This window comes from Oryctolagus cuniculus, chromosome 1, assembly GCF_964237555.1.
Source record: "Oryctolagus cuniculus chromosome 1, mOryCun1.1, whole genome shotgun sequence".
NCBI lineage: Eukaryota > Metazoa > Chordata > Mammalia > Lagomorpha > Leporidae > Oryctolagus > Oryctolagus cuniculus.
The window spans coordinates 77880252-77952340 of record NC_091432.1 but is presented as its reverse complement, the minus strand read 5'-3'; the positions used below and the strand labels follow the sequence as shown (position 1 = coordinate 77952340).

At 43.7% G+C, this 72089-nt stretch overlaps 1 protein-coding gene across 1 annotated transcript; it reads right to left on the bottom strand.

Annotated features, from left to right (window-relative positions):
• Positions 1-18832: 18832 nt before the first annotated feature.
• On the bottom strand, positions 18833-30026 carry PRSS23 (serine protease 23). The gene is made up of 2 exons (XM_008263016.4): positions 29893-30026; positions 18833-21543 (listed from the first exon to the last, which is right to left on the bottom strand). The coding sequence occupies exon 2, from the start codon at positions 21540-21542 to the stop codon at positions 20379-20381; it is 1164 nt and encodes a 387-aa protein (XP_008261238.2). The 5' UTR covers position 21543; positions 29893-30026; the 3' UTR covers positions 18833-20378.
• Between the last annotated feature and the right edge of the window lie 42063 nt (positions 30027-72089).

Below are 72089 nucleotides of genomic sequence, written 5' to 3'. Positions count from 1 at the left end.
TGAGTCTGGAAGGATGGCTAGAATTTGGACAAATGGGGGAAAGATTTGTTCACAGACCTCAGAGGCTGATACGTCCCCTGTCTGCAAGCCAGAGAGCCAGAGAGGCTGGTTGTGTGGCTCCATTCAAGAAGCTGGAAGCCTCAGAACTAGGGAATTTGGTGGTACAGCATCCCCAAGGCTAAGGCACAAGGGTCCCTGGAGGGACACTGGTGAAAGTCCTTGAGCACAAAGGTCAAAGCCCCTGGAGTCTGTTGTCCAAGGGTAGTAGCAGGATGGTGTCTGCTCATATCAAGGGCAGATCTTCCCCATTCAGATCGCTGACCCACACAACAATCTTCTCTGGAAACACTCTCAGAACAAACTCAGAAGTGATGCTTGACTTATTCCCTAGGTTTTCCTCCATGCAGTGAAGTTCATATCCAGAATTAACCATCACAGTTCTCATCTTACAGATGAGGAAAGTGAGGCACAGGGAAGTTAGTAATTTGCCCAAGATTACGCAATAAGAAATGGCAGAACTGGCATTCAACCTAATGAGTTTTCCTCCAGAATTCATGTCCTCAATACTCCCGGTGCCATCTCTCAGTCCCCACATGCTGAGTGCTATGCTTTGGGTATTAGAGTGAAACAGTCTTGCTTTTATTTTTCTAATTGTATTTATTTGAAAGGGGGTGGGGAGAAAACTCTTCCATCTGCAAGTTTGCTCTGCAAATGCCTGCCTGCAACAGCTGTGCCTGGACCAGGTCATAGCCAGAAGCTAGGAACTCAATCCTCATCTTCCACATGGGTGGCAGGGACCCAAGAACTTAGCTTCACTTGCTATCTCCTTGGATGCCCATTAGTAGAAAGCTGGACTGAAAAGTAGAGCCAGGGGCCGGTGCCGTGGCTCACTTGGTTAATCCTCTGCCTGAGGCGCCGGCATCGCAACTGGGCGCTGGGTTCTAGTCTTGGTTGCTCCTCTTCCAGTCAAGCTCTCTGCTGTGGTCCAAAAGGGCAGTGGAGGATGGCCCAAGTGCTTGGGCCCCTGAATCCGCATGGGAGACCGGGAGGAAGCACCTGGCTCCTGGCTGTGGCAGCCATTTGGGGGGTAAATCAATGGAAGGAAGACCTTTCTCTCTGTATCTCTCTCACTGTCCATAACTCTACCTGTCAAATAAATAAAATATAAAGAAAAAAAGAAAAGTAGAACCAGAACTCAAACCCAAGTACACCAGTAATTATATGACCTTGGACAAATAACAGGCTCACTCACTAAATTTGAAGTTCCACATTTATAAGTTAGGAGTGATAATAGTATCTAAGAGTGTTGTAGAGAGACTATATATATATATATTTTTTTTAATTATAGCTTGCATTATCACTTCATCACAGATTAGATCTACTCTCCTGTCCCCAGCCACAAAGGCCCCATTTTAGGTGCTGCTACATTCCAAGTCAGCACCTATTACATTGTTTGGCACACAGTACATACTTCACAGATGTTTGGTGAATATATTAATGAATAGATGGATGAATAAGTTGGGTGCTGGCTATAGTTAGACTACAGAACCCTCTCCTGGATGACATCCTTGGTTATGGCTAGGGACTGCAGAGTGATGAACCTCACCAGCCCTCAGAGGATAGGTGGGTAGGAGGGTGAGCTCTCATGCTTTTGACAATGCACTCATTGCTTTTCACAGCAACAGGACTCACCCAAGCTCTTGTTTACCCTGTTGGCTTGGAAGTTGTCCAAGCAGTGACCGCACAGGAGTCTCAGCCAATGTTTGGGGTTTGTTTTCTCCCAATGGGACACAATCACTGTGGATTCAGTTTTGCTGGTTTCAGTTCTAGGCAGTCTTCAAAACTGCAAGGGAAATCCCAGCCCTGTTTTTCTTCCAAGGACTCTCTGGATCCCTGCCATGATATTTGAAGGCTAGTTCTACACCACACATCTGACTGCTTCTTGCTTTTCACCGCACATAAAATAGGTGAGAATGAATTGGACATAGGAGTCAGATATGTCTTGTGTTAAGACACTACTCTGCTATACACAAGTGCTCTGAACTTGGCAGAGTTAACTAAGAGCTACTCATCCGCCAGTTGGGGTTGTAAATATTAGATACTATGCAAGGAAAGTGCTGAGCACAATACCTGACCATGGGCAATATCAAATGCTCCTTCCCTTATGCCCCACCCCTTTAAGCTGGTGAGTTAACATGGATTTTTCCCTTTAGGTGCTGGTGCTTCTGAGATAGCTGTCTTCATATGGAAGGTACTTCCTAGTCTCTCTTGCCTCTCAACTCCCAGGAAAGTCCCTACTGCAGACAAATCCTGTCTTGCTAAGGCCAAGGAACCTACTTTTACTGTCCTAAATGTCTGAATTTCTGGTCGCCACCTCAAATTCTGGAAAATCCCGACCTACTCTCTTCCTCAGCTGTTCATACCATGCCAGGAATGAGTCTGCTTCTGCTAGGCTTTTAGGGAGCAGGAAATATAAGTTCCCCAGCCACATTCACCATGTCCCCAGCCCCCAGCAAGGGGGTGTTCAGTTTCTGTAAGAACTATCACTGTTACCACTCTAGTAATGGATAGGTCTCTTACCCCTAAATACTTGAATCCTTTTCCTAGAAGCATAGATATTCTCTAGGAAATGCTATATAATTACAGGCTACCCTCAAATCTCACTAGCTGTCTTGACTGTGTCCCTATGATCCCCAACCTCACTATGTGAGGAGCTGTCTGGGTTGTACTTGACAGCAGTCACAGCTTCTTCACTCTCCCTGAATCCATCCCAAGGCTCTTCCTCCCACAGTCCTACTCGCTTTTCTTGAGAAAAACTCAACAACAATCCTATGATGAACCTTCCCTGGCATTGCAGAGGGGATACTTTAAAGAACTCAATGAATGTCAATGCCAATGTGGCCTGCCTGGCCAGTGCACTGTGTGCTAGAGGCTTGAAAAGTAAATGATGTATTTTTGCCATAGCTTTTTGAGAACAAACCATATCTTAGAAGTTCATTTCTTTCTCTGCAAAACTTTGAGCTGTTGCTGATGGTAGAAAATCTGTCAGAGTTGGCTTTAAAAAATTGTTTTTTCTTCCTTGCTCTCTCCTTCCCTTCTTTCAGTTACATAATCTCAAAGACCATCTCATAAATACCTTAACTGAGTAATAAAGCCCAGGTGGTTCTCTGAAATGAGAATCCCATAGTTAGGCTGGTTCCCCCAGTCAGGGGGCTGTTTTAAGCATCACAGGGCCCACTGTCTCACTTTTGGTAGCTGACATCAAACACATTGAAATTCACATACACATCATGCATATTTTTGAAAGTATTTTTATGATTATGGTTTTGAAATTATTTGATTGCAGGTTACTTAGTTGCTTTTAGATTACTCAGCATTTCTGGGAACTACTCTGTCCTCTCTGAAAATCTTGCAATATGAGAAAACTTAATCTTAAAATTTTTCAAAGGTAATAAACATTTCAGCAAATAATAAGGAAAAAAATTAATGATGTTGGCTTAATCAAGTCGACATATTTTCCAGATATTTAGACCTTTATTCTTTTCATTTTTGCCAATTCCCTACAGTATTTTGAAGTTTTTGTATTTTGTATTTGTTGTTGTCTTGCAGTTCCCTGTAAGCTGTGGGGGCCTCAAACACTATGGGCCAAATGGATAAATAACTCTGCCTAGTGTGAGGCCATTACTATGCTGTTTTTCACTGTGTGCCCCTGCTGTGCCCCTTCCTAGCTCTCAGTTTCAGTTTTCTCATCTAAAATTGGGATTAAAAATACTGCAAAGAAAGGAGAATCACATGAGATAACACCGGTAGACGCTCTAGCTAGCTCTGTGCCAGATGACTATTGGGTACTTACTTTATAGCAGCTGTTATTAAAAATACAAAAAATGTTAACAATGTGGAGTTACATTGTGGCTTACATGAAGTCAATTATGTGAAGATATGTAGTGGATGGCAACATGCAAGTGAAAACTATGAACACATCTCATGGCTTTTTGTCATCCTTAGATACAGCTGTTCTACTGCCTTGGTCAAATAGTGTCAGTGACTCCCTACTCTTTATAGAACCAAACTTAAAAAAGCCTACCTTGGCATTCAAGGCCTTCTGTGATGTGACTCTGGGTGACCTTTCTGGTCTCACACTGTCCTGCTCCTCCCCATACCTACATGTGAGCGCTGTGAGCCGCTCTCCACTTCTGGACCTCCTGGGCCTTCGCTCACACTCCTTCTCCTTCCAGGGCACCCTCCTCCCTGCTCCCATTTCTCAGGTTTGTTTATTCCAAAGCTGCTGCTTTTACAAGAGGCAGTCTGTGATTTGATCTCATGGTGTCCAAGCTTCTATTCTTAACCCCTATGATCTGTTCTCTGCAGTGACACTTCCAAACAAGAACAGGATCAAGCCAGTCTCCTGCTTAAGTCTCTTCAGTGTGAAGTTCTGGCTCCTGCCCATGGTCTAAAACCCAGCTGCCATCACTCCCCACCCATCTGCGACTCTGAAACTCTCTGTGTTCCTTAGACACAAGGCATTCTCCTCACCACAAGAGCTTCATGCTTGCTGTTTGTGCTGTTCTCTCTGCTTGGGAAGCTCCATCCCTGCCCTGCTACCTCCTTGCTCTGGACAACTCCTTTTCAGCCTGGAGGTCTCAAAGTGAACAGTATGCTCAAGGAGGCCCACCTGGCCTAGAGTAGGTTAGGTTCCATTGTTCTGTGTACCTCGGACTGGCACCTCTTTTAGTAACATCAGGCATGCTTGCATGATGTTTGTCTCTAGTACTTGAATGAGTGACATGGAACACTCATTCACCTGCCTGTCTGTTCACCGCTGTATTTGTAGGCTCAGAACATGACTAACCCTATATCCATCCACCCACTCAACTACTCATCCAACGTAATACTTACCAAGCACCTACTACATGGCACCAAATAATTACTAATGATGCCAATCTGTCTTGGAGGTTTTGGGGAGGGAACATTTTGCATCATAATTTTTTCAGCATCTACACATTTAACTTCCTTTGATATGTATTTTTTTCCTTATAGATCACACCATTCATTTGTTTAAATTTTAAATAGTTTTATGAAAGAAGAATCCAAGTCCTGAGTAAGGTGTGTCAGCCTAAATGCAGGACCTTGTGATGTAGGATTAGTGGCTCATGTTCAAAGTGCAGCATTGGGAGGGTTGGATTCAATTCCAAATTCAACTACTAAGCTTAGTAGCCTCCCAACAAATGATTTCATTCCTTTAGCTTACAGTTTTCTTATCTGTAAGATGTGTATAATGTATAATAGCTGCTTTATTGGCCTCATGAGCTTTTGCAGAATTCATGAGATCATGAGTGCATGTTTTATGAGCTGTGACAAGCAACATATAACCATAAGAAAACATGAATATGAGGGCGATGATCTGGATTATTATGGGAGCAGAGCAGAAGAGATACTTAATTGTAAAAATTGTAAAATCCAAACAGCAGGGCATAGAAAATGATAGATGCAAGGAAAGTGGAATCTGGGAAGACATTTTTTCAAGGAATAAAGAGTAATAGAGATAAATTTCCATTTCTATTTCAATGAGCACTATAAATGATCTATACTTGGGAATATAAAAGCAGGACATCATTTATGATCTAATGGCCTTCCTATAATCTCCTAAGGCAAATATTTAGATTTCACATGCAAAATGCCAGAAGCTGTCATGCTGTATAAGAATTTATACCATACCAACAAAAACTAATGAGGGGCTTGGCTTACATTTCCTCCTTTTGTGGAAACTTGCTAGATGTGCCAATCTGCTTTCAGAAATGCTGTGGTTGTAGATATGAGGGCAGTTCAAAAAGTGGAAAAACGGAAATGGGAAATAACACACTTTCCATGAAGTTTTTGAAGACCACTCCTATTTAGCTGTAATCACAGCCTGTTTGCTCACAGAAGGAAGTAATGGTTTCTCACTATCCCACTCTGCAAAGGCTCAGAAAGATAGACTATTGAGTTAGAGACAATTTGTATCACAGAGTCAAACAGCCACATCCAATCAAATCCATACCCTGGCACCTATGTGCCTGTCTCAGTCCAATGTACCTGCTGTGGATTTAAAGTATGATTTGGAACGAGAGACCTGGTAGAGAAAGGTGCCATCTAAATCACAGTAAGCAGATAAAGCAGACAGGCCCAAAAGAGTCAGAAAGCCAAACATGTTCCTTCTCTTGACATTGCTCATTGGGCTTTGTGGGCTTAGGACCTCCAGGAAAAGCATGTGTTCCACAATTGCAGAGCTTAAAGGCCCTGTCTCAATTGCTCCTACCTTCTCTTGGGCAGGGCCCTTTCTTAGCTTCAACCACTTCTTGCTTCTGCATTCTTTTTTTTTAATGTTTATTTGAAAGGCAGGGAGACAAGATCTCTCCCATCTACTAGCTTATTCTCCAAATGCTTGCAGCAGCAAGGGCTAAACCAGGCCAAAACCAGGACCCAGGAACTCCATCCAAGTCTCCCAGAAGGGCAGTAGGGATGCAACCACTTGAGCTGTCACTTGCTGCCTCCCAGGTTGGACAGTAAGAGGATGCTGGAATCAGGTGTGGAGCTGGGACTCAAACCCATGTACTTTGATACCAGTGGCTTAACCACTACACAAAATGCCCACACCACTTCTGAATTCTTGAAGAAGTCAATGTGAGCCTGCCTTGCTACATTGAAATGAATCACAGCATGTGGAAGCATGAAGAGATTTAAGCATCACCAAGTTCACAGCTCTGCAATGATCTGTTTATGGACCTACCTACTTCATTCTGTGAACTCCGTGAGGGCAGACCACAGTCTTCTCTATCCTGGAGTCTCTACTCCCAGTGGAGTCCTGGAACCTAGTCAGTACTCAAGAGATAGCTATTGAATTGACTTAGACATTGGTGGACTTGCCCCCGCACTTCCCAGACCCGGATGACAAGGCCAAGGGCGGGGGTGATTGCAGCATGTCTGTCTCTCTGGTGCTCACCAGGGAGGCATCTGCCATAGAGATGGCACAGAGACAATGGGTCCAAGTCCTGACTTCACTAGTAAATTGGCTGCACAGCCATAGGATAGTTCACTAACTTCTCAGACTCTCAGTTCTTCCATCTGTACAGTGAGATTAACCCCTGCCTAGTTTTTTATGGTGTTTCTACAGATTAGGGATACTGAAGTAAGTGAAATTGGAAATGAATCTATTGTTACGTATGGTTGCTATTACCTTCTGCTTTATGTTTGTGTCTGGTTGCCAGATACAGCCTCCTGACCCTTCAAGGGGCAGAATCTGCTCCCACCTCCAGACAGGGTCTCCCCACCTCATGCTGGTCACATCCAGATCTGAGTGCTTGATCCCTGAAGCCAGAAGATGAGTCTGTGGCTCTGGGTCTTCTGTAGCCAGCATAGATACTTCATTTAAACTCTCTTACTCATCTTGCCAGTTTTAGTCCTAGTTCTGGACAATGATCTTGGTTTTCTATCCCAGTCTCAGCATCTTGGAATTTAGAGGCAGAAGGAATATGGATTTCTTATAGAACCTTCATGCCGCACTGCAGAGATCCTTGATACTAGGTCCTAAATTCCCTATTATTCTACTGACAGAATAATCCAGCCCACACCCCATCTGCTCACAGGGGCAGCGTCATCCCACAGCCAGTCAGCACTGGTTGTAACCATGTCTTCCATGCATTGAATTAAAACAGTTGACTTTGAAAGCCCACCCATGGATCCTAACTCTTTACTGCAGCCACAAAGAACAAGTCAGCACCTTTCCTAGATCACGCCTCAAGTCTCTGAAAGATGGTTTTTGTTTTCTCCCCTAAGTGATCTCTTTGGGGATAGGAAATTGTCATGTTAGCTTCACAAAGGCTCCTATCTTTTCAGTTTTACTTCTTGTGTGCCTTGCACATAAAGGTGCTCAGTAAATATTTGCTGAATGAGTGAACAAGTGAATGACCCCTTACAGAGTGCTTTATAATTTGTGCCATGTTATTAACTTTCTCTAATTCCCACACCACCTTTCCAGGAAGAAATCACTAGTCCCACTGTATAGACAAAATATTGCATGTAAAGAAGGGTCCTCTCCATTCACTCTTCTTCATCCTCTGTGATAGCAGTTCTCCTTTGCAAATTCAGATAAATGTTTTTTCTTAAAAATTCTTTGACAAGACCATTTTACTTAAAACATTTATCAAGCCATTAATAAGCACACTGCTTTTTAAAGAAGGTTTTGGTTCTAGTCTAAACGGTGCAGGTGATCAGGACCCAGGGTTATGCAGAGGGTCAGGTCCGTGACAATGCCTAGGTCTCTCCCTAGATTTTGGCAAAACCTCCAAGATTTTACAAAGGTACTATTTGAATGATACTTAAATGCCTGACCCAGTGAGTCACAGCCTCAGCTACCCTGAAAGAGCCAAGAAGTCTGTGACTGACTGAGGCTTCTGAGTGCTGCCTTGTTTATGTGGGTGAGAGCATGGGCTTCTTCCCACCAGCATCCAGCATGCCTCAGTGACATGTTCAAAGCACAGCACCACTTGTAAATCACTGTTGTATCCCCAGTGGCACCACTCCAGTATGATGTTGACAAAGGCAAGAGAGCGAGGGATGGGCAAGTACAAAACAAAGCAGAAAGGCAAAGCAAGACCACAAAGAATGCCGCTATCATTGTCAATATGTATTGATACTGCTAAATGTCGGAGCCAGTTTCTACATTGATCGTTTTTGTTGAGTGATGCTTTCTTTGGAGGTCCCTCTGTGCACATAGGAGAAGGGGTGGAAAGGATAAAACTTAGAAGTAGAAAAAAGCAAATATTGGGGCTGGTGCTGTGGCGCAGTAGGTTAATCCTCTGCCTGTGGCACCGGCATCCCATATGGGAGCCGGTTCTACTCCCGGCTGCTACTCTTCCAATCCAGCTCTCTGCTATGGCCTGGGAAAGCAGTAGAGGATACTTGGGCCCCTGCACTCACATGGGAGACCCAGAGGAAGCTCCTGGCTCCTGGCTCCTGGCTTCAAATAGATGCAGCTCCAGCCGTTGCGGCCATTTGAGGAGTGAACCAACGGAAGGAAGATCTTTCTCTCTGCCTCTCCCTCTCATTGTATGTAACTCTACCTCTAAAATAAATAAATAAAATCTTTAAAAATAAAAGAAAAAAGCAAATATTCAAAGCAACTACAAGTTGCCTCTTAGCGGCTGAGAAAGTCATAAGTTAAAAGAACCACTAGGGGGCGATCCAAGAACAAACAAAAGTCCAGTTGGCCAAGAAACGTGGCCTTGAAAAGTATATTTTACAATACATGAAGAAATTAAAAATTGTTTAGTCTAAATTTGCAGAACAAGGTGATATTTCAAACTGTCTATTTTTTCAGGTTTTTTTTTTTGTTTACAGAGGAAAAGTTGTCCTAAATGGTCAGAAACATTTATTACACAGACCTCAGAAATTTGATATATTTTCTAAGGTAGAACTTCTGAATGTTGGTCATTTCAAATAGATTTTATTTAGTGATGCATATGATGTAACAATAGTGTAAGAAAATCTGAGTATTTGGTTAGTAAAAATAAGAGAATAGAATCATACATGCTTTGTTTTCTACTTGTACTAATAATACAAAGTTTTAGGTATGTACTACAGTTTTTCAGACATGTGAACTATTTTCCCCTGATACTTACTTGTTGTAGATATATGTTACCCAGTGGCTAACAAGAATTAAATTGAAGATTAAACATCTCCATCAAGGATCACACCTTGCCTGATGTCCTCCCTGCCACTCCCAGCTAGGAGGTGTGGTTAGCTGCTCCTTCCTCAAGTGTCCTGTCACTTTGCTATTAAAAAAAGCAGGAACTCTACAGCCAGGAATTCCAATTCTAACTGTGTTTTGATAAGTTACCTTGGCTCATTTTGCCCATCTCTAAGATAGAGACAAAAATAAATACCTACTTCATAGGTTTGTAGTGAGAAGTAAATTTGTATATAATGAAATTCATAAACGTGTTTGCCAGTTGGGCATTTGGAACACTATCTTCAACGGCCACCTGGAAGGCTCACATCTTATCTTGGAGTGCAACTGTGCTGCTGTGCTTATAATCCAGCTTCCTGCTAATGTGTACCCTGGTAACCAGCAGGTGATGGCTCAAGTACTTGGGTCCTTGCCATTTATATGGAAGACTTGGCTTGAGTTCTGCCTCTTGGCTTCAGACTGATACAGATATTGCTGTTGTAGGCTTTTAGGGAGTGAGCCATGGATGAAAGAACCCACCCCCCATTTGCCCTATCTGATGTTCTAATAAAATGAAAATAAATAAAATATTTTTAAAAACCCCAAACAAAGCAAAACATCTGTATTCCACATTGGAATACCTGGGTTTGATTCCTAGGGAGAAAAAAGGGGAAAAAACGTATCTGGCACATAGTATATACTGAGTTAATGCTTGTTAGTTCCATAAACGAACAATCTAATTCCAGCCTCAGTGTAAATTCATTATAAGAACAAATTCAGGAAGAAATGTCAGGTTACTTGGATGGGTTTTTACTGGCTATAAACTGTGAACTTTAGGGGCTAGTGTTCTGATGTAGCAGGTAAAGCTGCCACGTGTGATGCTGGCATCCCATATAGGCACTGGTTTGAGTTCTGGCTGCCCCACCTCCAATCCAGTTCTCTACTAATAGCCTGGGGAAAACAGCAAAAGATGGATCAAGTATTTGGGCCCTTACCACCCATGTGGGAGACCCAGGTTAACTTCCTGACTCCTGATTTTGGCCTCGTCCAGCCCTCCATTGCAACCATATGGGGGAGTAAACCATGGATGGGGGATCTCTCTGTGTTTTTCTCTTTGTATAGATATGATTTTTTCAAATAAATAAAAAAAAATTTTAAAGTGAACTCTCCAGAAGCGAGCAGGAGAGCTGAATAGTGCTATCCTCTATCAAAGAAATTCTAACTGGTGTTCAGATGCAGCAGACAAACCTTTGCCTCACCTCTAGACTATAGTGACAATCAGTGAGCTGGAAGTATCAGGGTGTTTCAATGAGAGTATGGAGTTTTGTCTCAGAAATGCTTACCAACCATTTAGAAAGTTGTATTTGCATTCACAGAATTCTTTGCTTTCTTCTTCTTTTCAATTATAACCACTGAAAATACCTCAATTATTAACTTGAGTCTCTCAACAGTTTGGTAGCATTTCAAAATAAAATGCTTTAAAATGGCATGTAAATGAAATGCTACATGAAGGGGTATGGAGCTCCAGAGTCCAGAGAAACCTGATCCAAGACATGCCATAAACAACGCAGAAAACACCCAGGGACACAGAGGCTGCAGTCAGAGGTCGTAAAAAATCAAATCAAAGACCCTGTCTCACTTCCAAAGACTATATTTTTAAGTAAAATGGTTTAGTTGAAAAATATGTATCAAAAAGAAATCTGAATATCAGTGTTAATGGCCACTATTTGGAGACTCAGTGTGATCACATTTTATCCTTTTACACAGTGGGTCTGCTAAATAGTTGACTTTTCAAGTCAAACTTTTTTTCCATAGCATTTTATCATTCTTGAGGCTGCAGATGAATGGAGAAAATGTGTGGTATTAACAGCTTTAAGACTCTAATGAGGTATAAAGGAGTTGGTCGATAAAAATATGAAGAAATTGAATAGATTCTTCCTTTTTTTTTAAAAAAAAGATTTGTTTATTTATTTGAAAGGCAGGGTTACAGAGAGCAGAGGCAGAGAGAGAGAGAGAGAGAGGTCTTCCATCGGCTGGTTCGCTCCCCAAATGGCCACAACAGCTGGCGCTGCACCAATCTGAAGCCAGGAGCCAGTTGCTTCCTCCAGGTTTCCCACGTGGGTGCAGAGGCCCAAGGACTAGGGCTATCTTCCACTGCTTTCCTAGGCCATAGCAGAGAGGAGGAGTGGAAATGGAGTAGCTGGGACTTGAACCAGTGCCCTTATGGGATGCTGGCACTGCAGGCAGTGGCTTTACCTGCTATGCCACAGCAGCAGCCCCATTCTTCCTGATATTGTGCTATAGTCAACCAACACATCTTTCCCCTTAGAAGAGAAAGACAAAATCGTGGCATCTCTGTGGGATTTTCTACCCCTTTGTTTGGCTCATCTGGCAATTATCCTGGAGTATTAAACATGTCACTTTTAAAGGACAATGTCTTATGTCCCAGAATGGCTTTTCCACAGGGGACATTAGTCATGCTTGGGTTATGTTGGTTTACCAAACATGGCATTTTCCATCAGGGAACTGGATGCACAGCAAGTATTAATAACACCAAGAAAGGAAACACTAATCAGGCAGGACAATGATATAAAGGCTTATTAAAATGTATGGGTTACATTCAACTAGTTCAATTTACAAAGTGGCAAAAAAGCTTTTGTGGAGAGGGGAGTTACTGTGTCTCATTACTCTAGGAGGTAGAGCAGATGTCTTGACTACAATGACCTCAAATAAAAATAACAGACACCTTGAGTACAAGGATGTGTCTCAGTCACCTCTGCAGTCCCAGGATGAGCACAGTGATGGGTATCGAGATGGGTTTGAAGGCATTTGCTGAACGAATCACTGATCAATTGAATAGTTGAAGGATGGGGGAAGGGCAACCTGGCCATAGGGAAGAGCACTGAGCCATCAGAGTGTCTTGAAAACCCCAATGTGTTCGGTAAAGCTCAGCTGGAGGCCAGGTTGTGTGACTATGGGGAGCCATAGAGGATAAACCTGATCACTATATTAGATGAATCATGGATCCAAGGCTGAAAAGGAAACTTTGTGCCCTCCTCACCAGAGTCTAGTTAATAGGAAACATAGGGATTAGACTTGACCAAGTTTTTATTCAGAATGTCTTGGGAAGCCATTGAGGAGACAGGGGGCTCAGAATCCAGTTCAGAGTCTGCAGTTGTCATTTAAGAAAGAGAGAGGCAGAATCAGAGGATCTGGGTAAGAGCTGGAGAGTAGGAACCTCCAAGCAACCAATACTTGATCATATGTGAGATGTGGGGGAGGACATGGGCAGGGGTCATAGACTAAAGTCACCAAAGACATTAAATATGCCAGGTGCTAGGCCATGGCACAGACATTGGAGGACAGAGAAGAGCCAAATTCAGTCCATGCTCTTAAAAGGCTGATAGTCTAATAGGAGAGGAAGATGTACAAACAACAACAGCAATGCAATACAAGATAAAATAGAACACAACACCTCTGGGACATTGCTAGTATCTTATTCTCAAATATGTTTGGACTCAAGGAATATCCAAGCCCACATAATCCCAGGTCATGATGTTTTAGGACCATTAATGGACACACTGGGACCATGCATTCAATTACTCATTTGGAAAGCACCATTTATTGAGAACCAATGTGTCAGGCATTGTTCCAAGTGTGGAAATACAATAAACATGCCTTCCTCATGAAACTACATTCTAGTGGCAGAGAAAGACAAACAAGACACATAAATGTAATAGAGTATGTGAGATGATGAAAAATGCTCAGCAGAGGCAGAGAAGGCACATGAGTCGGAGCAGGGTGAGGGGGGATTGAACTTCCAGAGGAGAGCAGGGAAGACCTTCTTGAAAAGGGAGCTGCTGTTCCCACAGCCATGGCTCTGATTTCAGCCACTCGCTCTGCTTATTTCATTTCCTGAGACTCTCCTTATTCCCTCTAGTGCAAACACTTCAGTCTTGCTTCATTAGATTGGAACTTGAGGCTTCTCAAAACTGTCCTTGCTCTTTTTGGAAGAGAATTCCTTCGTCCTTTTAATAGTCTGAGGACAAAGGGCAGTGATAAATCAAGACTAGGAAGGCACTCGGTGTTTTCACATACTTTACACACACACACACACACACACACACACAATACCACCTGGAAGAGTCATCCTGTGCTTCCTGCCCCTCAGAGGTTGTCAGGCGAGGCAGGAGGGGGTGGCAGTCATCCTGCCTGAGTCCACGTTTCCTTGGCCAGTAAAACCTGGATTCCCTCAGGAAGGGATTGGCCCTGAGTTCTTGCATTTTCTGTGGGCAGAGCTGCCCCAAGTTCCCATAAGAGGATTTGGTTAATTAACCGTTCATTCATAGGTATTGAGTGTGCACACCTGGTGAGCAGGGCCCTGTGCTTGTACAATGGGGAGTTGAGAGATGCATAAAGTGAGGTCCTGCTTGTCATGAAAAGAGCTGGGCTGGGGTGTGGAGGATTAAATAGACATGCCCCCTTTATCTCCTGCCCTACACCCCACCTTGTCCGTAGTAGCCAGAGGGACATTTGTCAACACAACCTCACCTTGTCCCACCCTTTATTCCTTCCTCCCCTAGCATAGCTTCAAACTTTCTCCTGTTGGACACCTTTTCTTGATTTTCTTCTGATCTCACTGACCTCCTTCTATCCGCTTCCATGCTTCCTCCTCCTCTTCTACTGAACTCAGCCTGTGCATGCTGGTGAACCAGGGCTCTGTCCTCCGCCCTATTCTCTGTTCAAGCCACCTTTCCCCCCAGCTGATGTTATCTCACTCTTGATTTTATGTACCATCCACACACAGACTTGAGGTCTTTCTACTGAACTTCACCATTGGAGAGTCTACTGCTCATTTGACATTGACCTTTGGGTGACTACTAGATATTTTATTTTATTTTATTTTTTAAAGAAGGGAGAGTTGGAAAGGAATCAGAGTTTGGGAGTATTAAATTTTTGTCTTTGAGAGGAAGAGACAGACACGCAGATGGAGACACACATAAAGACACAAATAGAAGTAGAGATAGATGCCTCACTTCTATTAGCTAGATCACTTTCCAAATGCCAGCAATGGCTAAAGGCTGAAGCTAGGAACGCAGTCCAGGTCTCCCCTATGGGCAGTAGGAACCCAATTACTTGAATCATCACAGTTGCCTCCCAGGGTCTGTATTATCAGGAAGCAAGAATCATGAGCTGGAGCTGGGAGTTGGGGCCAGGCACCTGGATGTGGGAAGCAGACTTCCTTACTGGCATCTTAACCACTAGGCTAAAAGCCTGCCCCTAGTAGACATTTAAAACCCAACATGATCCAGATACATGGATTCTTGACGTTCATCCCACCCAAGCCTAATTCTCTTTACCATCTCAGCAAATGGCACTTGGAATCTACCAGGGTGCTGAGGTTCCAAACCCAGGATTCACTCTTGATTCTTTTTACCACAACCTATTCATGTGGGCTCTGTTTTCAAATATTTACTCTATTCCACACATGACTGCTATTCATACTCTCTACTTCCTTAGTCAAAGTTATCTCCATTTCTTCCCATTTCACCCCCTAAAATCTATTTTCCATTTAATATCCAAAGAGATGCTGTTAAAAACTGACTCAGGGTAGCATTGTGACTTTTGTGGGCCCCAGGCACTTCTGTTTTCATAGGCCCCTTCCTCCATTAAAAATATTATAAGTTGTATTTTATGACTGCATTGTATATATATTATATTGATACCATATACTAAATTTATATTACAATTAAACATTCACTGTTTTCTTCTGATTTTAAAACATTTTTTGTGAATACCTAGAATTATTGTGGGCCCTAGATACTGCACCTCACAGAAAAGCTGGTCCTGGTTAGACCCTTCTGCTAAGTCCCCTACTTACAGTCTTTCTCCTGTACCCCCTGACAATTAGAATGATCCCCAAAGCCCCATCAGAATCCTTAATTCCTATCTGAGCTGGCCAGAATCGCTCTTGAAATCCCCTCTCCTCTTCCTTAGTCACACTGCTCTGGTCACATGGGCCTTCATCTCCTGAGCACACAAAATTTGATGCTGCTAGGAGCCTGTGCATTTCAGTTCTCTGAGCTTGAAACACTTCACCCCCAGGTTTTCAATGGGCAGCTGTCAGTCAGCTGTAGCAAGTCCGAGTTTCCTATGGGTTATGCGGGTTTGGAAGACTGGGCTTGAGCATCTGTTGGTTCTTCACTTGAGAAGGCTGCTGGGTAAGGGTGCCCCAACAGCAGGAAGCACAGGGTTATATCACCAAGGGTAAGAGGTAAAAGGGTGGAAGAGGTGGGGCTATCTGAGAAGCAGCCATGATGGAGGAGAAGACATAACCACAGCAAATCAGGTAAAGATAGCTGCCCTTCCCCTCCTCCTGCTTTAGCAGAGGAGCTGGAGGTCAGAAGAGGGACCTTTGACCCAGGCTGGAGGGTTTACATTTTACATTAAACTGCATTGAAATTTAATCTCCAAAAGGCAAGAGGCAACTATGGCTTCAGTCTGTTCAACCCCAAGGCCGTCACCTTCTCACAGCTGAGAGCTGTCCCAGCTCTCAGCCTTGTTTACTCTTGACCTGGAAGCGGATTTATTTCCTCCTCTGGGGAAACACCAGACTAAAAATAAATGTGTTGTGCATCTGCTAAAAATGGTCTTGTTTACCACCTATGTACTTTAGACATAGGATTTTTAAATGGCCTTTCCCTGTCGGGGGCCCTTGGGATGCTGATCCAGGCAAAGAAGGGGCACAGCAGGAGCCACAGTGAAAGTCTAGGAAGCTGCAGTCCGGTGTGGTTCTCAGGTCAGCAAGGACTGCTGTGAGTCTGCAGTCTGCAAAGTGCTTCGAAGGATTTAATCATTGAGAGGATCCATGAAGCCTCTTTGCCCTGGACATACCAGATTTCTACCTGTGTCCAACTTCCTCATTAATAGTCTTCCCTTTCAGTTTCAAGATAATTCCACCCTGGATGACCAATTAAAAGGTAACTCTATCAAACAACCATAGCAGTCAGTAGACAGAGGGAGCTTCAAGACAACCTTAACTTGGTTCATAACAAGAATAAAGAAAGATGGCAGACACGGACAGGAGGCAGAGCAGGAAGGAAGTTCTGTCCACCAGCCTTCCCTGGCTGAGGTGTGGAAGTGCAGCAGACTGCTGTCAGAATTCCTCCAGACACCTGCATGACTGTACTCCTGCCCCTCAGTTGGCAGGCAGTCACAGAAAGCTGTCAGGCCAGGGCAGGCTTCATCATCCTCAGCCAGTTCTCAGTTGAAGACCTCCTATGGAGGCTGCTATCTCAAATATGTGACCCAGGTGTCACTGGGGGCTTCACCTCCCACTGAGCAGGAACACTGAGCTACACAAAGAACAGGGAATTAGGAGCATGGTCTTGGTATTCCAATCCCTTCCTGGTCCAAAACATAGAGTGAGTGGGAGAGAGAGATAGAGATAGAGATGAGAGACAGAAAGAGAGAGAGAGAGAAGTGTATATATATATATATGTATATATATATGCAACTCTACCACTTATTGACTCATGCTTGTTTTTACACTAGCTTCTTTCCAAAATTCCAAGTGCTCAATAAGTCCACTGAAAAAGTCTCAAATTGTTTCAGCCACCTTTTTAAAAATAAGATTTATTCATTTATTTGAAATGTAGAATAACCCAGATAGAGGAGATTGGGGGGATGGCAGAGAGAGAGAGAGATCATCCATCTGCTGGTTCATTCCCCAAATGGCCACAATTGCCAGAATTGAGGTAGACAAAAACCAAGAGTCAGGAACTTCTCTAGAATCTCCTATGTGGGTGGTAGGGGCACAAACATTTGGGCTGTACTCTGCTACTTTCCCAAGTGCACCAGCAGGAAGCTGGATGGGAAGTGAAGTAGCCTGGACTTGCAAACCAGGCACTCCAATACAGGATGTGGGTGTCCCAAGTGGTGGCTTAACCTATTGCAGCACAACACCTGCCCCTGCCAGCCACTTTTTGATTCTCAGTGACAAATAATTCGTAAATTAACTTTTACCATTTTATTCTATGAACATTTCCAAATCTTGCTTCCAGGGTCTAGTTAAACCCCAAAGGCACTGATGCCTGATTCTATGCAGGTGCATTGTATTTTTTGCTTTATCACGTTTGCCACTGGGCCGTCAGAGCTACCCCCAAAATGTATTTATTAGAGCAGTAGATTGTCCGTAGCCATTGGATGAGAACCAAAGTTTCCACGATTAAAAATGCATGTTGAAATGCAAACTTTGAAACACAAACATGTCTATGTGTTCTGCAGGACTTAGACCTCCTAGTGTGTGAACAGGTGTGTGATACCTGATAAAGAGAAGGATTAGTGAGAGATGTCTCCCTCCTACTTAATCACAGTACCCTTTTTATTTTTGGCAGGAAATCTGGAGGGACAAGCATCTAAGAAATGCCCTTTGAGAAGCCTTGTTCTACTATCCCTATTAGAAATGTATGCTTACCATGTATATAACTCATACATGTAAAGTACTAGCTATAGTAAGAATATAATGAGTTCTTTCTTTCAGATATGACAGTTAGGCTTTAATTACCACTAAAAATATGGACACATTGCATTACTTTACAATTTTCTTTTATGATGCTACCAGTTTTGCTGTGTACGACATATGGACACTTTTATTTTTAGTAAATTACATTTTCATGGCATATGGATGCTTTTTTAAAAGTAAATTACATCTACTTGAAAACTAAACATTGATACTAAAAAAAATATTGATACTATTTTGATTTGGTGCCACTGACTAGCTTTGCAAGAAATCAAAATTAAAAAAAAATCAAGGTGTTTCACAAAGAGATTATCTATTTTTTTAAACCAGTCCTGGTCTAGGTGTTCAGCAAAATCTCTGCACCAAGCAAAAGCAAAAACCCCAAGTACCAAATGTAGAAATGGAGATCTCGCTTACTCCTCAGGTGAGATTCCTGTCATATTCCAAAACAAATTGTACTGGAACTTAGAAGATTCCTGGCAGCCCTGCATTGTCCCACTCTGCACCGTATTTCTTATGTGATTTGAAGAAAGCACTATGGTTGTAGGTTTCTTGGGTGTCTTATCAAGAGTATCTTTTTGAAAAGCCCAAGTAAGACAAGCAACAAGTCACCCATAGAATGTTTAATTGGTACTGCTATAATTGAATAACTTCACCAACAGTCACAACATAGGTTGAAATCACCCAGGATGCAAGCAACATATCTACTTTGTATTTCATTTGCATATTTTGTTTTCTCCACTGACACATTTAGAAACAGTACTTAGACTGAGAGCTATAAAATGAAAACATAGAATATGTCAAAGTATTTCCTTTATATGCTAGGATTACCATACTGATACAACATTTCTGAAGGCACTTATTGGAGTGCAAAATTCTGATCTACTTTGCATTTTCCCAATTTTCATTTTTACCATTATTTATGATTCTAGGTACCTGTAGCCCAGAACACTCCAGCAAAAGGAACCCTCTTTTAAAAAAGCCTTAGTTTTTCTTAAAGCAACTTGCAAGTATTTTTACTATAAGTATAGTAAAAGAGATAGGTTTCCAATCTGAACAAGTACACAGTTCCCTGAGAGCACGCTGAAAACCATGCAGAATAATTTTTGATGAGGTTTGTTGCCAGTGCCAAGCTCCAAACAAGTGGTTATTCTGTTGTGCCATCTGCCAAGCAATGCATCCATTGTTCTCTGGAATTTAATTCATTTTAAATTACTCCAACCAAATGATAAAACATGAGATGTGCTACACTCCCCGGGTGAAATGCTATGATTGTTTTTAATGTGACCACAACTGTTAGCTGGGAAGCCATACAGCCTGGTCTAATTAGGCCCTGATTACTGTCTTCTGAAAAACATCTAGTTCTAGAAATGTAAGTGAAATCCTGTTAAATGGAAAGAACTGGGAGAAATGATCTTGATTACTCTGGTGTGACTGCAAAGTTGGCAGAGCCGTATGCTTCCCAGAATGCAGGAGCTCCGTCTTTGGAAGAGAAACCGTTTTCAAACCCAGAAGCAGCTGGGGAGTGCTGGTTTACAGTAAGATATGGCTAAAATGTGTTTCAATTCAAATTATTTTGCTGTTCAAGGACTGCTGTGTAAATGCCCCAAATCCAAAATATTATAACTTCCTATCTAAAAAATGTTATAAAAATTCCTACGAGTTATATGTGGGGGAGCACAGTACCATCTGGAAGCATTAATGATCAGGCATGGAAAACACACAAAAGAGGACTCTCAGACGAAAATATACACAGAGAACAACTCATATCCCCTGTATTCCACATATTTAATATAAACCTCTGAAACAAGTTCAGGTGAAATAAAAATCAGAGTTCTCCAGAAAATAAAAGATTAACTTAATTAGCAAGTATTCCCCATTGCTTCAAACATCAGTATTTTTCTTATTTCTATGCAAAAGAATGTTTTCAAACTGCTTAAATGATAGGACATGATGCACAAACCAGTTACAAAAATGAAGCCAGTCATCTTGCAATTTTAAGAAATTAGGTAAAATATACTATTTGACACGTTAATCTCTCTCTCTCTCTCTTTCACACACACACACACACACACACACACACAATGACAAATGTGGCCTCTTCTACAATAAGTACACAAAGACCACTAAGTGCTGCCGGGAGGGAACACTGTGTCACCCCTCTCTACAATCCAGGTAATTTCCTTTAATCCAATAGCAAATCTGGGCGTATTTGAGAGGAGTGATTCTAACGGCCACATTGAAATCTTGTGGAGAACCATTCATGTCCACCCACTGGTGCCCTGAGAAGATGCCAATAATTTTTCGCTCCCACTTCTGCTGCTGTCTCTTCCACATCCTCACGTAGACCCCTGAGCCGCTGGCCCCGGGCTGGGCATCACACTGCTGGTACAGCAGGTCATAGGTCTCGTCTTTGACATCACAGAAGCGGTACACTAAGTTGCCTGGCCGGTCATTATCATAACCGGAGAAGTGGATTCTGCCCCCTGGCAGCTGTTTGGCGGGAGGGCTCACCCCAATCTTCATGAACTTTCTCTTGTGGGGTTTCTTGAGTTCCAAGAGGGCGTAGTCATAATCCATGCCAATGTCATTGGCGTTGCCTTTGATCCAGCCCTTGGGTACGTGGGTGCGTTTCACACGGATCCATTGAAATTTCATCTTTTCGGGTATGGCTGAGCTCGAGTTGTTGGCCCCTCGGCTGCCATCTTTAAACTTGGGCTTGAGGAAGCCCACTCGAAGTTTCTGTGTCCCTTTCACATAGGTTTTTCCATCATGTATGCAGTGTGCAGCTGTGAGGACATGCTTTTCTGCCACCAGGGTGCCGGTGCAGCCTGTAGATAACTTCACTGATGTTGAGAAAGGGTAGTTGAGCAGGAAGTCCTTCCCAAAAATGCTGAACCTGCTGTCGTAGCCATAAATCTGCCGCTTCCTCCGAGACCTCCCCGAAGACTCTGAGTCTCCGCGTTGGGCCCTACCTCCACCACTGCTGAGAACATAAATGCCCACCTGCGTCTCTGTGCGGCTGCCATTGGCGTACAGCGTTTCATACGACAGGTACTGCTTGACCTCTTCGTATGTGGGCAGAGGACTGCCCTTATGACACTGGGGACCACATGAAGAGGACACTTCCAATTTTGCTTCAGCTGCAAAGTCTGGCTTGGCTAGGTTGAGGGTAGACTGGGGCAAGACGACAGGCAGGCGGTAAGCAGGCCACGTGGGTTTCCAGGAGGCACTGTAAGGGCTCACCTGTCCAACAGCACAGAGCAGGAAGAAGAGAAGGATGAGGAGTCCTGGAATCCCCGTCATGCTGAGCACCATTCTGTAGAAACAAAGACAGGCAGGTCAGGAGGGCAAGGGCTGAAGTTCACCAACAGCAGATGATGAAGCCCAGCAGTGCGCCGGCCATTGTTTCCAAGTCTGCCCGCCTTCCTCAGGAATCAGGGTGTGGAGGGGAATCTTTAGGAAATGGCCTCATTTACAATGCTGGGGCTTAACCTTGGGATCAGTCTTGTGGCTGAGTGCCCGCAAGTGCAACCAGGTGTTCCTTCCCTTGTGTGTTGAAGGTGCCCTCAGGACACCCTATTGCCAGGGTTCTCAGCTGGACTGCTGCCCAGCACTGATCTCCACGTGCTTTAGAGCCTTCTCCATGCTGAATTCTAAATGCTGCCCCTCCTAGCTCTCTGGTCCCCCTTTCTCTCCTTTTTTCTCTCTCATCCTCACTATGACATGCACTTGGAAAGTTTTCAGGGCATGAGGCTTTCTGCTTTGAATGTAAAGTAATCTTTACTATTATATATTTAGTTCCAAAGAAGGAAGATCTCTAACAAACAAAATATTTCTTCTTCCTTTGGATTATTTTTTATACCAGCAGAATTTTTGCCAAAGACCCAAAACTCTTTTTTTAAAAAAATTTTTTTGTTTATTTGAAAGGCAGAGTTACACACAGGGAGAGAGATTTTATATATATATATATATATGAATATGTATATATATATACACACACATATATATATACACACATACACAGAGAGAGAGAGAGAGAGATCTCCCATTCACTGGGTTCACTTCCCAAATGACCTCCACAGCCAGGGGTGGGCCAAGCTGAAGCCAGGATCTTCATCTGAGTCTCCCATATGGGTGCAGGGGCTCAAGTACTTGGGCCATTTTCTGCTAGTTTCCCAGCTGTATTAGCAGAAAGCTGGATCAGATGTGGAGCAGCCAGACTCGAACCAGCTCCTATGTGGGATGCTGGTGTTATAGGCAGTGGCTTAACCTGTTACGCCACAACACCAGCCTAAAGCTCTAATCTTGCAATAGGAATACTACTGACTGTTACTGTTGGTTACTTTTACAAGTGTTTGAAACTGTTCCCACATAGTCTAAATGCCTGAATTTGGGTCTATGCTAGCACTCAAACATTTCTGTTTTATTTATTTGAAAGGCAGAGACAGAGAGCATGCAAGAGAGATCTTCCATTTGCTGATTCCTTCCCCAAATGCCTACAACAGCTAGAGCTAGATCAGAATAAAGCCAGGAGGCTGGAACTCAATCTGGGTCTCCCATGTGGATGCCAGGGACCCAAATATCTCAGCCACCACTTGCTGCCTCCCTTAGTACACATGAGGCTGCAACTGGAAGCAGAGCTGGGACTTGAACCCAGGCACTGCTGTACAGAAAGCCCAGCCCGGGGTTGATGCTGTGGCTTAGTGTGCTAAGCCTCCACCTGCGGCACCAGGATCCCATATGGGTGCCAGTTCATGTCCTGGCTGGCCACTTCCAATCCAGCTCTCTGCCTATGGCCTGGTAAAGCAGTGGAAAATGGCCCAAGTGCTTGGGCCCTTGTAACTGTGTGGTAGACCAGAGGAGGCTCCTGGTTCCTGGCTTCAGAGTGGCCCAGTTCTAGCCATTGCAGCCATTTGGGGAGTGAACCAGCAGATGGAGACCTTTTTTCTGTCTCTCCCACTGTCTGTAGCTCTACTTCTCAAATAAGTAAACAATAAAAAAAAGCCTGGCCCTCAAAAAATGTATCCAAGGAATGCTCGTGTTAATATAAGAATGAATAAGTGATGTGAGTATAAGATTTTTTTGAATGATGCATTTTGATTGCTCATGATGGAGATGCATGTGAATGATACAGTCACAGAGGGGGTGTGAAGTCAGTGTGGATAATAGGGGAGGCAGTTCCAGGGGAGGTGATGCCTGGGATGAGCATGAAGGTTGAAGGGAAGTTGGATAACATAGGAGAGAAATGGACACAGAGGAGGAGGAACAGGCATCTGTGCAGGGGCATGAAGATGAGCAACAGTGTGAGTCACTTGAGGAATTATCCTTAGCTCCGCAAGGGTGGAGCAGAGGTGGTGGTGGTGGAGGCAGCAGGCAGGAGCCAGGTTCTGAAGGGCTGTGTGCTTTAAATGAGGGGGTTTGAATTTTGTCCTGAAAGGTGTTAAAGACCCTGATCCTTCATCCCACAAGGAAAACAGAGATGAGAATTGGAAGTACTTTCATAAATGCTTAAGCAGCAATTGACTGGCCCTTAATTTTCTGGCTCTAGAGAAGCTGTCTCAGTGGATAAAGTAAATCATTCACAATCAAATCCTCAAAGAAGGACAAAGAGGGGGTGGGTCTCAAGAGGCCAGCAGGAGGCAACCTCCGTTATTTTCATTCTCCTGTCTGAGGGTGCAGACCTGTTGAAACTTCAGGGTACATTTTGCTTTCTTTTACATAGAACTAGAAAACCCCATCGATCTGATCTGGTCCAGCTGATCACATTCCCATCACCACTATATTTCTAAAATATGTGTGCACCACACCCACCCTGAAATCTTTTCTTCTTGACTATTTCTCTTGGATTCCACTCTGTCAGAGAGAACAGGGATGGAGGGGTGGAGAATAAAGTCCCAGATAAAAGTTAATTCCTGGGACGTGCTGATTCCTTCTCTGCTTCTGCCCATCTTTCTAAACAGGAAGGGTCCTTGAGCCCTCTCCAGGGGAGGAAATACATTTAATTATTTTTTTAATCCTTGAAATCATGCGGTGCATATATAAGTGTATGCACCTGTTTGTGTGTGCTTGTCGAGGCACTGCTGAGTGTAAAGACTGTCAGCGGGCTAGGAAGGAGACGCTGATGCCAGCAGACAAGGCAATGGAATAGCTGTGGTTATGGCAATGCTCTAGGGCATCTTCGGGGCAGGGATCTGTTTCTGATTATTCTCATTAACTGGCCAAGGACCCAGCCCTTGAGCTTATCTAGAGCTTACACAGCCTTTTCTCTCTGTAAGTTGTTGTCTAGGTGATTAAACGTCCCACTCACAGCAGAATTCCTGCCAAGTGTGACATGCACTAGGAGGAATCATGCATCTCCCACATGGCTGACCCCTGAGGCCCATCTCTTCATCACATACCCCCCGCCCCCCCCCATTGACTAATGTGGAGAATGTTGCTGTTGCTAGCATGGAACAGCAGATATGGTAAGTCAAGTTTCACTTTGGTTTATCTTAAGACAGAAAACACAGAATCAGAGGTCCAAGTTGGCAAGTATGGAGAGTGTGTAGGAGATGAGACATAAATTGTAGGTACTGTATATTTCCAGTGTGCCTAAGGAACATATTACATAGGATATGCTCATATTATCATCTAGAACATGAATCTTCAAACCCCACATCTGAAATCTGTATGTTAGTTGTATACTGGGAGAGAAGAGCTTGAATTATCAACTGCACCAAAACTCTTCTGGTGACATCTGCCTTTATCTTTGTCCCTTTGCACAAAATTAAAATCATCTGTTGGCAGGTGTCCAGGGAAGATAAATGCAGAAAAAAATCAGAAACTAGTGCAAATATGCACACATAAAATCCATGTAGGAACCTTGTCTTAAAGAATTAAACCCCTGTCGCAGGCAAAATTAACTCTAATTTCAATTTCCCAACTGCTTTGCCTGTATAGTAAATCCTTGTTTATTTAAAAAATACTTTCTAAAGGACTTAAAGCATGCCCCATTTCACATTTGCCACCATGACATGTCTTTTTTTACTTTGTGTTTCAAAAAGAAACTATGCTACTAGAAATCAGTTCATGATGTTACTGGGTATGGAGAGAGGGGAGGAGTCCTCTCCTGGGGTATGGGTGCTGGGCAGTTGGCAGGGCTCTTACTTGCCATAGCCTCACTCTGACCTCTCAAATATAGAGGACCAAATGGATTCTTTGGCAAAATGATGGGTAATCACATGCCAAGAACCTCTGGAATCATTCCAAGAACCTTTAGAGAATGCTACAGCAATCTCCCATTTTATACATTACTACCAATTCAGTCTTTAAATGCTGGTAATTTTGCTCAGAATGGGGACCAGGTTAGCTACCTGTGAGAAAAGGACTTGTAGAATCAACTTGTCAGTGGAAGATGGCCCAAGTCCTTGGGTTCCTGGATGCACCTGGAAGACCCAGAAGAAGCTCCTGGCTCCTGACTCCTGGCTTCAGATCAGCCCAGCTCTAGCTGCTGCAGCCATTTGGGGAGTGAACCAGCAGATGGAAGACCTTTCTCTGTCTCTCCCTCTGTCTGTAACTCTACCTTTCAAATAAATAAACCCTAAAAAAAAAGATTACAAGCTTCTTAAGTTGCTCACTCCCTTACCAACTGCTCATTTACTTTAAAACATTAATTTTTACATTTTAAAATATAGTTTTACTTATTTGAAAGGTGGGTGGAGGGGAGAGAGAGATTGAGATGTACCATCTGCCGGTTAACTCTCCTAATCATTGCAATAGTGAACTCTGGAGCTGGGAACTCAATCTGAGTTTCTAACATGGGTAGCAGGGACCCAACCACTTGAGCCATCACATGCTGCTTCCCAGGGTGTGGATCAGCAGGAAGCTGGAATGGGAGGTGGAGCCAAGATGCAATCCCAGTTATTCAGATACGAGATGTGGCCATATCAAGAGGTGTCTTAACCACTGTGCCAAATGCTTCCCCCCAAAATGTTTATTTATGGTGGATTAGAAATTATTCTGAACAACAACCTGAACCACATGATCTCTTTAAGTGGCGTTTTCAGGTGCAGGATTCTCTAATTTTATAATTTTCTAGGAACACAAAAGTCCAGATTGACAACTGTGTTATTTACAAAAGATGTCTGCATGCCCCTTACTGCTCAGAAGTATCAGCTCTGGCCAGTGCCACGGCTCACTAGGCTAATCCTCCTCCTGTGGCACTGGCACCCCGGGGTTCTAGTCCTGGTCGGGGCGCTGGATCCTGTCCCGGCTGCTCCTCTTCCAGTCCAGCTCTCTGCTGTGGCCCAGGAGTGCAGTGGAGGATGGCCCAAGTGCTTGGGCCCTGCACCCGCGTGGGAGACCAGGAGGAAGCACCTTGCTCCTGGCTTCAGATCAGTGCAGCACGCCGGCCGCAATGCACCGGCCAGAGTAGCCACTTGGGGGTGAACCAACGGAAAAAGGAAGACCTTTCTCTCTGTCGCTCTCTCTCTCACTGTCTAACTCTGTCAAAAAAAAAAAAAAAAAAAAAAAAAGCATCCGCTCAAAGAATTCTGGAGGTTGGAGGTACAGGGGAAAAGGGAAAGGAAATTTATCATGCTAATCAGATTTCCCTGATCAGTCTGCAAAGGTAACAAAGGACTCCAATAGGGAATGGCTTTTAAGAGCTGAGTAGAGGAATGACTTGGTCCTTCCAGGATAGCTCCCAAAGAAAATGGAGAGAGGAAGCAACAGCTCTGTCCACCAAGGGTTTCCCCTGAGGCATTCATAGTCCATCCTGACTCATCCACAAGAACAGCCCAAACAAGGATGTCTGTGAAGCTTTGCCATTAATTTGGCAGCTCTGCAGTAACTTCTCAATTCATTTGATAATGGAACAATTTCTCAGAGGACAAACATTATTTTATTTTTGATGAACTTTAGGTAAACTTGTGTGCTATGCCCATTTAGGTTTATTTGAACATAAACACTCCAGGGTGTAAACAGATTCAATAGAAACACTTATAATCCCATAACTGGGGAGGTAACTAATGGGTAACAGCTAAACTCATTCACTTTTACAAATGAATCACAATATCCTTGTTGAACTGTCTGAAAAACTCTTTAAAAAAAGAAATGAAGATATCCAAATCTATCCTCATTATATCTAAACCAGGATGAAGAAAATTTGGATTCACACTATATCATTTCTAGGAGTAAGACTTTGCTGGGTAGAGATTCCTCATAAACATAAATTATCTTTTAAAACTTCCAACTAAGTATTTGCATGCATCACTTCACCTAAATGACAAAGCAGAGTGGAAACCTAAGGTAAGCAAATGTTTTTTCACTATGCTTAGTAATACAGGAACTGTATTCCTTTTCCACCTCTGGGCACCTGACTCACAGAAGGGTTACACACTCTGTGCTCCATCACTCAGTATGAGGCACCGTCTGCTGTCTAAAAATACTTACACTTTTGAGGATGCTGCTACCCCATCAGCCCACTAATACAATGGATGGACTTTGCACATTACCATATGCGCAAACAACAGTAATCTCTTTGGAGACTGGACACTGTGACTGCTGTCTCTAGTTAAGCACCTTCATCTTCAAAAAAACCTGCAACAACACAGAGCTCCTCCAGAGGGCCAGTGACTTAACTCCCACAGCCAAGGGCGGCGAGGGAAAAGGAATCCTTAGGACATACATTCTCCATTGTACGGCACATGAATTCCTGTGACTGCTATAAACAGACGCGACAGAAAGAAACAGTAGGAAAGTTTTCAAAAGATAAAAGTTTTGGACAGCAATTGGAAGGATGACAAAGGGTCTTCCACGGGATCTGGGGCCAGGGACACTGAACATTGAAACTGCGCTAATTCCTAAAGCAAACACTTAAGAAAGAACAAAGCTCTCTGAATACTCTGCAATCACAGAACCCGTTAAAGCAAAAAACAGACTTACTCATATAATGGTTTAGGAATTACGGTCTGTACAGGAAACTAGGGGAACTTTAAAGTCCAGCAACCGTAGACACAATCTCACAGTCAAACGAAGTTTAACTTCTTCTCTATCAGACAACTACCTAGTGAGTCTGCCATTAACCTGGCAGGAGAAAAAGAACAGAGTGTGTAAAACTGTCAATGGCCAGACCATGAGAAACAAATTCCCCAGAGTCAGTGGGAGTTATGCATCAACAATGCTTGGTGGATTAAATCCTAAAGGACCTGTGAGAAGAGACGTCCGGGAGAACCTGAGACTATTACACACTGCAGACTGGGGGCAACAAGTTCTCAGACACGCTAATGGTCACTTTGGCACTTACACTACAGACATAAAAATGCCCACATTCACCATCTACCTGAATAAATTGTCAGTGTTACAAAAATGAGATCCATTGTAGCAACCTTGGGAAAATGCTTCCTTACCAGGTTAGGCATAGAAGTGCCTAGTTGCATCTTGTTAAGTTACATCTTGACTTTATTTAAGTGGAAAAAAATACAAGTGAAGAAGTTATTCGTATGCAGATGCTGTGCATGTGATCACAAACACTTTCACAACTAAATGTGGCAACTTCTGTCCTATTTTCTATGTTCCTCCTCCTGATTCCATCTCCAGTACACTCCTAATAGTTTTCTTGACAGGTAGTTATAAAGCCGGGTTTGAATGTTCTCATGCACAAGCAGGATCTTGAAACAGCATGCAATGAATATCTTGATATTAATTTGGCATAGAGATTTGGCAACAGCTGGTTTCAACTCTTTCCATGTGGCCACGTGAAGATGACTCTGGCATTGGCCTGACTGATCCTTAGAGACAGACAGGCACCTTTCAAGTTCAGTGTCCAGAGCTGAGAGAAGCAGGCACTATTCCAACCCTGATACTGAACAAGCTGGAGCTTCCCACCAGCCAAGGGCTGTGTCTGAATTCTCATGGGTGTCACCCAACGGGCAATAAAGCAAACAGCATTTTAATCAGCTGCTTTCTCAGAGATGCTTGAAAACAAACCTGATTTGTTTCCTGGAGCACAGCAGTGGTGTTCCTTTATCTAAGTGAATCCACTCTGCCTTTTAAATTTTTTTAAAAAACTTGTAAAAACCCTTTTATTTAAAAACTAATAACTCTTGATGAATGGCTACAGGCTGAAGAGAAATACTTGCTTCCAATAACTTGTTGATAGTTCAGACAGTAGTTTGTAGGGTTAGTCCATGGTCATCAGTTAAAAACTCCGGAGAAAAGATCCTATTTTCTAACCTGTGTTTGCCTGAACTTCTCTTGCTTGCTAAGGCGTGTTCCCAATCACGTGTCTAGGGTTAAAAATTAATGCTCAGAGCTTGATGGAATCACATCATATGCAAAACTCAAGGAGACTAAGTGTTGGTGAAGTGTGCATAGGGGCTGGGGGTGTTGCCAGCGGGAGGAGAGCCTGCTGGAGCCGGCTCCTTCACGGCACCCTTCCAGAGCCTGGCGTCTAAGATCGCAGCTCCACGGGTGACATTAAATGAATCCAAATGCCCTGCAGCCCCTGGGTCTCCCTGGAGCTCCCTAGTTCCAGCCTGGAAACCCGACGGCGGCCCGGGTGCGGTCTCCGGTGCCCCCAGCAGCCGCAGTCACCCCACCCAGCGCGGGTCCTTTGTCCCGTTCCTCCCAGCGCCTCGCTGCCCCGGCGCCCTGGCGGATGCCCCCAGCCCGCGCCCGCACTCACCCGCGCCGAGCAGACCGCCCGGGCCGCGGTTCGCTGCGCCGCTCAGACAGGTGTGGGATCCGGGAAGGCGCGCGCGGCTCCCATGCCTGCCCCGCGGCGCCACCGAATGCGAGCGAGCGGGCGAGCAGAGCCGGCAGCGGGCGGGTCCGCCCCCCGCGCTTCGCGAGGCCCGCCCGCCCCGCCTCCGGCCTCGGGGAAGCGGCGGCCGCCGCCCGCCCCTCGGCACCCGGCCCGCGCCCCCTCCCCTCGCCGCGCGACTCCGGCTCGGGAAGGGGCGGCGTCGAGAGTGCCCGAGGCCGGGCTGCAGCGCGCAGGTGGCCGCCCTGCGCAGGACCTGCCCGCAGTCACCCTTGGAACACCCGCTCGGCCGCCGGCTCGCCAAGGCGACGCTTTCCCCGAGGACAACGCGTCCCTCGGCCAGCCTAGAACTGGAGACCCAGGCCGCATCTGGTCACCCGCCTTCCGTCCCGGCAAAGTTGAGGATTAGACGCGAAACCCGGGCGCTCCTCATCCTACCTACATTTTGCGCGCTTGAAGGTGACAGTGCGCCTTCCAGCCCAGCCGGTGTCTCAGGGGCCTCCAAGAGACTGATAGCTGCCTTCGGGTGGCGAGACCACCAGCGCCTTGCCTCGTCTACCACACCCAGGTGCTCGGGTGCCTGGGGCCGAAGCACCCTTGTGTCTACGTCGGGGCACGGTGGTGGTGCAGTCACCACCGCGCCCAGTGGGCCTGCTTCCCCCAGTGCCTCCCTGGGGTCCTCAGCGCAGGGTCTTAGCGACACCAGTGATCTGGCCATTTAACAACCTAGTGCTGCAGCCTGACCCGGCTCCCGCAAACCCGAGATGACCGTTACTTACCATAAGGAACTGGAAATTTAGACATTTATCAACTCCTAGGAAGTCACACACGGCTTCTGAATACTAGGGTAGATTTTTATAACGAAGCACGTTTTTCTATCAAGCCCATTACGTTTCCTTCCCCCTAATCAAAGCCTGCTCTCAGAATAGGTGTGCCTAATCGCGATCGCCATATAAAGTGTGTTTGAGGTGCCTTAAGTGATGTGTTTTGTCGCTCCCCGTCTTCGTGGAGGAACGACACAGGACCCTGCGCTGTTCTTTCGTCTGCTCGGCCCTCCCCGGGTTTGCTGCTGGTTCTTCCCGGGTTGGCTACCATCCCTCCACCTCCGTGGAGGGGCGGTTCCCCCTGCCACATTCCCCACTTCCGCGGGGGAGCGGCACACCGCCGGCCGGCTCTCTCGGGGGCTGCACAGATGTTCCCCTTAGATGTTCCTGGTGCATGTTGTCTCTCTCCTCCTTTATAGTCCTTCCACCAATCCCAACTCGGCTGCCCACATGCCGAGCACCCCGCTCTCCTCCAATCAGGAGCAGGTCCTGCAGCTTGTCAAGTTGGTGAGAGGCAGCTGGGTAGAAGCTGCTGCCCCCTCTCCCAGCGCCATATTGTGGGAGAGCAGATGCATAGAATAAGTCTTAATTTCCAGTAACTTAGTCTAGTCCGAGTTGCTCCCAGTTGCTCCCCACAGTGTTTGAAGTCAATTTTAACTAGGAAAGCCGTGAACACCGTGATATTTCTCAAGCATGAAGGAAACGTATTTTCTCGATTCTAAAATGCTTCTTAGGCTTCCCAATCTTGGCTTAAATGACTTTCTTTTAGAATATTACAATGATGATTAAAGACATAAACCCAGATCTAAACTTCTGCAGCGTTTGGACAAACCAAAGCAAATTTATGAATCAAACAGTTTCTTCCCGAGCAATAAAACTAGCAGTGGGGGCCTGTGCTTTGGCACAGCGGGTTAACTCCCTGGCCTGAAGCCCCAGTATCCCATATAGGCACTGGTTCTAGTCCCGGCTGCTCCTCTTCTGATCCAGCTCTCTGCTATGGCCTGGGAAAGCATTAGAGGATGCCCCAAGTCCTTGGGCCCCTGCACCAGCGTGGGAGACTCGGAGGAAGGTCCTGGCTACCAGCTTCACAGCTCTGGCCGTTGCAGTCAATTGGGGAGTGAGCCATCGGATAGAAGACCTCTCTCTCTCTCTCTCTCTGCCTCTACTCTTTCTGTGTAACTCTGATTTTCAAATAAATAAATAAACCTAAAAAAAAAAAACAGCTAGCAGTGTTCCCTCAACTACTACCAGCATCACAGTGGTACTGAGTGCTGAGGTGTGGGTGCTGCTGTGTTGGCTCCAGTGTGCTGCTGTGAGGTGCCAGAAACTGACTAGATTCACTCTCCTCTTTTCTGTCATTCCATCCATCATTTAGGAATTTCTGCTGTTCCTTTCTTACTAGCATAACACACTTGTTATCTACTTGGTGCCAATAAATAGCACAGATATCTAACACAGGACTTGGTAGGAGATGGCTGTCCTATGATCCAGAATGTATTTACACTCATATTTTACCATAAAAATGAGGGGGAAAAAAAAGTACAAATCTCCAAGGGAGAAACACCATTAGAAGCAAAGCATCTTACTTAATAGAGAATCTGGGGATGGAGATGGAAGGAAGGTGGAAAAGGGATCGACTCTCAACCGTGCTTAACTTTTATTGGATTTACTCCAGCAAATATTTATTGAGCACCTATTACAAGCCATACATTGTCCTGGGCACAAATTAAAGGCCTGGCCATAGGAAGACAGTGCAGCAATGTGATAAAGGGAGTGCCAGTGACATTTGACTCTGCACGTCCCTTTCAGGGTCTGCTACTTAGTAACTGGCTTCACTTTTCTGTGCCTTAGATTCCTCCTCTGTAAAATAAGGTGTTCTAACAATTGAGAGGATGAATACACAGGTACATGTGGTAAGCCCTTCATAAATACTAGCTAGCTGTTGGTAATGCTTATCAAGCAAAACTGAATGTGCCTTACCTTGCTTTGCAGCATGGTCCTCCAGCACATCCTCAACTCACCTTGACAGTTATTGCTTATTCTTCCTAGGAGTTGTCATGTTTCAAGTTAAAGTCAGGAAGAACACGATGACTATTTCCCATCATTCAGAAAGAGAGAATCTAAAACATAGTAGGGCCCAAGAGCAGATCCCTCCCTCTGCCAGTCTCAGGGCTATTTTGTCTGTTCCCAAACACCTCAGAAGCTGGAGCTCTGACTGCAGATAATCTGCCCACAAGTGGCCAGGGCTTGAGCAATCAGCAACACTTTTAGTGTTCCCTGAAACTGTCTATAGTGAAAGGGGAAGATTCCACCTGCTTCACTGGCAATCGTGATTACCAATTGTCGCGATTACCAATTACCTGTTATCTTCTGTTATCTATAAAGACAACAGGTCCATAGAGTCCATTGACTTCCTGAGAATGCCCCAAATAAATAGCAGGTGTCTTCATGCTGAGACTAAATGTTTGCTTTTCTTTTTGTTTTTGTCCTACACTGCGGGCTCAACCTGCGAGGCCTGCACACTGTAGGCATGGCGGGGCAATGGCACTCTTCAGCAAGAAGCACTGGAGACAAGTTTCAGTGATCATGTCCGCTTTATTAATGACCAAGCACACCTTTTAAAGGGCAAGCAGAGGGAGCATAGCTAATTCAGAGCAACACTAATTCTATAGGATGAAGCCCATGTTGGCGCTGCTATGCTTCTCCAATCAGCTTGAAGGTCACAACCAGGGTAGCTTTCCAGGTGGGCCTGGTTCATACTCAGGAGCCATCTACCTGATTGGTAGGGTAGGGGAAATGTTCCTGGGGCTCCCGCAGCCTGCTAGCAGTCAGGTTAGGGAGTCTTCCCCAGGAGACATGGTGCGCCATGCCCTCTCAACCTCCTGCGTGGGCAGGGCAGGCAGACTCCCTGCCAGGTACAGGCTCACCCACACTACACTGCTCTCTCTGCTCCACCCACCCCACACCTGAGGGGCTCTGATTTTCTCCATTTTGCTGACAATGAGATGCAGGTTCAATGTGTTTACATGAGACATTGCCTGCCGTTCTACTAAGAAATGCAGCTGCGGAACTGAACACTAATTAGAAACTTAGGGTGGCAGGAAGATGAGAGACCCAGTGGCAACTCTTAACAGCCAAAGTCGATTTTTGCCTATTTTTCGTGAGACCAAATTCATATAAATATATATATAGCTTCAACAGTTTCATTCAGCTTGAAAACTGTCAATTATCAGTGTAAAATATTTCTAAAGACATACACTTGCATATTTAAAGGTTATTTCTATATGACTTTTTTGGTGATTCTAGCAATGGTATGTAGATCCAATAGTTTAGGGGCTTGTGGCTCTGTGCCTGAGTGAAAACAGAACTGGAATGAGAGACAATGCTACGGATGGGGACATTCAAACCTGTGTCAGCCATAAAGGTGTTTGTGTGACATCACCTCACTGGCTGTGAGTTCTCATCTATAAAAAGAGAGCCTTGATGACCTTCTCTTACAGTCTTGGTCTGTGGCATTACAGTGTAATCCCCATGACAGGATGATCCACACATACATTTTTTTTCCCCTTGGGCACACACACTTCATACCATAAGGTCCTGGAGTGCTAAAGTATATGGAATTCTGGAGTCAGACTAACTTGGATTCAATCCAGAATTCATTTACATGCAAGGTGGCTGTGGACAAACCATGTGAAGTTCTGCACCTCCCTTTTCTCACCTGTTCTGTGGAGCTTAGTGCTGTTGTAAGGGCTCAGTGAGATAATCAGTGTAGAGCACAAGAAACAATCTCTGCAGGAAATAAATTCTACATTGGAATTACTTACGATTATTATTAGCACTACTACTGTTGTGAGCTCTCAATACATATTTTCAAAAAAATCATTGAATAAATGGATGAATAAAACATAATCATCAATGCCAAAAAGTTTAATCTAATCTTTTAAGAAGAAATTTATTTTAGAATTCCTGTTCAACCTCTAAATCTTTTTGTAATTTGTCTGGTATATAGACAACAAGTTTTTTTAGTAATAAATTTAAGGAATACTACTGATTGAAATGAAAATCAACATTGTATTTGTTGTCTCCTCTTCTGATCTCCTCTATGGCATCATTCATTAATTCATTCAACAAATCTCAATTGAGCTGCTAATATTGCCAGCATTTATATTTGCCAACATCTATATATTTGCCAACATTTTAATGGAAAAATAGATTTACTTTTCTTATAATGATGGATTTAAAAATTCCATGTGGTAAAAAATAAAACCATAACAAACTCCCATAACTTTTTTTAAAAAGCTAGCAAGATGAACTATTACAAACAATCATTACAGTAGTTAATTCAGCAAATGCATAAGTAACTTGAAAGAGTTCATGGAAAATGGAATTTAAGAAATAAATTTTATTTTGGTGCAAACATTTTTGAGATTCATGCAGTTTTTCATAATATGCATTTCCACAAACTTTTTGAAGACCCCCTCATATTTATATAGCACTTAAAACTTTCTGAAACCTTCTATTTTTTGTGAAATACAGGTTACTCATTTCCAGTGTTTGAGAGTATAAGTAGTAAGCCAACTCTGAGTATAGATATGGGAGATGCAATGTATAAGAGCTTAACGTGTAAGATAGTTGTGGGGCTAAATTGTCACATTGGTACATATGGGATCCCAAGACCCACAGAAGTGTACTGCAAGGAAAAGCTTTACCCCAATCCTTCTTAAAAGAATATGCAATCCAAAATTATCAGGAAGAAAAATAGGCTTTGGCACTCGTGATTCCCTGTATACTGTGGGTACTATTCTAAACTGAAACATTAGAAACATTTTAAAATAACTTAAGTGTTTCTCATTTTCTCTGGTTGAACTTGAAAAGTCTCCAGAGAACAGCACTGGGCTTCTCTGATGTACTTGTGTGCTGGGTGTCATCATCAGGAATGGAGGAGAAATGAAGATTTTACAGTACTAAGTTTTCTTTCAAATCTCTGCTTTAAAAGGCATGCTTGGAAATTCTTTTATTTTCAACTGGTGTTTATATTTATCCATAAATACTGTATTCTGTCTTATAAAGATAAAGCTTTTGTGTAGTTAAATATGAGGCCTGAATATTTAAACTCAATGTCTTTCATGAGCTTTTCCCTTTTCCTTCTTGCAAATCTGCTGATTTTTTTAAGTTCAAATATTACCTCTTCTTGAAAGACTTCCAAATTCTCAGTGCTAGATAAGTAAGGTCATTCTCTGCTTTCAGAGAACTGTATTGAAATTCTTTCTTATGCTGTAATTATATACGTTTACATGATCAGGCTCAAGTGGCCCAGAGCTCCGTTGGAGCAGGAACTCCGTCTTGATTTCCTTTGTTGTTTTTCTCTATGGCCTAGCAGAGATCCTGGATTTAAGTAAAGGCTAAATTGTTTTTTTATTTAATAAATGACTGGATGAATTCATTGATAAAATTCAAATCAGTTTAAAGTATCAGTTCTGAAATAGTCTGGCTTGCCAGACACTTGGAGCAGGGCACACTGCACAGGAAATGTTGCCACTGGGCCTCTGCTATTTTCCAGGATATACATCTGAACTTCTGTTTGATATCTGTTCATCAATATTTCCTTAAGGTCAAGATAACAAATTCAATTTCTACTTGGCTAATTACATTTCACCACTTACGCTGTGGCTACACGATGGCATTTTTGGTGTCATTTGTCCATGAGTTGTGACATTTCAGTCAACTTTCAGTAGAACCCTTTAGAGTAGACTCTGAATGTGGCCTCTGCCATGTGCTCTGAATTGCTCAGCGAGATTCTAGAATCCTACTGGACAATGTGGGATTCCCTAACTATTCCCTGCCATACTTCTGGAAGGTGTTAAAGCATTGTTCCTGAAACAGAGGCAGATATATATGCATATGAGCATTTCAGATGCTTTCAGAAGTCCTTTGTAAGGAAATCTGGTGAAGCTCATTTTTCTCAGAGCGATCCAATCTCATTTGATGGTAGCATCTTTTTTCCAACATGGTGGTAACATTCCATAGGACAGTCGCGCTCTGAAGAACGATGTTTGAGAAACCCCATCCATATGCTTACTTCATTTCTGGAACTGAACTGAACCATTTCTATTCCCAAGATGCGGTTTGCATTTTATTGACTCACTATCTTTGTTCATATTTGAAACTCCTTCCTTCACATCTACTTTCCACATCCTAGCCATGTTTTAAAGGCCTAACACAGGGTCACATCCTGTACAAAATAATTTTGTTGCTCTTTAATTTTTCATAACACTTTCTACAAAGTTCTCATGGCTCTTATACTTTTATTTCTTTTATTATCAGTTTACAATTTTTCTCTGCTACTTTTGAATACTATAAGTTTGCATCTCTGGCTTGTTCCTTTCTTGTCTAGGTCTTGGTAGAAACACAATTCCCCCTAGACCGTGTGTTCCAATGAAGAGACTTTAATGAAATGGCTACATATGGAGGTGAGGACAGGGCTGAGAGAATAAACAGGGGTAGAGGGGACACCCAAGGTCTAGCTAGAGCAGGAATGCTGTTGCTGGGTCCCATGAACATGAGCACCAAGGCAAGCAGCCTGCTTGCAATTGCCGAGAGAGGAGAAATAAACACTCTGACCTCTTTTCCTCCTAACCTCTGATCTCTTGAGGGAGCCAGTTGTGTTGTCTATAAGGATTAGCCTCCTGGGACACAGCAGGGCAGTGAAGGGTGGCAAATTGATGGGACAGGGACAGACGGAGAACAACCAGCACATTTGGAAAGCCTGCTTCCTCATTTATAAACTCGGAGCAGACAACATACCCTTTTCACAGGGCCATCATGATTAAATTAACAAATACATAAAAATACTAACATGTTGCACAGTATCAGATTCTCATATTATTTTAGCTACTCAGTATTTTTATTTTAACCATTATAACAACTCTATGGACAGCTAGTGGTATGAAGGCTAATTGAGGAAAGTATCATGTATTGCACATTTGGTAGCCCTTCCATATGCAACACAAAACCCCAGGACAAGTAGGGCTGAAAATGGACATCATGCTATAAGCAATGGGAAACATTTTGACCAAGGCAAGAGGGGAGCTAATTTGACTGATTTGGGAAATCATCTGTCTTTTCAGTCTTGCAAACAGACAACGATGAGATAAATTTGAATCTTATTTTTAGTTTTCAGCAGATTGTCCCAGTGCTTCTTAGACGCAGAGGCTTCTTTGCTTTGTCTTCGAAGACAGGAGTTGCTGAGAAGCCAGGCAGTTTGCTCTGATGAGCACCCCACTGCCATCATTAGAAAGGGCAGCCACTTGTCACCTTTGGAAGCAAGCTAAAGGTGGCCTGCCCAGGGAGAGGCGATGCTTCCTGCTCTTTCAGACAAGTAACCTGTTTTATTTCAAACACAGGATCACCTGGCTCCTGCTGCCCTTAGCACACAGATTAGGGAAACCACAAGAATAATCATTCATGTTCTTTCCACTTGAAAGCCGTGTAGAGCACCACAGAGGGCTAGCTCTCCTGCTGGATACAAAAGAGGCCCTACTCAGGCTGTGCTGATCTAAGAAAAAGCCCTTCCCTAGGCTCTGGGGGGACGGGGTGGGACTTACCCCATCAAGGAAGGACGATGTCAGCCCTGGTGGCTGCACAGGTGCCCTCCACTGGAGCTGTGTGCTTGTGTCCTGGAGGAAGAGGAGGTTCTGTCACCTAGGCAGAAGCAATGAAGATCACACTGGAAGGAGATCCCAATACTGACACGAGCAGGTGGGGACTTCCATCAAGGAGGAGTGATTTTTTTTTTTTTATTTGAGTTTCTGGAAGACAAAAATGAATGAGGGCCGGCGCCGCGGCTCAATAGGCTAATCCTCTGCCTAGTGGTGCCGGCACACCGGGTTCTAGTCCCGGTCGGGGCGCTGGATTCTGTCCCGGTTGCCCCTCTTCCAGGCCAGCCCTCTGCTGTGGCCAGGGAGTGCAGTGGAGGATGGCCCAAGTCCTTGGGCCCTGCACCCACATGGGAGACCAGGATAAGCACCTGGCTCTTGCCTTCGGATCAGCATGGCAGCCACTGGAGGGTGAACCAATGGCAAAGGAAGACCTTTCTCTCTGTCTCTCTCTCTCTCACTGTCCACTCTGCCTGTCAAAAAAAAAAAAAAAAAAAAAAAAAAAGAACAAGAAACACTCTGGGCCCTAGATCTTGTGGGATCCAAAAGTCCCTACCATTGGGAAACCAAGACACAACCCCAAGCTGTTAACCATCAGCTCTGAAACCGCTAAGTCCATGAGCCTCACACTCTAAGTGGACGCTCTCCTGCGTCCCCTGGCTTTTCCCGGAGCACACAGGCATTTTGTGTCTTTATTCAATACAGGCAGAGGCCCTGTTAACTGTGTCTCCAATGGGCCCGCCCCATCACAGTGTTGTGAGGATTGTGCCTCTAATAATAAAAATACATTCTTCTTAGCAACAAAATGATGTGTTTTTTTTTGTTTTAATGTTAGAATGAAAAAGTCACTTATAGGCCATCCAGGAAGACTCAGGATACCTAAATGGCTTAAAATATGATGACCTCACAGTTGCACAAGTAGTGGCCCCACCCCTTCCCACTTATCTGAGGTTTTTTTTCTGTGGTTTCAGCTACCCATAGTTACCAACAGTCCAAAATTATTAAATGGGAAATTCCTGAAGTAAACATCTTATAAGTTTAAATTAAACACTGTTCTATGCAGCATGATGAAATCTCATACTAACTTGCTCTACCTTGCCAAGGATGTGAATCGTCTCTTTGTCTGGTGTATCTACCACTGTATGAGCTACCTAATGGTTAGTCACTTAGTGGCCGTCCATGTTATCAGATCAACTGTCTCAGCCATCACAGTGTTTATGTCCAAATAATCCTTAGTTCACTTAATAGTGGCCCCAAAGTGTAATAGTGATGCTGACAACTCGAATATACCAGAGAATCCATCAAGTGCTGCTTTCAAGTGAAAAGGTAAAAGGGAGAAACAGAGAGCACCCTCACATACTTTTATTATAGTATATTGTTTTAGTCGTTCTATTTTATTATTAGTGTTGCTAATATATTACTGCAACTCCTTGATGAATTAAACTCTATTGTATGGATGGATGTATAGGAAAAAAGATGATTTTATAGAGGGGTTGGTGCTATCTGTAGTTTCAGGCATATACTGTGGCCTTGGAATTCATCCCTCACAGATAAGAGGCAACTATTGTAAATAGCATACTAGTAAGTGAGATTATCTATGCTCGCTCTCTCTCTCTTTTACAATGCAATAAAATTGAACCGTTAAGTCTTTAAAAACTTTTCTGTGGGAAAAGTAACAGCAACTAAATGGGGAAGTCTTTGATTTGTAAGACTATTCCTTGCAGGGTTGTTTGCTGACATCAAGGCAAATTCCAGTCTTGGTAGCAGCTCCCAAGTCCAGCTGCATAATTTTACTATCAACTCTTTCATCCCTGGCCAACCCTGCCCAATGACCTCTGAGTTTTAGGGAGATGAAATTCATTCAGAGGTTCAGTGTTCTTGATCTAAACTTGATAGGATCACCCCTTGTATTTACTCTCATCCCTGCCTGACTAGAGGAGAAAGAATGAATAAGCCAATAAAATTGTTTTGTATAAGGTTATAGGTTAAGAAATATTTTTTAAAGTATTCATGGCATTGGTATCACTGGAGTGCATCTTAACAACAATGGTCATTTATGAGGAGGCTTCAAAGAGCTAACAGAAAAATGGAATGAAATAATACATTTATTTGATGCAAAAATATTTATTTTTTATTTTCATTTGCTTGAAAACCAGAGTGATACACATATAGATATGTTCTATTCACTTCCCCAATGCCTGCAACAGCTAGGAGCCCAAAACTTCGTTCAGGGTATTACATGTGGGTGGCAGGGATTCAAGTACTTTTGACATCATTTGCTGCTTTCCCAGAGGCTAATGCAGGATACTAAATCAGAAGGAGAGGAGCCAGAATTTGAAGCAACACTCCAATATGGGATACTGCATCCCAAACAGTAGCCTAACCGATGGTACCACAATGCGCACCTTCAAAAGCTTCGAAATCTGAGCATAGATTTTTTTTTCATAATAGCTATTTTCCTTCAATGTTTTGAAGACCCTTTCATGTAATCTAGCATGTGCCAAATATTTCCCAATACTCATTTTAAAAACTTATTTTATTTGAAAGGCAGAGAGACAGATACAGAAAGAGAAGGAGGGAGAGAGAGATAGAGATAGAGAGAAAGAGAGAGAGAGAGAGAGAATCTTCCCAGATTCACTCCCCAAATGTGTGCAACAGCTGTGGGAAAGGGCCAGGCTGAAGCCAGTAGCTGGGAACTCATTCTGGGTCTCTCATGTGGGTGGCAAGGACCCAAGAATTTGAGTCATCACTGCTGCTTCCCAGGGTGTGAATTAGCAGGAGGCTGGAATCAGAAGCAAAGCTGAAACTTAATTCCAGGCAGTCTTATGCGTGATGCAAGTGTTCCAGTGTCTTAACCACCAGGTCAAATGTCCACTCCCTGCTTATTACATTTCATCAAATAGTCCTGAGCAGTAGCCACTCAAGTCTGTCTTCTTCCTAGTAAGAACAGTTAAATAACATTCCAAGCTTGAAGTGTTGGAGAGGGTACTGAAACCCAGGACTCTCTACCCGAAATCCATATGTCATAAATTCTTCCATATAATTTCTGCTGTCATGCTTACACGTGCAAGTAATGGGAAACCCCAGATCACACTGGGTTAAACAATAATAAGGAAATAAATATTTCACATACAAAGAAGTTCAAGGACAGGGTGCTTCTAGGTGAGAGGCACTCAAGGCTCCATCTGTGTCTGTCGACTTATCCTTCTGTGCCAACTGTGGCAAGATGGAAGCAGAAATAACAAGCAGACCTTTGTATGACTGCATTCATGAGAAATCAAAAAGGGGGTTCTCTTTTTATGTCTCTTAGGAGCAAGGAATACTCACCACTCTCCAGACCTCACCTCGTATTGCGATGTTAGAAGTCAATGGTCACAGCCGGCGCCGCGGCTCACTAGGCTAATCCTCCACCTTGCGGCGCCAGCACACCGGGTTCTAGTCCCAGTCGGGGTGCCGGATTCTGTCCCGGTTGCCCCTCTTCCAGGCCAGCTCTCTGCTGTGGCCGGGGAGTGCAGTGGAGGATGGCCCAAGTGCTTGGGCCCTGCACCCCATGGGAGACCAGGAGAAGTACCTGGCTCCTGCCATTGGATCAGCGTGGTGCGCCGGCCGCGCCGGCCATTGGAGGGTGAACCAACAGCAAAAGGAAGACCTTTCTGTCTCTCTCTCACTGTCCACTCTGCCTGTTAAAAGAAAAAAAAAAAAGTCAGTGGTCACAAGTTTATGCTAAATCAATTACTGTCAAGGGAACAAAGTTACCTTGTTAAGCCTGAAGTAAATAGCATAGAATAGTTGCAAGTGCTCTGGACTAAGGTCAGAAGTCTTGGGTTTTAGTCCTAGTTCTGTTGTCTTCTTAGTTATGGGAACTTGCCACCTGCTCAGCCTCTGTTAGATCTTACCTTTTCCTCACTGGTAAGACGGGACTGAGGGTTCCTACCCTTCTGATCTCATAGGGTTGTTGTGAAACAGAAATGAAGTCATGTCTGTAGGAGCATTTTGTAAACTGTAACTCACTGCTTAAATGCATGTCATTGCTTCTATTAACATGATTCAAAGAGAACTGTTGGTCATGAGATACTTTTCCAATTACACTCTAATGTGGCACTTGATCTCATCAATATGACAATTTTAGAATTTGTAAGAACTATGCCAAAGATTTACTTAAAATTTACTTTTGTGCTGGCAAATTTATAATGCAAAATCATGGGGTAAGTATGAAATTTAGTACTATAAATGCCAATTTTCAAGAATCATCATGAATTTAATAAGAAGCTAGTTTATGTTAGGATAGGTTGTTTTAGAGTTACTTTTTGTATTTATTGCAAAGCAGATTTCCTAAAAATATATTAAGCAATCTCTTCATCTGCTTATTTTTACCAATCTAATAAACATACATGAAATTCTAGGCATCAGGGAAGGGAATAGGGAACATGTACAAGTGAATCTGAAACAGACTCTGCTGAATCTGGACAGTGGCTGTCTGGGGGGGGGGGAAGAATGACAGAAAATAGACTAGGTGGAGCATATGCATAAGGAGCTATCATAAAATGTAGGAAGATAAGAGGAAATAATAGGGTAAAATCCTTAGAAGTGAAGCGCTCAAGGGATAGAAGAGTTCAGAGTGTGGAGATAGTTTCAAGTTATGGGATGTGGGAAGGCTTCATGGACAGATGTCATTGAAGCTGGGAGTTGGAATATTTGGATGTGAGAATGGCAGGTTCATCTGGGTTCTATATAAAACTTGTTTTGAGGACTTGAATACCCAACCAGAATAAGAAACACTTGGGTATAAATTGCATGGAAGCTATAGCAGAAAATAAAATTTGGAAAAATAGAAACCGTGGTTGGATTATGGAAGGCTAGAATGTTAGAGGAAGGAATTTTAACTTTATCCAGTAAGCAGTGGGCAGTAAGTGAAAGTTTTGGGGCAGTGTAGTGAGTGCCTTCGTTATATCTATGGTTTATAGGATGAATTGGGCTGCTTCCATGAAGGTATACAGGAGGGAAGAACGTGGAGACCGAGATACAAACTGAGACTGAACATTCAAGCAATAGAATTGATTTATGAGAACCAGAACTAGATTATGGATTTTGATATGGACATGACCGATGGATCTGAGATATTATGGAGGAAGCAACCATAGATTTTGATATGTGAAGCCAAAAAAAAAAAAAAAAAAACCAGTTGAGAGGGGAGACCTTTCTGTTGCAAATAATAGTTACCTAAACTTGTTTGAATGATGAATTGGATTTACCTGTTCCTTAACTGAAAAGTCCTACAAATAGATCTTGCCCCAAGGCTCAAGAAATGTCATCAGGACTTGGACTTCTCTATCGCATAATGTTTCTTCTGTGTTGGCTTCACTTGGAGGCAACCCTCAGGAGCTACTACCATGTTTTCTGAGGATGAAGTCCAGCAGAAGGGAGAGAATGTCCTGATTCTCATTGACCTGCACATTCATAGGGCAATCCCTCTGGTCTAGACCTAAATCTGGTGTTTTACTTCATACTGTTATTTTGATAATAAACCCATGAAGACACCCTAACTACAGGCTGCTACAAAACACTGCCCTATGACCCAAATCAGATCTTATTCTAATGAATCCTTGCTGACTTAAAGACACTGATTCACAACAATGACAACTCCTCTCATTCCACGCGTCAACGGCAATAATTTTAGGAAATTTCTTGAGGGCCTGGCACATAAATGAACTTATACAGTGAAAAAAACCAAGACCATTTCTAGGAGAGAGTTGGAATTGGGCAGTACAAACATTACAGAAATTCTAGAAAGATTTCAACTCTGGGAAAGAGGCAGGGGTTGTCTGAGAGGGCTGGACAAATGAGTAACTAATGACCTAAGTCTTAAAGCCAATTTGCTTCAGAAGCATCTAGGCAGAGCACTGAGTGCCAGCCAGATGTTGACAAGTCATTGGTTTCCATTAGAAATGGTTAAGACTCAAAAAGCCAGATTTGAGCTGATATTTCTTTTTATGTAGTAATATGATGTCTAAACAGTATATTTAAAATTTTACAAAATGTGTAAGTACACTAGGAAAGCTTATCCCCTTTAGAGAATCCTATGAAAATTCCTTTGGTAGAGACTTCCTCTATAAAGTACATCTCTTGCTCCTGATTGGGTGGGGGCACATCCACTTTCACATACTGGATTTGCTTTAAAACCAGGTACACACACCTGAGCTGCATTAAAGAGTAATGTTGAATCTCATGAGTATTTAAATTTGAGGTATGTTTGTGTGTTGGAGAAAATGTCAGTGTGAAAAGTTTGAAGGCACAGTGCAGGCTGAATCAAGTTGTTACCAAAATCCACAGTGCTGTGTACCTATTTTTCAACACACGGCAGAGCCATTCTTTGAATTTTCCAGAATGACCATTGTCCTGCTGATGTGAACTGCTATAACATTTAATCTGGAGTGAGATCAAATGTTGGAAAACTAGAAAGAACAATCTGGGTGGAGCCCTTGATTTTTTGATTCTGCATAGCAGGCGGGTTAGCTTGAGCTGGTTGTTCTGATAAAATAAACAGGTTCTGTAATCCACAGTTCCTGTGAGGTTGGGGGCTTGCTTCAATATGTCATATGACTTGCAAAGCCCAGGGAGCCTCTTCACCCTCATTAGGCCCATAAGAGTCATCCTGAAAACAAGTATAGATGTTGGCCGGCGCTGCAGCTCACTAGGCTAATCCTCCACCTTGCGGGGCTGGCACACCGGGTTTTAGTCCTGGTAGGGGAGCCAGATTCTGTCCCAGTTGCCCCTCTTCCAGGCCAGCTCTCTGCTATGGCCAGGGAGTGCAGTGGAGGTTGGCCCAAGTGCTTGGGCCCTGCACCCCATGGGAGACCGGGAGAAGCACCTGGCTCCTGCCATCGGATTAGCGTGATGCGCTGGCCATGGTGGCCATTGGAGGGTGAACCAACGACAAAGGAAGACCTTTCTCTCTCTCTCTCACTGTCCACTCTGCCTGTCAAAAATAATAATAATAATAATAATAATAATGTTAACAATGACACTGACAGAAGACCCAGGTTGGAAAGAATCGCCTTTTCCTTAAATATGAAGCTTTCTAACTGAACACTGGGGAGACAGAGGACAGGTAGAATGGAAAGATAATTTTAGAAGTCTGCATTCCTTTCTTTTATCAGAGTGTCCCTACTAAGAGACAGAAAGGGGACATTAGGAAGGGAGCTTGCATTTGTGATTTTTCATCTCCCATAATGCCTGATGTGTAGTACAGAGGCAGTAACAGCTTGTCAAATAAATGAATGAGTGAGTAAGTGAATAGTAGAATGTGAATTACCTCCGTGTGACTGTCTGGCAGTGGCTTTGCTTGAGCTCTCTGCAGGACCACAGGATGGAGACTGTCATTTTGGTTCCTGATTGGCTAGGAGACCAAGTAGTTACGCAGAAACTTTCTCATCTGAAATCTTTACGTGGCCTAAGAAACTCTTTCCCAAACTCATTGTGAAATGCTTCCAATTCTTTTCCCACAGAAAACAAATTCTTGGAGAAGAATTCAGGAGCCAAACTCAGTAAACAGAAAAATTTCCAATCCTCTGTTGTGTATACAGTACTTTAAAAAAAAAAAAAAGAGAGAGAGAGAGAGAGAGAGAGGAATTGTTAGTGACTTAACATTACAAAACTAGAGAAACCGTTTAAGATCCAATTTCAGGGAGGGAAGGAGGAAGGGAATGTCATTATATTCTTAGAATTGTATCTACAAACTATATTGAATATGTTAAGAACTAAAAATTTTAAAAATAAACAAAATAAAAGTTTATAAAAAAAACCTCCAATGCCAAAATTACTTCCCTATTTCCCCATTCTGGCCTTCTGGGTGTAAGAGAAGCAGAGCTCATAAACTCACGGCCAGCACCACTAGGCTAATCCTCTGCCTTGCAGCACCGGCACACCGGGTTCTAGTCCTGGTCGGGGTGCCGGATTCTGTCCCGGTTGCCCCTCTTCCAGGCCAGCTCTCTGCTGTGGCCAGGGAGTACAGTGGAGGATGGCCCAAGTGCGGCCCAAGTGCTTGGGCCCTGCACCCCATGGGAGACCAGGAGAAGTACCTGGCTCCATTGGATCAGCGCGGTGCGCTGGCCACGGTGCGCTGGCCGCAGTTCGCCGGCCACAGCGGCCATTGGAGGGTGAACCAACGGCAAAGGAAGACCTCTTTCTCTCTGTCTCTCTCACTGTTCACTCTGCCTGTCAGAAAAAAAAAAAAAAAAGAGAGAGAGAAGCAGAGCTCATAAACTTCCAACCTAAAGAGAGACCCTGCCGGTGCCATGGCTCACTTGGCTAATCCTCTGCCTGTGGCGCCAGCATCCCATATGGGTGCCAGGTTCTAGTCCCGGTTGCCCCTCATCCAGCCCAGCTCTCTGCTGTTGCCTGGGAGGGCAGTGGAGGATGGCCCACGTGCTTGGGCCCCTGCACCCACATGGGAGACTTGGAGGAAGCACCTGGCTCCTGGGTTCGGATCAGTGCAGCACTGGCCATATTGGCCATTTCGGGGGTGAACCAACGGAAGGAAGACCTCTCTCTCTCTCACTGTCTAACTCTGTCAAATAAAAAAAAAAGAGAGAGAGAGACCCTGATGACTCCATGGGAGAAAAGCTCATGGGTGCCAGGTGCCGGCCCTCAGGTTATTAAAGCACTAAAACAAACAAGCTTCCAGAGCAAAGAGAGAGGGGCCCTATGGGCCTTAATCAGAGTCATCTGTTTGCAACAGGACATCTGTTCCTCCTATAGGTTTCATCTGAACCAGGGTAGACTCCCCCTATCAATGAGGCTCCAGAGGACTTGCAATGTAAGAGGGAAAATAGAGAAGCCATTGGGAATCTGCTAACAGATGACTAAGAGTTAATCAGGATAACTCAGCCTCTTCTTCCCCCATTCATTGCTCAGTATTTTAATTTTTTTGGTAGAAGGTCAGGTTCACAACTTCTAATTTTGTCATTAAGCTTGAACATTGGGATAAAAAATTGAAGAGTGAGAAAGTAGGAGGGAAAAAGAGGCATTTCAAGAATCGAAGTAGGTCTGACACATAGTTCAAGACTTTAGTCAGAGCATGGGAAAGAACAATCCAAGGTAAGTGTTGGGTGGTGTGTGTGTGTGTGTGTGTGTGTGTTGGGGAGGGGCAGGAACAGAGGGAGGAAGAGACAAGAAGGATCTCTGAAGGCTTTGATCTAGGCTGGTTCAGATGGAACCTGTATTAGGGCCATGCGTCTTATTGGAAACAGGAATCTGCCTAAGGGTCAGATTTGCTCTGGAAGCTTGTTTGCTTTAGCATTTGATAACCTGAAGGCCTGCGCCGGCATCCATAGGCTTTCCTTCCATTGAGTCATCAGGGTTCCTCTTCAGCTGCTGGGAGTTTGCAAGCTCTGCTTCTCTTGTACCCAGAAGGCCAACTGGTGACTGTTGGCCTTCTCCACTCCCCACCCCAAAATCAATGTTACCTATTCTGTCCTTGGGGCTCTCACAGGACACAGAACTACTCTCTCCTCAGTTCTCTAGTCCTTGTTATACACACACACACACACACACACACACACACACGTGGGAGATTTACATTCTAAGATCTCTCCTGCTATTCACTCCTGTAGTCTTTCTCAGTGTTTAGGAAGCCTGCATAGGCTTATGTATTTAAAACTTCCCAGAATGTCCTAATAATATTCTGAGGGTTTTTGTTGCTGTTGTCCTAGGTACTAGGTGCATTGTATATCCAGCTTGTATAGTATCCGTAAGCTGTACACTTACACATGTACTTTCCTGGTTGTACTTTATATTCCAGTCAAATGTTTCTAAAAACCCTGTGAGCAGACTCAGAATCTCAGTGAGTTGGGGCCTGAGAACAAGCTTTCTGATCAGACCCCACAGGTAAGTCTTGCTAGAAGACTGTTCTGGTCTATGTTCTGCTGCTGTAGCAGAATACTACTTATAAAGAAATTTATTTCTCATAGTGCTGGAGTTTGGGGAACCCAAGATAAATGGACCACATCCAGTGAGGGCCTTCTTACTTTGTCATAACACGGTGGAGGGCATCGCATGTCATGTGAGAGAGAGCAAGAGAGGCCTCTGTTATATAGTAAGTCTACTTTTCATACAACTAACCCACTCCTTGGGCAATTATTTTAATCCATTCATTGGGGCTGGGCCTTCATGAACTAGAAAGGTCCCACTGATGCATTGGGTGTTAAATTTCAACACATGGATGTGGGCATTTAGCTTAGCAATTGTCCCATATTGGAGTACTTGGGCTTGATTCCTCGCTCTGGTTCCTGACTCTGTTTCCTGCTAATGTAGACCTGAGTGGAAGCAGTGCTAGCTGAGGCAGCTGGGTTCCTGAACCCATGTAGCAAACCTAGATTGAATTTTCAGCTCCTGTCTAAGGCCCTGCCCCAGCCTCAGTTGTTATGGACATTTAGGAGAGTGAACCAGTAGGTAGGAGTTCTCTCACATCCTCTCTTTCTCCCTTTCACTTTCCCTCCCCCTCTCAATGAGTTACATAAATAAATATTAAAATTTTTCAACAGGTGAATTTTGGGGGGCACATTCAAACCCCAATAAGAAAGAAAACCAAAACCAAAGCATAGCAAGGGGCCTTGTGCTAAGGGGAAACACAAAAAAGGTAAAGAAATTAGGAGCATTCAAAAAACATTATTCCAGTGTTTTTTGTAGTGTGTCCTGGCCTATTTCATACTGTATGCCCAGGGCTTAGGGCCCAAGACAATCAGATTTAGATTCCTACAGGTCAGAGAACAATGCGGAGCTGTCTGTAGGGTAATATTTCCTTACTCACAATGGCAGTAAGAAATACACAAGGAACAGCCACTAGCCCTTGACAGCATTGGGACCACAGAAGATATCCACCTTTGTGTCCATGGCAGTGGTCAGACACACACACGGACATCGACATACATCCACTCCTAGTCACACACAGCCTCATATCCACCAGTAGCTGCATATGTGTCCACATCCATCCACATGCAGCTGCACTTAGCCATGCCCTCCAGTTGCTTTTATGGACCTACAGGCAAAAGTGGCCCAAAGCCAAACCATTACATAACAGGTTTGTGGGTAGCTAGCCAAGCAAGTGGACCTGCAATTACCATGATACCAGCTACCATACAGGCACAGAGCTACAGGTGCACAGTGATAAAGGGGCAAGGGCAAAGGCGTGGTAGCTTGGTAACTTCACCTTCCCAAGCTCATCTCCTCAACATTTACTCATTTATGAGCACCTGTTCTGAAGTGCATTATTCTAGGCTCCAGGATCTCACTAGCGCAGTGATGGTCCAGGTGCCTATCCTGCTCCAGAAAAGTGTGTGCTGAGGGAGCACTGGAGTCCTGAGGGAGTCCTGGAGGGACTCATTGCCTTGCAGGAGTTAATTGAGCAATATTTGTAATGCAGGATGGTTAGTGCTATGAGAGGGTGGACAGCACAGGTAATGTGGGAGCCCTGGGTCAGGGACCAATCCCAACCCTCTTTGGTGGTAATTGCAGATCCCACAGATTTCTCTTCCTAGAACAGTGCTCCCTGACTTTTCCCCTTCCCATGGACCCCTGCACTCCCTTTCCCTGTACTCTAGGATAGCCCCATCTGTCAGCACTTGGGACTATGGGACAAGCAGAGTTCTGTGTTGTCAGGAGAGACCTTGTATTGTCATGGTTCAGAGCACAGGCTGTAGTGCCAAAGTCCCTTGGTTCAAATCCCAGCTTGGCTCTTTCAGTAGCTGTGGAAATGACTTGATGGCATCTACCTGGGGGAATCATCAACTTCTAGGTGGTTGTTGTAGAGGTCAAGGACATTAATATACCTGTAGTACTTGGAACAGTGCCTGGCACACAGTTCTAAATGTTAGCTCTTATTATTAAATTTTTAAGCTAACTTCAGATGTCCATTGATCTTAGGTGGATAAATTACATTCCTGAGAACTTACAGACAGGGTAACATTAACCTCACCAGGATCAGCGTTCTGCTGCAATGATTCCCTTACGTAATTTCTCCCAGCCTATAGAGCAAATGAGCAAAAAGCAAAATAAACAAACAGACCAGGACAAAAGCATGATGAGTCAACATGAGGAAGAAGGGGAAAATCTTGGTCACAGCCATGTGAGGGCCTTTCCCACAGGCTGTGTCACCATTTGGGGGTTGTAATGGCTTTCTCCCACCCTTATCCGTGCAGCTGTTAGTGTTACTCAGGGATATATTCACCACAACAAGACATTAAAATCACGCAATGTTTTTGCTCTAAAACATTTAGTGGGCTTCCCTGAGGACTGCTTTCTTCTCTGTTTCATCACCTGAAAGGAATTCCTAGAAATATTTTCTGTTACTGACCGTATTCTCTTTGTGGAGAAACCAAAGCACAGTCAGAGTTGATAAGTTCTTGCCTCCAGGAAGAGTGAAGCCAGGCTTTCCACCATTAATTCCTAACTCCCAAGAAGGTGTGCACCTTGAGAAAACCGGACAAGCAACTCCTGACAATGTATGCAACATAGAGGTTCAGGACAGGAATAGAATTAGAGAACCCAGAGGCAATATGGCCTCATGATTCAGTGCTTAAGAATATGCACTTTGGGGGTGGATAAGTCTGGGCTTGAATCCTGGCTCTGTGGGTATTAGAGACTCAATATTGTGTCCCCTCTCAAATTCATATGTGCTCTAGTGCAGCTGTACTTAGAGATGGTGCCTCAAAGAAATCAGTAAGGTTAAGTAAAGTCGTGAAGGTGGGGGTCTTGATCTAATAGGGTTAGTGTCCTTTTAAGAGGAAATATCAGGTAACTTCTTCTCTCATTATCTTCACATGCATGCATTGTGAAGAGGCCATGTGATGTAGCAAGAAGGTAGCTGTTTGCAAGCTGGGAGGAGAGCCTGCACCCAAAATTAGCTAGAACCTTGATCTTGAACTTACAGCCTCCAGAATTTTGAGAAACAAATTTTCATTGTGTGAGCTCTCAATCTATGGTATTTTGTGATAGCAGCTTGAGCTAAGATAGTCCTAGTTATGTGACTGAGCAAGTAATTCTTCTGAACCTCTGTTCTCTCTTCTGTCAAGTGAAGATAATAGCAACAGTTCTTGATAACATGGTTATGTTGATTAAATGAGATAATGCATTTGAGGAACATAGCATATAACAAATATTTAACAATGCATTCAGTCACCCATTTATTTATTTAAGCAATGTTGGCTGAGGAAGCATTGTTCTGGGTGCTGGAGATTCAGGGATGACCAAGAGATGATAAAGAAAGAAATAATTGTGGATTGTAATAATAATAAAGGAAATAATCAAGTGATAAGTGTGAAGTAATCTGCAGAGGCAGGCTGCTCAGGATACTGTGGTCAGGGAGATCTTGCTAATGAAGATCATTATCTAAGGAGTTGGCGGGTAGGCATTCCAGGCAGAGAAAATGAGCATGAAAACCAGGAGCAGGGAAGGGCTTGGAGTGCTTCAGAGAAGAGAAGGAAAGTGGCTGGGCTCTGTGAGCAGATGCCGTGAGCCAGAGTGTGCCACACCTGAGGCTTTTTTCCATGAGCCATGGACAGCACTCAACTGATTGAGAAGGGGGAATGACATGTCTGAAATGAGGTTTTAGAGATTGCCCTGGCTGCGGTGTGGAGCATGGCTACTGGGGGACATGAGCTGAGGCAGTGAGAGTTGTTAGGTGACAATTATACCAGTTCAGGGGAGAGATAATAGTGACTGAGACTAGGAATGGGGAGGAGAGTGCAGAGGTCAGTTCACAATGTAAAGAGATTTGACAGGACTTTGTGATGGATTTAAAGTTAGGATGAAGGAAAAGGTCAAGTCAAGGATGATTTCCAGGCTTTAGCTTGGTACCATTTTCTTTCCTTCCGTCCTCTTTTTTTTTTTTTTTTTTAAGATTTTACTTATTTATATAAGAGAGTTACATACAGAGGGAGAGACAGAGAGAGGTCTTCCATTTGCTAGTTCACTTTCCAAATGGCTGCAATGGCTGGGGCTGGGCTGATCTGAACCCAGGAACTAAGAGTTTCTTCCCCAGTCTCCCACGTGGGTGCAGGGGCCCAAGGACTTGGATCATCTTCTACTGCTTTCCCAGGCCATAGTAGAGAGCTGGATTGGAAGAGAAGCAGCCAGGACACAAACCGGTGCCGGCATTGGATGCCAGTGCTGCTGGTGGAGCCGGCCCCAGCTTGGTACCATTTTCTGACAGAGGCTGGGGGAAGGCTGGGGAAGAACAGTTTTGGGAGACTGAAGGGCTGCAGGACATTCTCAGATCACACTTTGAGAACTGCTGATTAGGGGGTGCAGGAAATAGCCAAAGAACTGTGTTTCTTGTTTTGTATTTTTAAAATAGTTATTTATTTATTTATTGGCGGTTGGTCCTGTGGCATACTGGGTAAAGCTGCCACCTGCAGTGCTGGCATCCCATATGGGTACTGGTTTGAGCCCCAGCTGCTCCACTTCTGATCCAGCTCTCTGCTATGGCCTGGGAAGGCAGTAGAAGATGGCCCAAGTCCTTGGGCCCCTGCACCTGTGTGGGAGACTCAGAAGAAGCTCCTGGCTCCTGGCTTTGCATTGGTGCAGCTCTGGCCATTGTGGCCATTGGGGAGTGAACCAGTGGATGGAAGATCTCTCTCTCTGCCTCTGCCTCTTGGTAACTCTACCTTTCAAATAAATGAATAAATCTTCTTTAAAAGGATTTATTTATTTATTTATTTATTTTAAAGGGAGGGAGAGAGAGAGAAAGAAATCTCTCATCTGCTGGTTTGCTTCCCTAATGTTTGCAATGGCCAAGGCAGGGCAAAGCCAAAGCCAGGAGCCTGGAACTCCATCCAGGTCTCTCACCCAGGTAGGTGACAGGAATTCAAGTAGTTGTGTGAGGTAACAAGTGTGCGTGTGGAGACAGATCTAAAGACCAGCACCTACTGTAGAAGCTCCAGAAGCCCAGCATTTTGCACTTCAAAATCCTGCTCAGACCCTGATAACCTCCCAGGTGGTACCAGCCCTTCCTCCAAGGAAAGCTCCCAAGAGAATTCTCTCTCCAGAACCAAATAGGTTACCTGACCTGATAACATGGAGCAATAAAACCTTCACAGACACGACCTAAGGGAAGCCCCTGTTCTCTGCCCAGCACCAGCAAATCTGGGGAGGAATTTGCTAATTTTCACCCAACAAACCCTTCCCATCTTTTGTCCTAGAGGAAAGGGGGAGGTGGGTAAACAGACTTCCTTACTTAATATATACTAAATTGATCTTCTGTATATAAAGAGAATTGAAAATGAATCTTGATGCAAATGGAATGGGAGAGGGAGTGGGAGATGGGAGGGGTGCAGGTGGGAGGGAAGTTATGGGGGGGAAGCCATTGTAATCCATAAACTGTACTTTGGAAATTTATATTTACTAAATAAAAGTTAAAAAAATAAAATAAAAAAACAGAAAAACAAAAAAACATAGGGAGTTCAAATAGACTGCGGGCTCAGCCCTCTGTCTTTCTGCTGAGCCGCCCACCTGGCCCGCCCAGGTGTATTCTCTCCATTCAACCATGTAACCTTGCTCTCCCCCAGTCTGAGAGACTGGGCACTCTCTGTCTGTCCCTTCTGTTCTGATGGATGCCCTATCCCAATAAAGCCTTATCACTCTGCTCTCTGTCTCACGCCTGAATTCTTTCTTGCATGAAGACAAGAACCCCATGACTTTCACAGCCTTTTGCCTTTCGTCTGGTGACAGTTGGACCATCTTCCGATGCTTTCCCAAGCACATTAGCAGGGAGCAGCTGGGACTTGAACCAGCACTCTGATATGAGATGTCAGCATTGCAGGTGGAAGCCTAGCTCTGGGCCATAATGCTGGCCCCTGGGTGTGGTTCTTAAGAAGCCCAGAGGAAATAAAGTGCAGAGCACAAGCAAAGAGATTGAGTATTAATAGAAAAGTGATAGTTCTTTCACTTTAACAGGAAGGAGAGTATACATTGTATTGGAGGTGACTTAAGGAAGTTCCTCTATGATAGCATGCAATTTCTCGGAGAAGTACAAGTCGGGGTCTTCAATTGAGAGAGAAAAGTGGACAGGATGGAAGTGAGATGATTAAGGAGAAAGAAAAAGGCATGAATGAGTTGGCTTGGGAGTGGCAAATGAGTTTTTCCTGGGAAGTTTTGTCGGCTCTTTAGGTAGTGCTCACTTGAGGTTTGTGGGTATGAAACATATGGAATTTGTTTTGTGCTCCACCCCCTGCCAAGAACATTCAGCTGCTCGGGTGTAGGCACAGACAGGCGGATAACTTGATTCAGTGTCTGCAGAAGTTTTTCTACTTGAGAATGATGGGGAGCAGGCAAGGGGGAGAAACAAAGGTGAGGGGAGAGACTCAGAAGAAAGGGGGTGAGAGTGATTGCAAATGAGAGGTTGTTTAACCAGGTAAGGAAGGATGTGAGGACAGAGGTGAAGGATAATAGAAAAGCAATAGGGCCTGTAGCCCAGCAGTTTTGATAAGGGTGGTTGTCAGGGAGTAGGGTGTTTGAAATCAGGGTGGAGTGGCCACTGATGACAAGGTCTAGGGTGTGACCATGGGAATAGATGTTTGTGTCCGAGGAAGGTGAGAAAGGCAAGGAGCAGAGAGGCCAGGGATTTGGAGAGTCTGTTCATGTGTGTGTTGAAGGTACCCTGAGATGTCAGAACTAGGGGAAGAGAATAGACTTAAAGCCTCGAGTGCAAGACAGAGGATGAGTAACTGGAGACTGGAGGGGCAGATATTTGACAACTACAGGGCATATTTATGATCAGAAGACAAGGGCTTCAAAGGAGCTCTAGTGTTTGAGAGAGGATGAGGGACAAATGGTTTAAAACAGTAATGGGAGAAAAAGAGTACTCAGCCCACCTCCTAGCCCTAAGATGCACTTGGTGTGAGAGAGAACATGGCCTTGAGAGGTTATATGGGGGGAAGTAGTGGTCTCTGGAAGAGGCAAGTTTCAACGAGGCCAGGAGGAGAGGGAGAGTTGGAGCAAGGAGGATAAAGAGGAGTTTGTTGATGACAGACACAGTTCTGAAAAAGTGTTTGGGGATTGGATGGGATGATGAAAAGCACACAGCACCAACCCTGAACTTCTGTGAGTTCCTGAGATGACTTAATGACTCCTTCCTACTTGCCTCAATGGGACAACAGAGTGGGCTCTGATATGTCTTTCGTTGTGGACACCCTGGTATCATTGGGTGCAATAATCATTATCTCTCCCTGTCTGCTTCTGTACACATCTAAATGTAAATTGTCCTATTTCTGAAGTTCTTGAAAATAAAGTAATTTCATAATTTTTCTCAATAACGCATTCCATGATGTAGCAATTCTTTAGCCACCAGTACCAAGAATGATGATTGACACAAAGTAGGTGCCCAATAAGTGTGTTTTTGAATTAGTTGAATGAAGTCATAGTATCAAGATTTTCTCCTTTATCATCTTTAATTGACCCATGCTATAGGGAAGTTAAGTGCATAATTACCATACAATCTAACAATTCTACCTCTGGGAGTATATCCAACAATTGCAAGTAGAGACTTGGGGCCGGTGCCATGGCACACTAGGTTAATCCTCCACCTGCAGCGCCAGCATCCCATATGGGCACCAGTTCTAGTCCCAGTTGCTCCTCTTTCAGTCCAACTCTCTGCTGTGGCCTGGGAGGGCAGTGGAGGATGGCCCAAGTGCTTGGTTCCCTGTACCTGCATGGGAGACCTGGAAGAAGCACCTGGCTCCTGGCTTCAGATCAGTGCAGCTGCGGCTGTTGTGGCCATTTTGGGGGTGAAGCAACGGAAGGAAGACCTTTCTCTCCATCTCTCTCTCTCTCACACTGTCTGTAACTCTACCTGTCAAATAAATAAATAAAATCTTAAAAAATAAGTAGAGACTCAAATATTTGTATGCCTATGTTCATAGCAGCACTATCACAATAACAAAAGTTGGAAGCAACTCAAGTGCCCATCATCAAGTGAATGGATAAATACAATGTGGTGAAAACATACAACAGAATATTATTCAGTCTCAAAAAGGATGCATGCTCCAGCATGGATGAACCTGGAAAACACTATGTGAAGAGACACAAACCAGTCACAAAAGGATAAATATTGTGTGATTCAACTTATATGAGGTACTTAGTTTAGTCAAGTTCAAAAAGACAGAAAGTAAACGTGGGAACCAGGGGCTGGGAGGAAGTGGGGAGGGGAATTACTGTTTGATGGATGTGGGGTTTAGACAAGGAAAGATGAAAGTATTTTAGAGATGAATAGTTATATGAATAGCATGCAGGTACTAGTACCTCTGAACTGTATACTAAAAAATATTTAAAATGGTGAATTTTATGTTGTGTATATTTTACCACAATTTTCAAAAAGTCATGTTGATTAAAACTGACCAAAAGATCCCAAACAAAGGGAACTGGAGCTAGCTTATGTGTTGAGGCCCTAACATTGCAGAAGCTAGTGTTAGAAGCTGGGTGTGGTAATCTGGAAGTCAGCATGACACAAATGCAATTTGCAGTTAAATTGAGCCAGCAATGGAAGGTGTGGTGTGTATAATCAAGACAGAAAAATAACTGAAATCTGACTCAGAGATGCTAGAAATACTTACTGCCTTGCAGTAATTTTAGGAAAGGGAGAGTACATGCACAAGCCTGATGCTGCCCGTTTAATTTGTCAATATTGGTTAGAACTAGATGTGGTATGGCGGGAAGAATGCAAAAGTGATTTTGCAGTGAGAAATCCAGAGCTCAGATCTAATTGTGTCTCCCGATGACTGAACTTTAAAATTAGGATAATAAAACAAAGGGTAACTGTTAGAATGAGCTGCTCACTCAAGAACTATATAAATGTCCAATGTGATGATGCCCAAGACAATGTTTATTAGAAATAGCATAATACTATGGAAAGAACAGCACATTTAGGATCAGGCAGACCTGAATTCACCAGAAGTCAAATCACCTCTTTTCCTTTCACAGGCCGTAGGGCTTTGAACAAATTTATCTTACTGAGCCACTCATGAGTATTAAATATGTGTATATATGCTTCAGAGTCTTCATAAGGATTGAATAAAATAATCTATGTGCATAGCACCTGAAATAGAAAACTACAAGTGAAAGTTTTCCTTCCCCCTCCCAGCTATCTCTGAATGGAATATGTGATAAATATGAGAGTAGTTCAAAATTATTTGTGGAAGGAAAATAGAATTAAAAGATAGGCTTATTTTGGTGGAGAAAAAAAAAAAGGTTGAAATCCATGCATACAAAGGGCCATCAAAACATTCATGGAAAATGTGTATTATGAAAAATGATGCAGGGGTTTCAAAGAAATGTTTTTGAAGATTTATTTATTTGAAAGCCAGAGAGAGGGAGAGATGGAGATTTTCCATCTGCTCATTCACTCCAAAATGGCCTCAATGGTAAGGGCTGGGCCAGGCCGAAGCCTGGAGCCAGGAGCTTTGTCAGGGTCTCCCACATGGGTGTGCAGCCCCAAGCACTTGGGCCATCATCCAATGCTTTCTCAGGCCATTAGCAGGGAGTTGGATTGGAAGTGGAGCAGTCAAGACTCAAAATGGTGCCATACAGGATGCTGGTATCGCAGGTGGTGGCTTTACCTGCTGTGTCACAATGCCAGCTCTTCAAAATATTTTCGCACTAAAAGATTCCATTTTCCACAGACATTTTGAAGTACCCTCATATGCAGAGCAAAAATACAGAGCTGCTTAGTAGTAAGCAGCTCTAACAGAAACAACTTTGGAAGAAGTAAAACTCACACTATTGTTCTCTGGAAGCTCAAAGCTGAGTGATTCTCTCGGAAGGATTGTCAAAGACGGTATGGACGAGGTGGACTTGAACAAGGCCTTCAAGGTGACTGATTGAGGAAAGCAACTTCCCTGAGACTGGAAGAAAAATGCTGGTGAGTTGGAGCATCTTGAGTGTGTCTGGTAAATAATAGCTGATATTGAGCAATGTGTTAGCTTTCTATTGCTGTCATCACAAAGTACCATAAGCTAGCAGTGAAAACAACACAAATTTATCTTAGATTTCTGCATGAGATAAGTCTAACAAGAGTCTTTCCAGGCTGAAATCAAAGTGTCAACCAGGCTATATTTCTTACTGGAGGCTCTGGGGAAGAATTCTATTCCAAGCTCATTCAGGTTGTTGGTCAAATCAGTTCTTTACACGTTTAGGACTAAGTCTCTGCTCTGGCTGGTAGTTGGGGTTTGCCCTTAGCCCCTTAGATGCCTATATGCAGTTCTTACAAGTGGCCCACTCCATTCCTCAGACCACAGCAGTCCATCTTTCTCATATTTTGAACCTTTTTCACTTCTCCTTCTGCTATATCTCTTCTACTTCTAACCAGAGAAAATTCTTTACTTTTAAGGATTCATGTGATTAGATTTGACCTCTCTGATAATCCAGGATAAATTCTTCATTTGAAGGTTTTAACCTTAGTTATAGCTGAGCTATTCCTTTCTCAGGTTCTGGGGATTAGGAGGTGAACATCTTTTTTTAATATGAATTTTTTAACTTTTATTTAATAAATATAAATTTCCAAAGTACAGTTTATGGATTACAATGGCTTTTTCCCCCCCATAACTTCCCTCCCACCCGCAACCCTCCCATCTCCCGCTCCCTCTCCCATTAGGAGGTGAATATCTTAGAGTGACCATTCTGCCTACCACAAGCGCTTCCTATGGGTCAGGCACTCAGCTAAATGCTTTCTATGTACTATCTCATTTAATTCTCTCAATGACTTCATGCAATTTCTATCACACTCAACAGGAAACCAAAACACATAGCTATTAATTATCTTGCTCAAAGTCACGTTGTTAGGAAGTGTAAGAGCCAGAATTTGAACTCGAATCACCTGAGTCTGGAACACATGTCTCAGAAGGAAAGGTCATCAAACTGTAGGGCCTTGAATGCTAGGATGAGATGCATGGAGTTTTTGGCAGTGTACTGATGCTCTTTGCAATCACATGGGTGGGGATAGAAGTATCTAAACTTTAGATGCCCCATGGAAAGCATGGGTTAGAAATTTTCACTGGGTAACAAGAGAAGGGCTGAGATGTTAATGGAACATTGAATTGGACTCATCAAATTATATATTACATATTGTATGTTGTATATTTTTACATATTTATTTATGTAATTGAAATCTAGAGTTACTTAAAGAGAGGGAGAGACAGAGAGAGAGAGAGAGAAAGAGAGAGATCTTCCATCCATTGGTTTACTCCCCAGGTAGCCACAACGGCCAGAGCTGGGCCAGGCTGAAGCCAGGAGCCAGGAGCTTCATCTGGTTCTCCTATGCAGGTGGCAAGGGCCCAAACACTTGGCCATCTTCTGCTGCTTTTTCCAGGCCATTAGCAGGGAGCTGGGTTGAATATGGAACAGCCAGGTCATGAACAGACACCTAATATGGGATGCTGGTGTTGTAGGCAGAGGCATTACCTGATATACCACAATGCTGACCCCCCAAATTATATTCTTGGAAGATATCCAATATGGTCTGTGAAGACACAGAGTGGAAATATAACATGGAACAGATACAACTACACTTCCTAGGCTGTGTTATAGGAGGGCTCACATTTATGTGCTGGAACCTGTGGCTCAATCTTATTTCACCTCCATTGTGATCCTGAAACAAGAAATATTCGTCCTTATTAATGCAATTCACTGAAGATTACCAAATGGCTGGAGTTACAAGCAGCAGAGCAGACAGAAGAAATGTTGACAGGAAACATTTCCCATTAAACTTGGGGGGTAAAAAAGCAAGGAATTCAAAACATTGATAGTCATTAAGATAAGGAGTTCTGGATGGAGTCACAGTAATTAAAGAGGCCCACAGTAGACAGGAAGGCAGAGGCAAATAATATTGAGTGAAATGTGGTAGTTAGCCCAAGTACTCTTTCCCAAATGTGCAAATTTCCAGATGTCACAGACTTCTGTGTTTTGGGACACAGTTGGAGGGAGGCCTCTTGTCATGCACTGTGCTGGCTTACTGGGTGCTGGAGAGAAAGGAATGGATTTGAGAGGAGCTGAGACAGAACATCATAGGGGAGAGCTGGAAGAACATGGTTAAAGGGTGAATTGCACTTTGGAGAGCAGCTGCACTTCCTTGCAACTTGGTGGCCCTCCGTCCTCAGTGAGCAGGGAGTCATGCTGGACCAGCCTGAAGGGCAGTGGAAGAGTACTTCCACTCAGGGACTTCCTGTATCTTTATGATGTCATTGCATGTATCAGGTTGGTTAATTATTGACGTAATATGACTTTCTCCTTGAAACTGTGAGCTCCAAAAACCCCTTGAGGAAAACATGGGTTAGGAGACTCACTAAAGAACTAGCATTTAGAAGTCAGCAGTGAAGCCGTCCAGTCCTGGGCTTTTCTTTTTTGGGAGGGCCTTTATTACTGATTCAACTTCCATCTTGGTTATGGATCTGTTTAAGTTTTCTATGTCTTCATGGCTCCATTTAAGTAGGTTGTATGTGTCCAAAAATCTATCCATTTCTTCTAGGTTTCTCGTTTTGTTGGCATACAGCTCTTTGTAATAATTTCTGATGATTCTTTTTATTTCTGTGGTGTCTGTTGCTACATTTCCTTTTTCATCTCTAATTGATCATATACTCTTCTGCTGAGCTTGGTTGTGGTTTTAAAAAATCCAGCTCAATGCATTTCTCATAGTCCTACCAATTCTTTAGAGTTGGTACCCAAGTTTAATCCTGGAAGAAGCACAAGAAGCTAGGAGATAGATTCATTGAAGTCTAAGTATGTTTTCCAAGTGAAAGGAATGAATAAGGGCTGAATAGGACAGGGATACAAAAAGGAGTCATAGGAACAGGCAATTAGAAAATGTTTAGTGACCTAGGAAAAGGCAGTTTAGCAGAGCTATAGAGTTGCAGCAAGACTGCACTGGGTTAAATTGGTGGGGTTCTTTAATGTATTCTAAAGAATACATTAGAATGTAATCTAAATGTGCTTCTTTGAATGGGTTCTAAACTACCAGTCATGCACATAGGATTATATGTACAGAGGTTTACTATTCTATTGTTAAGATAGGACAAATTGAAACAGTTTAAAGGTTTAATACTGGGGATTCAGTTAATTTTAATTTTAATACACCCATATTATAAAATAACATTATATTAGTAAGGACCCTTTATTTTAAACTAGTTCAGCAAAGAAAGCAGGAATTTAACAGCTAATGCAATTAAGATTCCAGAAGTCTGTGGCCAGCACTGTGGCATAGTGGGTAAAGCCACTGCCTGCCATGCCGGCATCCCATATGGGCGCCTGTCGCTCCCCATCTTCGTGGAGGAAAGACACAGGACCCTGCGCTGTTCTTTCGTCTGCTCGGCCCTCCCCGGGTTTGCTGCTGGTTCTTCCCGGGTTGGCTGCTGTCCCTCTACCTCCGTGGAAGGGCGGTTCCCCCTGCCACATTCCCCACTTCCGCGGGGGAGCGGCACACCGCCGGCCGGCTCTCTCGGGGGCTGCACAGGTGTTCCTTCAGATGTTCCCCTTAGATGTTCCTGGTGCATGTTGTCTCTCTCCTCCTTTATAGTCCTCCTCCGCCAATCCTAACTCGGCTGCCCACACGCCGAGTACGCTGCTCTCCTCCAATCAGGAGCAGGATCAGCTCCTGGAGGTCAGCACTCAAGTTGGCAAGAGGCAGCTGTGTAGAAGCTGTTTCCTCCTCTCCCAGCGCCATATTGTGGGAGAGCAGATGCATAGAATAAGTCTTAATTCCAGTAACTTAGTCTAGTCCGAGTTGCTCCCAGTTGCTCCCCACAGGCGCCAGTTTGAGTCCCGGATGCTCCAATTCCAATACGCTCTCTGCTATGGCCTGGGAAAGCAGTAGAAGATGGTCCAAGTCCTTGGGCCTCAGCACCAGCACAGGAGACCTGGAATGATCTCCTGGCTCTTGGCTTCAGATCGGCACAGATCCAGCTGTTGCAGCCAATTGGGGAGTGAACCAGAGGATGGAAGACCTCTCTCTCTCTCTCTCTCTCTGCCTCTCCTTCTCTCTGTGTAACTCTAACTTTCAAATAAATAAATAAATCTTTAAAAAAAAAACATTCCAGAAGTCAAGTGGTTTTAGGCAGGTCTGGAACCAAATGCTCACATGTTTTCTGATATCCACTCTCCATTGTATTTCTCAACTCTCCTCTCCTCTACCATAGCTTGATTTTTAGACAGGCTCTCTCTAAATGGTAAGAAGTGCCTCACAAAGCCCAGGAAATGAGCCTCTCTGAAAAGACAGGGAGGAAATGCAGGGTCTTAGTCCACCTGAACGAGGATGGACTGGGTCTGAAGAAAGGTAAGCACGCAGCTCGCCTGTTCCCCCAGCCAGAGAAAGAGGCAGTGGGGAGTCAAGTCAAGCAAGACCTCATTTATTGCATGCATAGCAAAGCCTTTTAAAGCACAAGACCGCAGGATTATTGGGGCAGGGCGTAAGGACCAACCAATTACTTAAAAGGTCATTTTACAGGGCAATTTTTTACAGGACCAATCATATGTCTGTACATTCATCATCAGTTGTCGTCACCGCCCCTGATGCTGCACAACCAATCAGCTTTGGTCGTAAATGACTTTGGGTACCGCCCACCTTACTTGCTTTGGGCACCATCTTTGAATTGCCTCGTGTGCCTAATTTCCCCGCAAGGAAAGAGGAAAGGCTGGGAAGTAACAGAGGGGTTTTAAAGGACAGGGAGAAAGGAAGTCAATATGACCTGTCCTTTTTTTTTTTTTTTTTAAGATTATTTACTTGACAGGTAGAGTTACAGACAGTGAAAGAGAGAGAGAGACAGAGAGAAAGGTCTTTCTTCCCTTGGTTCACTCTCCAAATGGCCACAGCAGCCGGAACTATGCCGATCCAAAGCCAGGAGCCAGGTGCCTCCTCCTGGTCTCCCATGTGGTTGCAGGGGCCCAAGCACTTGGGCCATATTACACTGCTATCCCAGGCCACAGCAGAGAGCTGGATTGGAAGAAGAGCAACTGGGACTAGAACAAGCACCCATATGGGATGCCGCACTGCAGGCTGAGGATTAACCTAGTGTGCCATGGTGCCGGCCCCATCCTCCCTCCCTCCCTCCCTTCCTCTCTCCCTCCCTCCATTCCTCTCTTCCTCCCTCCTTCCCTCCCTCCCTCCCTTCCTTCCTTCCTTCCTCCCTCCCTTCCTTCCTTCCTTCCTTTCTCTCTAAAATTAATTTATTTATTTGAAAATTAGAGTTACACAGAGAGAGAGAGAGAGAGGTGAGAGAGAGAGAAGTCGTCCATCTGATGGTTCACTCACTCTCCAACTGGCCACAACAGCTGGAGCTGTGCTGATCTGAAGCCAGGAACCAGGAGCTTCCTCCAGGTCTCCAATGCGAGTGCAGGGGCCCAAGGTCTTGGGCCATCTTCTACTGCATTCCCAGACCACAGCAGAAAGCTGGATTGGAAGAGGAGCAGCTGGGACTAGAATCAGTGCCCATATGGGATGCACTTCAGGCCAGGGCGTTAACCTGCACCACAGTGCTGGCCCCTATGACTTGTCTTCTAAGCAAAGAAAGAAATACAGGCAAGGATGCTGTCACGGGTTAGGGGCTTAGGACAAGTGGAAGCAGTTGGAAAATGTGCTCTGATGACTGTGACAGGGAGTCAACCAGGATCAGTCAGGATTTCTGAGTGGCACTGAGGGCCCAGCTGAGTCACACTAATCACAGCAGGTGACTTTTTCCAATGACACCGGGCAGCTTGGAAATAGAGAGTGAAGCTGGCAAAGAGAAGGGAGTACAGCCTGGCTGCACTGTGGCTTCGCGCTCTGGGTCAGGAGCTCTCACAGGACCCCGGTGGCTCCACACGAACTTCCCAACTTGGTTCAATCTGCTCCATACACATTGATTAGGCCCTCAGTGAGTGACAGAGGTTATTTATACCCAAGATGAATTTTGAGGGAATAATTTAGAGCCCAACTATGTTCAAAGGGGCCAAGTGCTGGATGGCGCAGGGATGGATCTGAAGGCCAATCGCATGTAGGGACTGGAAAGCGCATGTCGAAGAAAAGATTTTCTTGGTAGTTTTTACATGGCTTTCTAGTGTTTAGGTAAGATTTGGGAAGAAGTATCTGGGTAATATTTGGAAAGAAGAGTTAGTTCTGCCAAATAAGACAAAAATTACAAAGTAAGGTGCTGTGTTATAATTCCAGAGGCAAAAACAACTCTGACTCAGCCACTCTAAGGGACTGACCCCGTGGCTACAGTGGCAGCTGATTTACTGCAGATCAAGGTAAAGGTGATGCCACGCTGCAGTCTCAGATGATGTGATTCAAATAGGAAAAAAAATTCTATTGTTGATATTAGTTGAGTGCTTAGCTCTACTCCACTCTGTTGCTTATCTTTTCTACAATTTCTAAGTAAACATTTGTTCAGTGGTCTAAGAGTCTCCCAAAGACAACAAAAACAAAGTCCGGCACACATTTTCTTAGCAAGTCCCTGATTTTGTTGGATGTTTCAGGTGCAGCATCATGCTGAATCACTCTCCTCCTCCTTCTATTTTTGCCCATGACACAGCAGTTAAGAGGTTAAGAGTCCCAGCTCTGCTATGGCACTAACAGGGTTTGAGTCCAGCCACCTCAGACCTCGACAAGCCACTTCACTTTCTAAGCCTCAGTTTTCTTATCTGTAAAACGTGAACTGTATCAGTATGCATTTCCAAGGGTCTGTGTAAGGATGAGGTTATGCATTTACAGCACTGAGCAGGATATTTGGTGGAAAGAACATGCTCAATGTTACTCCTTGTATTAGTATTAGCCTCAGACTTCTCTTTAATTCGTTCTCAAATTTTTAATAACTTCCTACCTGCTAATTTGCTCCATTGGTCCACGAGGCATACTCAGATATGGCTCCAGAAGATAAGGCAGCCCCAGTTACATTTTTTCACAATATAGAAAATTGCCAAACTCTCTGTAATAATAAATAGATGTCATTCGCACAGATTTTCCATGAAAAATCAGCTGTGTGGATCTCATTAGTAGCTTATTGTCCCTAAGGAGGGAAAGCATACCCCCCGCTGGGCTAGAGGTGATGGGGAGGGGCATGTGATTCCAGCAGAATCCAGTGATCTCTAAGTCTAGAACTAGGATACAGTGCTGCTTTCTCTGCAGTATTGGGGATAGATTATCCTAGGTAACATTTGAGCAAGAATATGCCTATGGTAGGGACTGGTCCCCAGCAGTGGACAGAAATTACTAAAATTATTCATTCATTCATTCATTCACCCATTTGCTTATTCAGTAGTTCACTTTGCAACACTTGGTGAATATCCACTATGTACCAGAAACTGCTTGATAATGAGGCTATAGAGATAAATCTGGCACTTCTTGAAGCCAAGGGCATTATAGTAACTCTAGACTGCCGCCCATTGATCAGCAGCTCTGTTCCAGACTTTATACTAGAACTCAGCATATTTTATTTCGGTGCTCTTCACCTGTGGATCTTCTGCACATTTGGTTCCTCTTTTGTATATATTTTCCCCAAGATGTCTTCTTTAACTATCTTCACTCCCAAGTCCTAGTTGAACATTCCTTCTGAGTGTGTCCTCAGCATTCTGTGTGCCCCCAGAGGCACTTATCAGACTACATGGGTATACATGAATTGTCTCTTTGTTTATCTGCATCTCCCTCTAGACTGGAATATCCATGAAGATAGCTATCTCATCTAACTGATTCTTACTTTAATCCACCTGGCTAACGGACACATTGAGGACTCCTAATAAACTTTTAGAATGAATCTGTGTTTATCCTCACAAGTGAAGTAATCAATGTTACTTTCATTTCACAAATAAAAAACGTGAAACTTGGGGCTGGCGCTGTGGCATAGCGGATAATGCAGCCACTTGCAGTGCCAGCATCCCATATGGGCTCTGGTTTGAGTCCCGGCTGCTCCCCTTCAGATTCGGCTCCCTGCTAATGTGCCTGAGAAAGCAGCCACAGATGACCCAAGTCCTTAGGCCCCTGCATCCATGTGGGAGACCTGGAAGAAGCTCAAGGCTTGTGGCTTCAGATCAGCTCAGCTCCCACCACTGCGGCCATTTGGGGAGTGAACCAGCGGATGGAAGACCTCTCTCTCTCTCTCTCTCTCTCTCTCTCTCTCTCCCCCCCTGTCTCTGCCACTTTGTAACTCTGTCTTTCAAATAAATAAATAAATAAATAAATAAATCTTTAAGAAAATAAAACTTTTCAGATAATTTGTTCGAACTTAACAAAGCATGATACAGGTAGAGACAGGAACTGAACAAATCCATAACATTAATTCTAACCAGGTAATATTTTCTGCTGAAGGTTCTGAGCCCATGGCATGCTGCCTTTTAATATTGGTGCATTGGAAGAGTAAGAGAGGAAATGAAGATGTAGTGGTCTCAAACTGAGACTTTCCTCCTAAAGAATTGGAAAAATTAAAAAATAATTGGGGAGGGAATAGCTTTTTAAACTATAGGCCTTGGTGTTATTTAATGCTCTGTCTTTATGCTACTTAAGATCATCCCACAGGCCACCAGTTTTAGGCCTCCTACCTGGTTTAAGGCAGTAGATGTTACCCAATGCTCTGGAAGGCCTGAGGTTCTTCTGGGATAGGAATGGTCTGGGTTTATATGGGAAATTACTTAAGGTGATGGGGCTCTGAGGTTGTACCTCTAAGTTACAGCAGCTCTCCTCTCACCTATTTCTTTGAAATATTTCACCTTTTGAATGGTTACGCTGCTGAAAAAGAAGAATCTCAAAAGCCATTGGGATACCAATGACAGCAATAACTAACTTATTATGTACCTACTGTGGACCAGATACTTTATACACTTTAAATTTCAGCTCCCAAAGTAGCCATCACTGAAGGACGATCCTGGGAGATTGAGGAACCTTCCCAGAATTCTCTTGCCAGTAGTGGAGGATTGGCATTTCAACTCAACCTTTCTGCTTCTCTTCCATTTTAACAACTAGCTCTGGAATGATTTAAACTCTAACAACCATTTTTCAAGATTCTACTACTCTAAGCACTTACTAGGTTCTGAAGTTAGCAATTCTTACAATCTATTGGGAGAGACACATGTATACATAGATGCTTACAAAATGGTTGCAGCATTAATCTCTAATGAGACAAAAAGAAAAAAGTGATCAGTCCTACATGGTGGGCGAGAACATGGCCATTGAGGCTTCTTACAGGTGATGATGCTGCAATGTAACATGAAGAATAGCATTGCTGAGGGAGACAGCAAGGAAAAGCTGAGGAGGCCATATTTGATTTACTTATTTATGGAAATATTTTCTTTTATTATTTATTTATTCAAAAGCAGAGAGACAGATGTATTCACATATAGAGAAGGGATCTTCCATCTTCTGAGTCACATTCCAAATACCTACAACAACCAGGGCTGGGCCAGACCAAAGCCAGGAATGAGGAATTCAATCCAGGTCTACCATGTGGGTGTCAGGGACCCAAGTACTTGTGTCATCACCTGTTGCCTTCCAGGGTGTATATTAGCAGGAAGCTGGAATGAGTGGAGCTGGGTCTTGAACCTGGGCACTCTGATATAGGATGTGGACATATCAAGCAGCACCTTAACTGCTACATCAAACACCTGCCCCAAGGCCAGATTTTAAGGGGCTGTGTTTTGGAAGAGGCATCATTTCAATGATTTACACTTTTATGTTTTTCCCTTTTTACTCTCTCCTAATATTTAGTTGCCTTGAAAATTCTAGTCTTAGCTATAGAGTCTGTGGTAGGGAATTGTTACCATTTTAGGAGGGAAATGGAAAGATGTTTGAAGAAAGATGGAACGTGTTTGGAGTAGAAGCATTTCTCCACCAAGGAGTGTGTATGTTAGATAATGGGAAGCTACTGAAAGACTGTATTTCTAGTTTATTGTGCTATAGTTCTGAACTCAGCTAGGGTTTCCTTTACCCATAAGATCCAGCTAAACTTGCCTCATATCTCCAATCTCACAGGCTGTAAAAAGCCCATCCCCCACCTATATTTCCCAACACTTGTTTTCTGAGGACCTGTTCTCCCTGGCCTATGTACTCCCATATTTTGTTTTCTTCCAGTGGTGCTTTGTGTTGTACCAAATATGACCCAGTCAGATATGTAAGTCAATCCTCGAAAAGAATTCATTCACACAGAAGTACAAATGAGCATTGAAGACTTTACTAAATATTTTGTAGGGCAGTTGAAGGAAGGATTTACAACCATCATGGCAAGGTCCATTTTTAGATACTGCTAATCTCTCCAAATTTTCCATCACAAAGCAACCAACCAAAGGCATCTCTCTTCATTCCCTGGATTGCCCTTTAGACCTGCAAGTTCTCCTATTACTGAAAAATTCATCTATTGTCCAGAAACAGACTTAGATTAAGGGTCAGGGATTAAGATAAACTTCAAGGCTCAAGCATTCAAGGGGCTGGCATTGTGGTGCCATGGGTTTAGCTGCTACTTGTGATGCCAGCATCCCATATGAGCACCAGTTCAAGTCCTGGCTGCTCTACTTCTGATCTAGCTCCCTGCTAAGGCACGTGGGGAAGAAGCAAAATATGGCCCAAGTGCTTGGGCCCCTGCCACCCATGTGGGTGACCCAGATGGAGGTACAGGCTCCTAGCTTCAGCCTGGCCCAGCTCCAGCTGTTGTGGCCATTTGCAGAGTGAACCAGTAGATGGAAGATCTCTTACTCTTGTTCTTCCTCTCTCTTGAAGTACACCTCACACAATTTTTAAGCCAAATGTAATCCTTTTTATAAGGGGAGTTCTGGTATATAATTTCCCTCAACTGGTTTGAAAAGGATCAAGATAATGGTAGGCTCTTTGAACTAAAAGCGTAAAACCACACTAGTGTTTATAGTGGGCAATCTCCCTTGGAGAATGACATCATCTTCATCAATTCCTGGCAAGAAATGTGTCTCAGAATCAAGGTTAGATAGAAAGGAGAGGGGGCTTTCTTTTGGCCTTGTCAGTGGGAAGAGTCACAATGTTTAAGAGAAAGTCCTGGGTGGTAGATGTGGCAACTGGATGGGAGCTTGGAGTTGAGGGCCTTGGCTAAGACCCTGGGAAGTGGAGCCAGCTGTTTAGATATCAGCTCATAGCCATTCATAGGTTGTAGAAACAGGAAGAGAAAAAAATCTCTGAGGACAACTCAGTTTTGCTAGAATCAGAGCCCACTTTTTGTGGAGGTTATATCATTTAAATGATTTGTACTCTGATTTTTTCCCCTTCTGCTTTTACCTAGCACTGAATTGTTTTGATAGTTCCAGTCTTGTCTCAGTTGAGAAATCTGTGGATGTGACCTGTTGCCATTCTATGTAAAAATGAGACAATGTTTAAAGAAGAGTGAAGAATGTTGGGGAGCAGCAGTCCCCCTGGTAGTGAGTGACATTGTGAGAGAAGATCTGAGCAAATTGAGAAAACCCAAAGAGGAAGGTGAGAGTCAGAAACCTGAGGGACAGAAGAAGGGTTCTAGGTTCAATAACCATTCTACACCTGGGCATTCTCTTTACAGGCCAAATACTGGAGAGTCTGAGTTTTATTTTACTAGGACAGGGTAAGTAGCAATACATTTCCTTATCAAGAAATGGCTGCTAAAAAAAAAACATGGTTGCTATAAACTGAGGCAGGACATCTCCTATTTCTGACTTTTAGTAAAGACAGATCTTTACATTAGAGAGGGACCTGAAACTTGGGTGCCCAATGCTCATTTCCAGCCTCTACCAGGTACCCCCTTCCCCTTCTTCAGTCTTTCCATGTGCAGGGATGGGTTAGGGGTATTGAGAGGCATTATCCAACTCAGAGGTTTAAAAATAGTTTTTCCTAGCATTAGAATCTGTTCACAAATAGACCTTTACCTGCAAGTTCAAAAATACAAATCAAATAAAATTAGATTGGTTGAATTTGGACTTGGGATTGGAAGCATATCCATCTCTATTGGCCTCCCCCTCATTCATAAGGAACTCTAGAGGCTAAAAGGGTTCAGTCTGAAGACCACCGTTCAGATGAAGATCACCACTACAGACAGCCACCTTCCAATTCCTCCCTTCAGGAGTCTGGAGACTGTGTATGAATAAGCTTTTGAAATATCCTTTTGTAGTAAGACTGAAGCTCCTGGGAAAGGTGACTAGGAGGCTGAGTTGTGAGAACTTGTGGCTCAGGTTCTGTGTCTGATGACCTTAAGGTTTTTGGGCGAGGCTTTTGCATCTTGCTGGTCTGTGAAGAGGTCTTGAGGAAGGCTGAATAAGTGATGTCTTTCTCTCCTCTCTTCTTTCACTCAGGTCATGGTGGAGAAATGATGCAGAATCTGCTAGGATGTCTTTTCTGGCCTTCTTTTGGTTTTCTCTCCCTTGTCAGGCTTTCGGCAGATGTTCTCTAAGTTATAGGAGGCTAAGTTGCCTTTTCTTATTTTCCAAGTTCTGTTTTTAGTACACTGCCCATCATGTGTGTCTTCTCCTTCAAATGGAACACTGGTTGTTGTAGACAGAGAGGAAGGGAAGGAAGGATAGTGTCTTTTGTATCTCTGTGAGTATGGAATTCCCTGGCTTTTACTTGGCCTCCAGAGACTCATGATCCTTAAGAGTCAGTTGTAATAATGCCACCCAGGAAGAATCTTTGCACTGATTCCAGCAGCAAAGTTCAAATTGCAAGAGAAAAAAATCAGAACCTTATCAACAAGGAGTTTGTGTTTCAATTTGGCCAATATTCAACTGTGGCCCTACTCTTCACCTGTTCCAGTTCCCTGAGAGAGAGAGAGAGAGAGAGAGGGAGAGAGAGAGAGAGAGAGAGGGAGAAAGAAATAGAGGCTGGAAATTTTCTTGCAAATGATCCTTTGAGCTGCAAAAGCTTTTTAAAAGTATTCCATGAAAGAAGAAAATCAGTAAGAAATAGAAAGGCATCACTCACTCTGGAGGAATTTGGTCTCAAATATAACAAATAAGCCACAAGTAACTAAAACTTTCCATAAATTCTTGTCTCATCCCTGTATTTCATGGAAAAATTGCACAGGTCAAATTGTCATTAAAGTTGAAGGCTAAGGCTGTCACAGCCAGGGTTAGGCTCACACAAGCTGTGGCCACCAGGACTCTGCCAACCCAGTCACATGGTAGCAATAGCAACAACAGTGAGTCTGTGCTTCCAGCAATATTAGAAATATTTGAGGCTCAATTTTCTTTATTTCTGGGAATTTGGAACCTGAAGGACCTTCAATAAGGTCATGTAAAATGCATATTGTGAAAAATATGAATGATTTCAATTTTTGCTCAAAAACAAACTTATCTTTTAATTCCATTTTCTACAAACTTTTTGAAGTCCTTTTATGTTCAATTTATATGTGAACTTATTTATCTCTAAGCCAATTGGAATACAGTGAAGTCCTTTAAGGGATTTTATGTTTATTTGGTAATCCTACCCAAAGATAGGAAAATACTGCCCACTCACATAATGACAGTTTTCTGAAGCCTTTCTGAATTACAGACTTTCAAATGTACAGACATAGAAAAAGATGCTTGCAGCTTTAATTCTAAAATTTCAACCATGGATTGAGCTTTGTCTTACTCTGTCCTCAACCCTCTTTCCCATATTAAGAATCCTATCCATTGCTCAAAGCTCATTCAAAATCTAGCTTCCTTTTGAAGTCTTGTCTGAGCA

Excerpts from the sequence above, each read along its gene's own strand:
- PRSS23 (XM_008263016.4), bottom strand. The coding sequence starts at position 21,542 with ATGGTGCTCAGCATGACGGGGATTCCAGGACTCCTCATCCTTCTCTTC.